The sequence below is a fragment of the Cyanistes caeruleus genome, chromosome 17 (genome assembly GCF_971803275.1).
Source record: "Cyanistes caeruleus chromosome 17, bCyaCae1.hap1.1, whole genome shotgun sequence".
Taxonomy (NCBI): Eukaryota; Metazoa; Chordata; class Aves; order Passeriformes; family Paridae; genus Cyanistes; species Cyanistes caeruleus.
In genome coordinates, this window is record NC_141717.1 from 16469283 (window position 1) to 16539421 (window position 70139).

The window sequence follows — 70139 nt, forward strand, 5'->3', positions numbered from 1 at the left end:
CCAGCCGGGCTGTCCCAGCAGAGCCAGGCTGTCCCAGCAGGGCTGTCCCAGCAGAGCCAGGCTGTCCCAGCAGAGCTGTCCCAGCAGAGCCAGGCTGTCCCAGCAGAGCTGTCCCAGCAGAGCCGGGCTGTCCCATCAGAGCTGTCCCAGCAGAGCCAGGCTGTCCCAGCAGAGCTGTCCCAGCAGAGCTGTCCCAGCAGAGCCGGGCTGTCCCAGCAGAGCTGTCCCAGCAGAGCCGGGCTGTCCCAGCAGAGCTGTCCCAGCAGAGCTGTCCCAGCAGAGCTGTCCCAGCAGAGCCAGGCTGTCCCAGCAGAGCTGTCCCAGCAGAGCCAGGCTGTCCCAGCAGAGCTGTCCCAGCAGAGCCAGGCTGTCCCAGCAGAGCTGTCCCAGCAGAGCCGGGCTGTCCCAGCAGAGCTGTCCCAGCAGAGCTGTCCCAGCAGAGCTGTCCCAGCAGGGCTGTCCCAGCAGAGCTGTCCCAGCGGCTGGACAGAGCCACGGGAGAAAGAGAAAAGTCTTCGGGGCAGGTGGAGGGGAGCAGGCCAGAACACGGGGCCAAGGAGCTGTGGCGCGGTGATTTTTGCAGGGGAAAAGGAGGAGGATTTGTATGTAGGGTACAGCTGACTCTGGCCCTGTTTCTGAGGCCCTGCGCCGTGAGCGTTGCCGCGAGTGGATGCGGCACGGCTGGAGCCTCTGGGCAGCAGAAGGGGCGGCGGGGGCTGGGGCGGCCGGGGCTGGGGCGGCCGGGGCTGGGGCAGCCGAGGGCTGGGGCGGCGGGGCTGGGGCGGCGGGGCTTGCCCGGCCCGGGCTGTCGGGGCGGCCGCCGCTGTCCGCGGTGCTGCCCGGCCCGGCCCGGCCCGGCCCGGCGCGCTCCCCGCGCTCTCGGCGGCGGGGCCGGGGGCGGGCCGGGCCCTCCCCACGCCGGGAACGCGCTCCCGCCTCCCACCCGGCACAAAGTTTCGCGGCAGGAACTCGGGCGGCAACAGTGCGGAGCCGGTGGCAGCGGAGCGCGGAGCCCGAGCGCCCCGGTGCCCGGCGGGGGCCGGCGGCGACCGTGCCATGCGGGGCCCCCCCCCACCGGCGGCGGCGGGGCGGGCGGGCAGCGGCGCCCCATGCGGCTGGGGCGGCCGGGCGGCGGCTGACACCATGTGCGCCCGGTGCCCGGGGCGAGGAGCGGGCAGCAGCCATGTCCCCCCCCGCCCAGCCGGGGGTGCCGGGCGGGCGCGGCTCTAAGGGGCCCCCGGCGCGGAAGCTCCTCTGCATGTGCAGCCTCTCCCTGTGCCTCACCTACCTGTGCTACAGCCTGATGGGGGGCACCGCTCCCGCCGCCCTGCGCTCCCCCGCCGCGCTGCCCGGCTCGGCGGCCCCCGGGGCCCCGCGTTCCCCCAGCGCCTTCCCCGCCACGGCGGCCCCGCGCTCCCCCGGCAGCCCCCCGGGCAGCCCCGGCGCCCCGGCCGCCTCAGCCGCCTCAGCCGCCTCAGCCGCCTCAGCCGCTCCGCCGCCGGCCTCCAACGGCAGCCGAGAAGGGGCGGCGGGCACCTGGCTGCGGACGCGGCTGGCCCCCGGGGAGGTGATCACGGCACAGAGCGGAGCCTTCGAGAGGGACCCGCAGGAGTCGAGCACCACGGACGAGGAGCTGAGCCGGGCCGGCAGCCCGGGCAGCCGCGGCGGCGGCAGCAGCACCACGCCGGACTACGGGGAGAAGCGGCTGCCGCAAGCCCTCATCATCGGCGTGAAGAAAGGGGGGACGCGGGCGCTGCTGGAGGCCATCCGGGCGCACCCCGACGTGCGGGCCGTGGGCACCGAGCCCCACTTCTTCGACAGGAACTACGAGAAGGGGCTGGAGTGGTACAGGTGAGGCGGGGGACTGCGGTCCGCGGCGGGGGCAGGGAGGAATGCGTGTCGGAGCGGGGCGGGGGAGGCTCCCGTGTGCTCCCGGGCATCCCCCGGTACGCCCGTGTGCTCCCGGGCATCCCCCGGGACCCCCGTGTGCTCCCGGGCATCCCCCGGGACCCCCGTGTGCTCCCGGGCATCCCCCGGTGGGGCCGGGGCGGGGGCTCCGGGACCCCCGGTGGGGCCGGGGCAGGCGGGGGAGGTCGCCGGGGACCGCGCCTGGCAGCGGGGCTGATTAAAAACGCGCTGTTCTGCTGGAAAAGCAGGAAATCTCTAATAACATCCCTCTTACTTGCTCAGTATGTGAGCAGACCGTAGCAGTTCAGCTGTACTTGGTGTAAAATACACCTAAATAGGTCGGTAATGAATAATTACTGAAATAAACAAGATCACAAGTTATTCCAGGTGCTGCTAGGGCTGAAGGGCTAAAGGATGCTGCCTTCATGCCAGTACATGCTTTGCTTCACAAATAAGGTTTACTCTTTATTCAACAAGTTCCGTATCAGGAAGTTTTTTTCCGTTGACAAGAGCTAATTCTGTTCATGAAAACGTCTTTAAATACTATTGTCTGACAGTATTTGTTTCTATTTTAAAGGAATTTTATGTTAAAAGTCTGGGTTATTAGAAAACGTTGGACTGCAGTAAGGACGTGTTAAATGTCTTAACATGTTTAGTAAATCAGTGAATTGTGATGGCTCAGTGTTTCCCTCTTCAAACATTTCTGAGCAGAATGCAGCACATCAGAGGAACTTAAAAATTCTTAGTAGCTCTGTAGGTCACTGTTCAAAGCAAACCATACTAGTTCTTCATAAATCGTGGTCTGTGGCAGAGCTGGTGAAGTTCTTGTTGTGGTTAGTATGGCAGCTGCCTAGTTGCCCTGAAAATGAAGCTAAGAATGAGAGGCAGCAGGCTAGTTACTGCATGGATTATCTGGTCACTCTTTATTAAAATAAAGTACATGGTCTGCATGTCAGGGGTATTTAAAGGTGAGAAACTCCAGGCAGTCTGCCGTGGGGATTGTGGAAGCAAAGTTTTCATAAGGCTTGGTGTAGCACGCACTTGGCTCTGGTGAAATGCTGTGGGATTTTCTGGAGGGATTTCAAGAAAGTGGACATCAGCACTGAGAAAGTGAGGTTGTCCCTGAGAGTGTTTTTGGTGTGCTGCTCTGATGGGGGTGGGGGGAAGAACTCAAGTAATGGCTGTGGTTATTGTGTTTAGAGATATAATTTCAGACACAGTATTTTATTGTACTGAATTTTCCTGGAGGAAAGGCTTACCTTGAAAAGTAAGTTTAGAAAACTGGCTAGTAGAGGCTAGAAAGTGGCATTTAAAAAAAGTTTGGTTTTATTCAAAACAGGCAGCAGAAGATCAAGCACTGAATATATTGAGCAGCTGGTTTTCACCTTTAAAGTTATGCTACTAGAAAAGGGCTAGTGAGTGGGTGTAGCTCCTCTCGTGGAGTAAGAGGTGCACACACAGGCTTTCATTTGCAGACTGCAGTTCGGTATTTTTTATCCCTGCAGCAGCTCTCTGGTGTGTGCAGCTCATTTCAAGCCCTGGAGCTCTGCTGCTGGGGTGGGAGAGGTGGGAGAGCAGGCTGGGGCACCCTGGGTGAGTGAGGGTCTGGGCAGAGCAGGCTGTGGGACGGCTGCTCTGGGAACAGGATAAAGAAATGGCTTTGGTGCTGTGTGCCATTGCAGCCCTGGCTGCCTGACCTGCACTTACCTTCACACCTGCCCAACCCAAACATGTGCTTCTCCTCCCCTCCTTCCAGGAGTGTTCAGCCTTGGAGGGGCACTGCTGCTGCTGCTCTGTGCCTCAGCAGCTGCCACAACTTCCCTGGTGCTGTACTGGTGCCAGGCTGTCGTCACGGTCTGGCTTTTAGTGCCATTCAAACACAAACCAAAAGCGCAATGGGGAAAGATCGCCGTCCATCCCAGCAGTTCTTTCTTCCTGACCTTCTCTGAGATTACCTGATTGAGTGCCCCAGGGAGGCTGACAGCTCATGGCTGTGTCCCAGGTAGAGTAATTGGAGATTTTTTTTCCCTATCCAGAGAATTGTCAATGTTTTTTTAGCAAAGAAGCAACTATTGAAGTTTTTACCAGCATTTCCTTATGGTGACTTCTGCATTACACAGTGAGCTTTTAACACGGTCAGGCTTTTTCTTACGTAGTGAAATAAGGGCATGGCAGACCTTCAGGGTTCCTTGCTTTGTTGTTCAGTCAGAAGATTATCTCCCAGCCTCGAGGAGATGGAGGAAAGGGAAATGCCTCCTCCACCTTGGTTTCTCCAGCTGTGAAATGGAGACAGCACCAGGGCATTGCTGTTTTTTGTGTGTACTCCACATTACCCGTGTCTTTGCTGCCTTGAGACTGAAAAGCCCTAAACACTCTGGGTGTCAGGTGCAGGATCTCTCTCAGTGGCTGGAGTTGCTGCAAACACTGGACCAGGGGACACCAGCTCTGTGCTGCTGGGCCAGGATGGCAGTTCCACACTGCCTGCTCTGGTTTTTCCTGGGAACCTGTAGGGAAAGCTGGAGGTTTGTTTGGTGTCTCTGATGCCTTTAGCTCATTTCATGTGGCAGTTGCAAACAGAGGTCTTCCCACATACAAATTGGTGCAAACTGGGCCAACATTGCTTTTGGTTAGTTTCTGTTACACTGCCAGAATTGTTTGTGTGGTTGGGGTTTTAGTTTATGATTCTGTCTGTCCTCATGCTGGGCTGTCTGAAGGACAAGTTCCATGGTACAGCTTTCCTTAAATGATATCAAATCTTCCTGTGCTGTTCCTTTGTTGTCTTTAACTTGCTCCTTCCTTCCCCAGGATATCTATGTTTCCTGCAGGAGCTGCTGCTGATTTTTAGCCAGTGTCCAAGTGTCCCCCTGCGCTCATGCCCAGCACAGAGTGATCTCTGCATGTCCCCTGCAGCCAGGCTGGACTGCAGGCATTTGCTCTCTCCAGTGTGATGCTCATGCCTCAGTGGGCATCTCCCATGCCATGAGCTCTGCCCTGAGCTACCCAGCACTTGGAAAAGCACCAAGAGCCTTTTTCAGAGCACAAAAAGGGTGGCAGGATGACAGAGAGGCCTCTGAGGCTGGGGAATGGAGATTACATCCACAAATGCTCATTACAAGCACAGGCTCAGCATTTGGGACACGCCTGAGTTCCCTGCCTGGGCGTGGATCAAGGGCACACAGTTGTGCAGGGATGTTGTGGATAATGGGAACTACAGACTGCCTGCATTGTCCAGCACCTGGGCAGGTTTGTCCCCTTGTGGTGCCAGAGGCCTTGGTTTGTTCTCAGAGAGGAGAGGACCCAGGGAGGTGGGCAGGGGTCTGCAGGGGAGCCCTGGAGTCGGTGTGGTCCCAGTGGCTTTGTGTGACTGGAGAAGGAGCGGGATCCTGTTTGGCACTGCCCTGCACCAGCGCTGTGGGTGGTGCACCGGGGCCACCTGTGCAGGTGCCGATACCTCGGGATGCTCAGATGCTGCTGGAAACTGGTCTGGGGATTTTGGAAGAGAAATGCTGCAGGTGGCTGTGTGAAGGGAGTGGAGCTCCGAGCCCCAGCATGGGGGGTTTTTAGTTGTGTCCTTCTGCTGGTACAAATGAGGAGCACAGGAGAACTCATCACTTGGGCACTCCTGAGGTTTTCTGAGCCGAGGGGAGCAGCCCAGTGCTCCCAGCTGCCTGCAGACTCAGCACAGTGAGGGGGTTCAGTTCTATCATGTTACACTTTCAAGGCTATCTTGACATCCTGCCTTTAGCAGAAAAACTGGGCTTCTGTAGCAGTATTTTGTAAACAAACTTGCAGTTTTAACACAAATATGATTTACATAACACAAAGAGAATACCTGATAGTGGTGAGTTGAAATTGAGTTTGAAGGTTCGCTGATTTGAAGAGTTAAATTCTGTGTGTACGTGCACATTGCTTTACTCCTTGCTTCCTCCTCAGTGGAACCCTCATGGAGAGGTTGCAGCAATATCTGTGATTAGATCACATTCCCCTCTCTGCCCTGGGCCTCCAGTGCTGAGCACTTGGACAGGGTGTAGCTGTGTGCGTGGAGTGGCCCCACTGCAGGAGCAGTCACCATGACAGGCAGTGGAATGGCTTGCATGTCTAATGCTATTTGCACCGCCTGTCTGGGTTTTTTGGAGTGTTCTCCCGAGCAGTCAGGCCTGTGTGTTATTTGGTGAGCTGCTGCCCTCGTATTAATGAATAATGCCATGACAGGGAGCTCTTCTCTTGGTAATAAACACGTGCTCGCGAGTCAGCGGTTCCGTGGAGCCGTGGCTGTGGCTCTGGAGCTGGTCCTCGCAGTCACATCCCTGTGCCACTGACTTGGTCTGTGTGGGGAGGTGGCTGTTGTGTGCTGTTATTTCTGCCATGGGGCCACCTCACCTTCTTGCCTGTGCTGACCTGGTGACTGGGGCAGTGGGGCCACCCCTGCGTGCCCAGGGATGATCCAACCTTGGAGCACCTGGCGTTTGCTGTCAGGAAGATGCTTTGGCTGCTGGCAGGAATTGTGTCCAGGGATGTGGAGGGGGACCTTTTTCAGCATCCCCTAACAGCTGTTGGGGAGCAATAGCCTGGGGCCATTTCAGCCTCATCCCACACAGTGTCACCTTGCTGTGGGCTGTACCTCGCTGTGAGCTGTAATTGTGTTGCTGGGTGATGCCTGTGCTGTTCTCATCGGCTCAGGGCATTCAGGAAATCAAACCCCTTCCATCAGGGCTGTGAGCCTGTGCTGACGGCGCTGTGGGAACACCTACAATGGGCGATGGATTGGGGTCTGCTGTTGCCCACAGGCACTGCTGCAGATCCTGGGAACTGCTGTGTTTCTCTGCAAAAAGCCTTCCCAGGGTATTGTACCCACTGCACTTCTGGTAACTTAGGGAAAGCGTATTGATTTTGTTTCTGGGCCCTGCTGTGAGTTGGCTTTTGCTGAAATGTAGTGACTCAGCTGCCTCTCTCCTCTGTGGATCCAGTGTATTGGACTTTGCTGACACCTGGGTCGGCTCTGGGCTGGGGACTGTGAGCAGGGGTCAGGTTTTGTGCTGGTTGGACCCAGTGGTTCACCCATCTGGGGACTGACGAGAGGCCATTCCAGCAGCAGGCGTGGATTTTCTTCTGCATCTGCAGCTACTGCAGTGAATCTGTTGTGTGCCAGAGCTGGGGGTCTGCTGCCTTGTGTGCTGGGCCAGGGGTACTGACCCTGCACCCTTACTGGGCAGTAGTTGTCTCCCTCCTTTCTGCTCGGTTTTAGCTCCAGGAATGGGATGAAGGAATGAATTGTGTCTATTTGCAGTGTTTTATCACCTGATGATGGTTATCCACATGCTGCTCAGTTGTAGCCATGGGAATGGCAGCTGCTCTCAGCACCTGCAGCCCCGATGTGCTGCTCTGGCTCTTCCTGCAAAGAGAGTGAGAGAAAAGCCAGGGCGGGCACTGGCAGGAGGGCTCCGGAGCACCTGCTCCCGCAGGGCTTGTCACTGCTTCTGCCTCCATGTGAAACGTATTTGCAGTGGAGTGAGGGCACAAAGCGCTGAGAGAAAGGTGGGAGCAAGACAGGGAGGCAGCAGGGTGCTCTCTGTGCCCCTTGGCAGCTGCCAGGCACCGGCTCCCCTCTGCCTTGGCCGGGAGGTGTCCGGCCCCATTCCCTCAGACGGGTGGAGTGACCAGGGTGACATCCCACCAGCATGGCCAGCTGGGGTTCTGCCCTGTTCCCACTCTGATCCTAGCGTGTGTGGGGAGCCTGTGAACAGAAGCAGCTCCCTTGGGAGGGCTGTGGGCACAGGGTTCTGCGCACCTGTCACACAGGTTGGGGACACCTCTTCCAATGACTGTTGGAACATGCCTTGGAGCATGTAGGGAACTCACACGTCACCCGCCCTGAAATCATCGAACTGTTGCACTGTAGCCTCAAGAACATCCTTTCTCTAGGATTTTGCTCAATAACCCACTTTGTAAACACTCTGGTGCTTTGCTACTAACGGTTTAAGAGTTATCTGTGATGTCAAAGTTTGTGAGCTTTGCTCCCTTTGTGAGTGCAGTACTACTGGTGCATGTAGAGTTACAGAAAACTCAGAAATAGGCCTGGGGAAACACAGCCCCTTGGAGAAGCAAAAGGGGAAGTGTTGGGTGGTCGTGTTCTCTGCTTTAAATGATGCACCTGACCCCTGCTTGCTCCCTGGCTCAGCAAGGCTCACACTGCTCTGCACCGAGCCCAGACTGGCAGAGAAGGAGCAACAGCTTCTCAAAGAAAGTTATGAGCAAAGTCTTTAGATTTTCAGAGTCAAAATTCCAACACAAATTTGTGACACCTTGTATAGACAAAGGTCAGAGTCTTATTCTTTTCATGGGTTTCTTTTACCTCTTCTTGTCATGGGGACTCCTTTTCTCTGAGTCATTATTTCATGCACTTCAGCAGAAATTTTATTGCTTTGGGGGCTGGGCTGGTTCATGTGGGACATTTTTCACTGCCAGAGTGTGATACACAGAGGTAATTTCTTTCAAATGATTTCTGCTTGAAGTGCTTTCAATGAATTGCAAAGGGTGTGAGGGTATGAGCATGAATGAATGGCTGAAACATTTGTATGGAGTCCAGGTGAGGAACCTGCATGATCAAACTTTCCAGAGCATCCAGTGCGGATATTGTAATTTCACTGTCGTGTGCATGTGAGCAGCAGTTCATTTTAGCCTTTTAATCCACTTTTAAATAAGTATTATTTAGGGGGGTGTGAGGTTTAAATTGGTTTCCCCTATATTTGAGAAAGTTTAAAGGAAACCCCAGAATTACAAGAGTCTGCTCAATCACAGTGAGAAATTCCTGTTTAGATCAAAAGTACCTGTCGAGGGCGTGGGGGGAGTGGCTGGGCAGGATTGGCCCTGACCCTGCCGAGAGCAGCTCCTCTCCCTGGCCATGGCCAAGCTGCTGCCCGGACACTGCTCCATGATGGCACACGGGAGCTGCTCCCTCCATTTGTTGTTTAGGTAGCTGCAGTTTCCAAGCTGAAGGAGAGTGTTGAAAGCTGACTGTAGAAGGCTGGGAAAAAGATTCATACTTATGAAAAGGAAGAGGAAAAAAGCCAAAAAACAGCCCTCAAAAAAACCCTCCAACCTTTTTTTTTTTCAGTCTCCCATTTCCCTCCCCAGTGTCAACACACCAATTTAGTAAATGTTGCAAGGCACAGTATTTCCCCCCTTGTCATATTATACATCCAGGCATCAAGGATGGATCATAAACTTGCTCTTTATGGCTTTAACATTTCAATTGCTAGTCACATTTTATGTAAATGAAGGTATTTACCTTGACAAGCTCTCCTGTGAAGTACAGTACTTCTTTACAGAATATATTTGGCAATATAAACAGGCCAAATGCTGGGGGTGGATGCAAAATTCACAATTGATTTTTACAGCTAAGTAGGATCCTCCCAAAATATACTGGAGTTGTCTGCTCCAATCTTGTCAGTGACTGGAGAAACTGAGGCAGGGGGTCCTGGGGGAAGAGGAAATAGCAAAGGGACATCAGTTCTAGCCACCGACCTACTAAACAGAACTAGCTTTGGATAAAAATAACTCCATCTGCCAGACTTTATTTTGTATTACAGAGATTGCTGTAACACATTTCAAGCCAAAATCTGATTTCCATTCTCTTCAGAGTCAGGCTGGGCTGGACTTGGCCCTCTCCTTTATTAGCAGTAATCACTTTGGGTCCGACCAGAGCAATGCTGTGATAGCCCAGATCTGCGGTTCTCCTTTGTTTTAGAGTGTATTTCCTTTCATCTTGCATTGAGATGGGTGCAGTGATATATTTAGTATTAGTGTTCATCCACATCTGCAAATAACTTTATTTCAGCCCAGCTCTGCCCTTTCTGTGTTTGCTCTTGGTGGACACTGATGTGATTAAGCGGAGCCGTGAGCACACTCGTGGGAAGCCAGCATCAGGGCTGGGTGTTAAACCCTGCCTGCTTTCCACAGCCGCAGCTCTGGGGAACACAAACCCCCTCAGCCTGTGTGGAGCCAGCATGGGGGGTGCACCAGCCCCAGGGACTTTGAGGCTCCTCCAGGTGCTTCTGTGCCCCAGGAAGCTCAGCTGCTGCTCACCCCTGAGCCCCAGACATGTGGGAAGGGGTCGCTTCCCAGCTCAGCCCTGGGTGGAAGGTGCTGTGTCACCTGTGCAGGTGACAAACTGTCAGTTACTCAGCTCTGGTGCTGCCTGTTCAACAGCAAAGCGACTGTTTTCCATCCAGAGTGCTGACTCGAGAAATGCTGGTGGCAGACCATGGATCCTAAAGTCATTGCTGCTGGAGGTCTTTAACTGGCTGTTGGTTCATCCCTCCTTGTCTGTTCCTTGGGGAGCACCAGCATCGATCCCACAGTGCCACTGCCCTGCCCTGTCAGCATTCACAGTTTTCAAGCTCATTTTAGGACTCTTTATTTGTACCCTTCTAATTCCTGAATTACCAGTCACCACCTCTGCTTTGTGCTCTGTGGCACTGGGACCTGCAGAGCCAGAGCCAGAAGGTGCACTGGGGGACATCAGGAAAGGGCTCTGGGTACCCTGGGAAAGGGCTCTGCCTCCTTTACATGAGCTGCTCACCTTGCACAGACAGGCAAATCCAACTAGAGGGGCTCTGGAGCACCGGGCCATGTGGTGAGGGTGGTGATTTTGCAGCATGAGGGAGGATGGGGCCACAGCTGGTGCTGGTGCTGGTGCTGAGCTGTGCCACAGAAAGGAAGATGTAACATCTGCCAGGGTCTGGCTGCAAAGGGATGGCACACAGCAGTGTTCCTGCTCTGGGTCTTTGTTAATGGCTCCCCCAGAGAAATGGGTGTCTGGCCAAATGAGCACAATCCAGGGCAGCCAGGCACCCGCTGCAGCCGCGGTGCTAAACCTGTGCATGACCCCTGGAGCTGGGGCTGGCACAGCGTGGCACAGACCCCAGGGCTGCACAGACCCCAGGGCTGGGACAGACCCCAGGGCTGCACAGACCCCAGGGCTGGCACAGTGTGGCACAGACCCCAGGGCTGGCACAGCGTGGCACAGACCCCAGGGCTGCACAGACCCCAGGGCTGGGACAGACCCCAGGGCTGCACAGACCCCAGGGCTGGCACAGTGTGGCACAGACCCCAGGGCTGGCACAGCGTGGCACAGACCCCAGGGCTGGCACAGTGTGGCACAGACCCCAGGGCTGGCACAGCGTGGCACAGACCCCAGGGCTGGCACAGACCCCAGGGCTGCACAGACCCCAGGGCTGGGACAGACCCCAGGGCTAGGACAGACCCCAGGGCTGGGACAGCATGGCACAGACCCCAGGGCTGCACAGACCCCAGGGCTGCACAGCCCTTGAGATGGGGCAGCTGCTGTTTGGGCTGCTCATCCTGCACTGCCAGTGTGGGGAAGAAGCTCCAGCAGCTCTGTTGCTGGTTCTGTTGCACGTGCTGGGATCTGGAATGATAACGGCTCCTTGCTCAGCTCAAAATCATCTAGAACCCCTCTAAAAATTGAAACAGTGTGGAAAAATGCCTGAGGCAACAACTTCATTGGTAAACTAAAGCATCTTGCTGAGAATTTCATAGACCCAGCAAATCATAATGCAATTTCCTATGCAAAAAGGGTTTATCTCTATCTAAATATTATTCCGCACCGTTACTCATTGCAGGGAAGTTATTGCTCTCCTAGGTTAACTGATTGAACTTTGGAAATAGAGCTGCAAGCTTATTGTACAGACGGGAGCTTGACTTTTATTGCGCCTAAATTGTAGTGATACTATTAGATGTGAGTAAAATATACACTCTATTAGAAAATATTAAAGTTTGGTACCACTTTAAAATTAAAAAAGATTAAAAGAAGCATTTCTGCAGTCTAGTCCACCATGAAGTTTGAGTCTATTTGGTATGTGAAACGTGTGACACAAATAGCCTAACAATTAATCACAAAGGAAGAGCTGGGATGGATTTATGGCTTAAACTACCCCGGATTTCACAAGGCTGGTGTGGCAGCAAGGGAAATGTGTTATTAGATCATTACAGGCTTTTCTGCTAGAGCCACTGCTGCTAAAGTTACAGCAAGGTGTTTTATTATTCCTGTGTTCCCACATAATGCTCTGAAGCACTCTCATCCTGGGATATGGCCGTCTCAGTGGGAGGCGATCCATGTCTCTGCTGCCGATGGCTTCCTTTGGAAAACCTTATCAGGAACTCCTCAGCCATTTTTTTGCATTAGGCAGTGGTGAAGAAGTGCTTTCCCATGGGCAGGCTGTGGAAGGAGCCTGTTTATTAGTGTGTAAGTTCAGAGCTGCTGGCTGTCAGCAGGTGATGGCTGCAGGAGCAGGGCTCTGGCCCCATGGCACCGTGATGGATCTGTCTCCTGCTGCCCAGTTCAGGTGCCTCCCCGGGCTGCTCTGGCATGGCACTGCCCAGTGTGGCTCCCCCCATGACCCCTATTAACTTTTTCTGATGCTTGGAGTGTGTTGCAGGCAGAGGTGAGCCTGGAGCTCTTTGCTGTGCCCAGAGGGTAAGGATTTGGGATGCTGGTGTTGGGAGGAAGGGAGGGCTCTGCAGAGAGGTGGATTTCACCTGTGCCTCTGTCTTCAGTGAGCCTGTGGAGAGCTGAGCCCCCAGTTACCCTAAGGCTGGGGAGACACCCTCATCCTGCAGCACTGCTGCTGTTGCTGAGGAGGGTCTGAGCTGCAGCCCTTCCCCTCCCACACATGGCTGGCAGTGTCCAGGAGGGACCCAGGCACTGTGTGCCCCCCAGCACACCCAGCAGCTGTGCTGTGCCTTGGGCTCTCTCTTGGGCTGGGGGAAATAGATTGAGGTAGGACTGGTGTTTTGGGTGCCTTTGAGGTGCAGATTCAGGGCTTGTGGTGCCAGATGAGCATTGTATCCCTTGGAGTATAAACTGCATTTCTAATCCAGCTTTCTCACCCTGCACTTCATATGAGAGTCATCTTGTACTGGTGCCTCTGTGCTGGAGCCTACAGTGCAGGTTACATATCTCCTTCTTCATTAATGGGATTTATATCCTTGGTGCTCCTTGCTGGATGACTTAGTATTGAAATGTAGAACATGAGTGCTGCCTTAATTAAAATGTAACCCCCGTATTAATATATATGTTGCCACTGAAAATTGAATCAGTGAAAACTGAGCTGAAAAGCTTGTGGCAGGTGTAGCCAGCACGTGAAAGGGGAGGTGATTTGGGGTGAAGAGCCCCAGCTTGGCAGCCCGGTACCAGTACCATGCTCAGCCTGTGGCAGGGTCAGAGCTGTCCTGCTGGCCCCCACAGCAGGCAGGCAGCTGGGGCCACCACAGCTGTCCCAAGGCTGTGTGCTGTTGGCTGCCCTGCGCTCAGCGCTGCTGGGAACCTGTGCCAGCCCTGCTGCTCACTCCCAGGATGTTCTCTTTTACCAGGGAGGTGCAAAGCAGCTTAATGAACCAGAGAATTAGTTCCGTAATATTACTTAAAAAAAATCTTGTAAATGCAAACATTCCAAGCCTGTCTCCGAGCTGTGCAAGCATTGCCATTGGCAGTATGATCAGTTATGAAGATATTTTGCATTCAAGGATTTGCGGTTTCTAGGTCCATGAATATTCAGGCTCCAGCTCACCCTTTTTGTCTGTGCTCCACACCTATCCTTTCCATTCCTTTGCTTCTTTTTTTTTTTTTTTTTCCAGTGGATTCAATTAGTTCTATTTGCTGCTTTAGCAATAAAACAATTCCCTCTGTGGCATTAAAATGAGTTTCTTTCATTATTTCATTTGGCTTCTTGTTATACGTGGAAGGAAGGTAGGGAGCTGTGCTCTGTGCCCCAGCTCGCAGGGGCTGCCAAACCCTGGAGGACATGAGATGTACTTGGGGCAGCATTAGGAATTAATGAAGGGCATTGCTGGTGCAGAGCTGCAGGAGCTGCACTGACAGAGCCACATTCAGAGCCACCAGAAAATCCGACCGGACCCAGAGACTTTCGGTAGGACTTTGGCACCTGAGTCACCGCAGCCTTCAGTGTGCTGTGCTCCTGACCATTCCCGAGCTTTGGGCCAGTTCTCACATGGCCTTTGCGTTACCTGTTGGCAGAGAAATGCAGGGACAGAGCCCCTGTTTGGCTCAGATGAGGCACAAGTCGATCTGAGCTGAAACATTAATTAAATTAGCGGATCAGTTTGTGGAAGCAGCGTGGCTGGTGTGTGGCAGCAGGGGCTGAAGCTGGTCAAGGGTCTTTGTCCCATTTCCTCCCTAAGCAGAGTCAAGTGCAGTGTGAGGAAAGCACAGAGGCACCGTGAGAGCCAGAAAGCAGTGATGGTGTGGGCAGTGTGTACAAAGAATTACACACAGTGCCAGAACACTCTCGTCTGGCCACTCCTGGAGTGCCCTTTCAGGGGGCTGCAGTGGCATTGGGAGCGTGTAGTGTGGACACAGCCATAAATCACTCGTTTCGCACTGTGCTAAACACAAATCCTATTAGTGCGCTGAGGAGCATCTAAGTAGAGGAAAGAAAAAGCAAGATAGAAAGAGGAAACGAGATTTAAATCTAATTGCTTTTTTGCCTGTGTTTCACCACAGTTTGGGCTGGGACGTGATGAAACACGGCAGAGAAGAGCTGACACAGGTGGGAGTGGGAGCCAGTGGTGTTCCTGCTCTGCTGTCCTGGACAGCTAATGCAGCTATTGAAGGTCGATGAGAGGAGATGTGGCTTTGTGTATTCAAATTTTTTTTTTAAAATTACTTTTCTTCCTCTTTCTGTGACTGGGGAAGGTTAAAGCAGTTGTGCTGATACCAGTTGCTTTTTCATTCTGAAGTAAAATCTAGAATCAGATGAGAATTTCCAGGCTGGCAGAGGGGTGCAGACCCCAGGGTCTGGCAAGCACCCAAATTTTGGAAAAAGAGGTTTGTGCCTTTCCTCCCCCCCCAGAAAGGCCCACGCCCCTCTGCAGCAGAACAGGGGTGGCCACTGGTGTTGGCTGCCTCCAGATGGAACTGCAGATTCAGGCAGGATGGGTTAGTGACGGCAGGTTTCAGAGGGACGAAGTAAAGGAGCTGAACAAGGAAAGGTGTCTCTTAGGGATGGAAAACCATTTTAAAAGGAAGCGAAATTAGAGCATGCAGTAGGGTATGTAGGACTGCAAAGTTCTGTAATTAATCACACTGTTGGAACTTGGAAAGGAAATAAATATGATAAAAGGATTTGTCCGAATAGATTACAGGCAAATTAGAGAAAAAAAAAAAAAGAAAAAAGGCGGGGTCATGATGGCCTTGGAAATTGTGCTCTTCAGAAATCTTCAATCATCCTCACAATCAATTCTGCGTTTCTTTAATAGCACTGTCTTGGATTAACCGCTGCGTGCATCCAGACATTAAACGAAGTATCGAGCATTTGTCTCTCAACAATACACTTGGAAATTGTTTATTTCCCTACTTTTGATGTATTTCAGTCTGTAACCCCAGCTGAAGTCCAGCCTGCCTGAGGTGCCCAGCTCTTGGTCCTGCTGGCTCCCACCCCGAGCATCTGCAGCACGGGAGGGTTTTCTCATAAACCACTTGTTTGTTTGTGCAGACGATTACACCGGCTTTGCTATACAACAGTGTGTTTCTCTGCAGCAAACAATCTGCTTTATGGGTTTTCCTAGGAAAATATCAGCTCGCTATGCTCACTAATATGATTCAATTGTGTTGTGTTATCTGACCTTTAAGGAACTTGCAATCTATAATGACATGGTTCTACAGCAGAGCCACGAGTAAAAGCCCAGGCTCCTGGGGAATTCCGGCTGCAAATAAGTGAAGCTGGCTACAGGAGCAGTAACAAGGTACTTTAACCCCTTGGCTGCTGGCCTGCGGGGCTGGGTGCTGTGGGGATGTGTCTGTGGGCAGCTCCATCCCATCCAGGAGCACCCAGAGCCTCCCCAGGGAGCACGGTGGGCAGCAGGGGACGGGGAGGGGACCTGCTGGTGGCCAGCAGAGCCGCTGGTGCTGGCTGTGCCGAGCAGGCCAGAGAGGAGCCGTGCCCGGTTCCCGTCAGCGGCGCTGGGCAGCGCAGGCTTTGCCCGGTGCCACGGACAGGCTGTCACTGCCTGCCACCCCTCCCGTCTGTCCACTTGGCTCCGGGCACCCTGCCACTTGTGGAGGCACCAGCGAGCTCCAATACAGATGGGGGACCCCACCTGTGTCCCCTTGCCCTCCTGGTGGCATCACCGCCAGTGCTGGCTCTGGGACTGTCCTGACCAGGCACAGCATGGCCTCTGTCCCCCCCATGTCCTGACCAGGCACAGCATGGCCTCTCTCCCCCCCAGTCCCTTCTGCTCTGCCAAGGTCCCAGGGGGACACAGCACAGCAGCACTCTGACCTCCTGGCACAGTGGAAGCTTGGGAAGCAAACTGTTATGTACCAACATCATCCCTTTGCTCTGGCTGGTGTTTTCCCACTGGGAATTTACCCGCAAGGTGCTTAGGGGAGGTCTGTAGGTCTCAGTCTGAACCAAGGCTGGAGTGACCCCTGGCTCATGGATCAAAGAGCCTGGTTTTCTCAGGAAGGGACATGCCACCCACCAGCTCATGCTGCTGGTCCCTCCCTGCATCTCTCCCAGCATGGCCGGGAGGACCTCGGGCTGGAGCAGGACATGGTGCTATTGAGGAGGCCTTGGGAAGCCTCGGGGTGTCCACTCTGTTCTGTTGGACTTATTTTCAGGCCACTAATCACAGTCTGATCCCTCTGACTGCTTCTGTCTGACCTCCTCCACAGCTGGGATGCTTCACCTAAGAGGCATTTCAGGGATTTTATTCAGCTGAGTGAAAGATGGGGGATAGTCAGGAATCTGTCAGACCCAGGAAACTGGCAAGAGATAGGGAAGTTGAACAGAGAAACAGACACTCCAGAGATTCACAGAATGATTTGGGTTGGAAAGAACATTGAAGATCATCCGGTTCCAACCCTCCTTCCACCCAGGTGCAGGGTGGTGTGGCTGGAGCGCTTGCTGGCAAAGGCTGAGACTGAAAAATTTTGAAGGGTTGGTTTATCAGAAGCTAAAGACAGCCTGTGCCAAGTTCTAGGTGCTGGGTTTTAAGAAGTTTCCTCAGTCTGCTGCACCAGCTTTTGGCAGAAATCTTTGTGAAACTACTTTTCCACTGAGGAACAGGAGATCAGAGAACTGTTCCCTTTAACACTTGAGTGTGCATGAACTTGCAGGGATATTGTTTGAAGCTCTGCTACCCTTGTTAAAGGTCACTTTTTGATCCCATCAAATACCCTCTTTACCTGGAGATAAGATTTAAAAATGGAAGACGAAAGAGAAAGAGCTTAAGGAAGAAGGAGAAGAGGGAAGCTGGCTGAGCAGCCTGCGCCCGCTGGCAGCAGGGGGGAGATTAAAGCAGGAGAAGGGCTCTGCAGGGTGGGGATGGAGTAGAAACAGAGGGGCTGGGGCATCCCCAGGGCTGTTGGGCAGCCCCTCGGTGCATCTGTGCCAGGAGAACTGCCCACCCTGTGCTGCTGGTGCTCCCGTGCCCTGCCAGAGCCTGCTGCTGCCATCTCCACAGTGCAGAGAAGGGAAACCACGCTGGGCCAAGGTCGTGGCTGAGGTCAATAAATTATACATGACAATTAATCTTAGAAACCTGTGATTCGGGGGAGAAAGACGAGGACACTGCGGATCCTGAGCTGGGCTGGCAGGCGGATGCCTTGGCTCCACGTCAGCCCGGGGAAGGCAGTGAAAAACAAGTCTGTGCTGGGATGCTGTGAGTCGGTGTGAGTCACTCAGCACGGCTGGCACGCTCCTGGTGCCCCTCCTGGTGCCCCTCCTGGCCGTGCTGGCTGTCACTGCCCGGCTCGGGGGCCCCTTCCCTCTCCCCTGTGCAGGTGTCTGGGCTGTGGTCCCGGGGTGCTCAGCTCCTCTTCTGTCACCAGGCCGTGAGCCCTCCGTGCTGGGGGCTCAGCAATTGTTTGCCTGTTACAATCAATTCTCATTTGAGATGTTTTAAAATGTATAACTGTCTCCTTGAGACTACAGCATTCAGCAGGTGGTAACACTCAAAGCTTTTTTTTTAAATCTGTAGTAAGGATTTACAAAGGAAACCTTGACTTTTAGATTGATTTTTAAATAAGCATATATTTAGCTGTTAGTGCTTGAAGTACATATTGGATTATATTCTTCTGCAAACAGAATATTCTAATTGATCTTGCTAATAAATAATGAAAGCCAGCCCTGCTACATATAATTCAAGGTTACACTGCATTTTGTATCAGCAGCACTGGGGAGTTTTTTAATGCTTAAAAGATTATTTCTTTTGAATAAGGAAAAAAAAGGGGTGAGACTAAATGCTGAGCTTTTCTCTAGAATTTCCTTTTGTTGTTTTCTAAACTGTGGTTAACAAGTGTCACTATTTGAGACCCTCCTATACATATAAGGCTAAACCTAAAAGCCTCTCTCTCCCCAGTGAGTGCCTCTCAGGATGTGCAGCCCTGGCTGCCTGCAGCTGGCCCTGTGGCTGGCTGGGGTGGGGCCAGACCCCCTTCCCACGCTGTACTGGGGGTACAAGTGACAATGGCAAGTTCACAGGAACCCCTGGGAGGAGTGCACAGCTGCCACTGGGACCTGAGATCAGCTGGAGGATCGATGTCCATGTTCAGCCTGGCATTGATCAGTGCTGTGATGGGTCACTTGGCTGGGCAAGAGCAGTTTCCAGGAGCCTGTGGGACAGAACGAGTCCAGGCCCTGTGCACCCTGGGGACACAGAGCTGCCTCTGGGGCTGGGCTGTGAGCTGGGCATAGCCAGGGCTCCTGGCAAGGGTGCAGAGCAGCTCTGTCAGCCAGGGCCCACTGCAGACGTGCTCTGGCCCAGCACGAGCCAGGGACAGAAGGGCTGCCTGCAGCTGGGGCACTGGGGGTGCAGGTTATTGTGGTTTGCAGATGTGGTGCAGGTTCTCGGAGTGCAGAGCAGACATTAATCACACAGTGACATTGCAATTACCATAGTGGACAGGCATTTATTTGGCATTTAACTTGTAATTCGGGGAGATAACTATTTCTTCTCTGTTCACAGAAGTTGCAAGTTGCAGCTGGCCAGCTTTGACCTGGTGAGTTTGTGCAGCTCAGCTGCATTGGCTTTGCCACGGGGCACAGAGCTCTTGTGTGCGGTGGAGGTGACACTTGCTGTTGCAGGGACATTCACAGCAGCTGTCCCCACTCCATACCACAGCCTCTGCCTCTGGGGTGGCAGCAGTGACTGGAGCAGTGGAGAGGGCAGGGCAGCTAGCCCAGGGTGATGCCATCCCACGGGGACCATGGGTCAGGGACACAGGACAGTATTGCTCCCTAACTCCTCCAGTATTTCTCCAGTCTTAAATGTCCTCAGCCTGAGGACCAGGACAGAGGCCAGCCAAGCACACAGTGAGGGCTGGCAAAGGATAAAGCTGTATGGCTTTGCATCCCACTGGCTGCTGGAGGGAGAGCGGACAGCAAGATCTCCAGGCCTAGGGCAGTGGCCCAGTTGGCCAGTGGATCAGGGCTGAGTAGATGCAAAAGGCTCCATTCTGTTCCACTCCTGTGAGACCAGAAAAGCTCCTCATTCCTGAGCAAAACCCCTCGTACCTCGTGCTGGGAACCTGCCATTCCATTCCCTGTTTGGGATAGGGCAGGGGTCCATGGTGGCCCATGTGTCTGCTGACCCTCTTGCTGCCTCCCTGCTCCTGCTGCAAGAAGCCATTTGTTTGTGGTGTCAAGAGTGGTGCAGGAGGATGAGCCAGCGCAGTTCTCCCAGGCAAGAGGAGACATTCCTGTCATCCTTTCCCCATAGGCAGCTGGCAATCACTCTCCCACCAGCTGGAGTGACAACATGATTGGCCAGGAAAAGCAGCACAATATTAAAGAGCTGCTGACACCTCATGGGAAATTCACTTTAAAATATTTTATTTAGGTGTGTGTCTGTGGATTTTTCTGTTTTTCCTTCCCTTGCTTCACATCCCAGGGAGCACTCTCTGGGGTGCAGGCACTGTACTGAATGGGGAGAGGACAGGGACACAGAGCCACACAGAACCAAGCCCATGGAGTGTCTGGGAGCTGCATGCCATGTCCCATGCCTCCAGGGCTGCCTCGTGCCCAGCACTCCAGGTGTGAGAGCAGATTGAAGTGGGCCACACAGGGCAGGTGTGTTAGTGGAAACAGAGAAATGGAGGGTCATGGGATGAGGACAGATGGACTCTTCTGGCTCTGGCCAGGATGAAAGGCTTCTGCTGGTGGCTGTTTATTAGCAAAACTAGTCATGGTTTTGGCTTTTGTCTGTTCTAGGAAGTCGTGTTAAATACGGGTGTGAGTGCACAGGGGGATGGGATGGTTAATTAGAGTGGAGTCCTGGGAGTGGGATCTCCTGGGCTGTAATCACACCCTGGGGAGGGAGCCAGTCCTGTAGGGCCCCCCCTGCACACTGCCAGGCTGTGGGACCTGCAGCTATGGGCTTGCCTCTCCACAGATCTAATTGTGCCTGTCCCACAGGCTTGTTGTGTGAGTTAATTAATGCTCTTAAAGCCACTCAGCATCTTTGGAGAAGTGCAAAGGTATTGTAGCTGCTGTTAGGATATACTAGGCAATGCAATTAGTTTAATTTCAGAGAGTTATCAGCTAGCAGCCATTTCCACAGCCTGTGCTGTCCCTGTTTGCCCACTGCCACAGACAGGTTCACAGAGAGCCAGCTCGTGCTGTCTGCCAGGGAGGAGACAGCAGCACTCTTTGTCTACTCTTCCTGAGCACCTCTTCCCCCCTGCCCCATCCCTGCTTCTTGAATCATCCCAGTTGTCACTCTTTGTCCTATTAATGGCCTGATGTCATTGTGACCTGTGGCTCTGGTCACAGCAGCCACCAGTGCTGTCATGAACAGATGAAGAATAAAAGTCATCCCATTTACCCTCAGCTGTTTACCTTGCGCTGAGCTCTGGTGATGTCAGTCCCTCTCCCCCAGCTACGAAGGTTTCTGATGAAACCCCCTCACTGCAACCCAAACACTGAGAGCCCAGAGGAAGGATGTGAATCCAAACTAGCCTTTATTCTGGTGACAGTCTCCTTTTTTCATGCTGCTTCTGGCCAGCAGATGTGTGGGACAAGCTCTCTCAGGCTGGGTCCAAGCTCTTTTAGTGTTGGAATGTTCCTGTGTCCCAGAGACTCGGGAAAAGTGGAGCATTAAATCCGTCTGTCACGGGAGGAGAGCAGGCTGAGCACGGCTGGGGAACGCGCGGCTCGGCCCAGCCGTGCGTGTCTGCAGGATGAGATGGGACAGAGGGTGTCAAAGCAGCGGTATTTATATCTATCTATATGTATGTACATGTTTCTCTGTGTGTCTGTATACATTTATTGGGTTAAGAACTTGAGGACCATCTGTTCCAGCTTTTGGGGGAAGCTAAAGCCATTTCTGGCATATGCTGAGGCTGTAGGTGATTAATCACCGAGGGCGCAGTGGTTTGCTGCCACAGAGCCTGGCTCCCATGATCTGAAGCCAGGGTGCCCTTGGGCCTCATGACCCTCCCTGGCCATGGCCAGTAAGGGCTGTGGTGGGTGGCAGTGTCCCCTCCATGTGTTTTGTAACAGAGCCACACAGTTCCCAGCCCTTGGGGAGGGGAGAGCTGCAGCCTCTGGGGTTCAGCCTGAAGCAGTTAGACTGGTCATCACTTCTTTCCAGGCTGCCTTAGGGAGAATATCTGGCATCAACTTTTGTGCCCCATCTCTGCACAAACCATTCTTTGTCACCAGCTCTTTTTTCTTCCTGAGACATGAAAACCAAGACCTGTTGGCTTTCTCTTTGCCTTTGCAGCAGATGAAGATGTCAGGAGCCTGAGTGGCTGTTGAAGAGATCTGCCATTACCTTTTGCCTTCTCCAATTTTTGAAATCATTTCATAGGAATCCAATTTTCTCTTTCATATTCACTTCTGCAAACAGATTTGAAAAATTCTTTGTTAGTCAGAATCATCTCTGAAATGTACTGCTGTATTTCTTTTTGCTATTCTAATTAGCCTTTTAACTCAGCACTGCTTGTATTTATAGCTGGCTAATCCTCCCTTTCCAGGCCCCATCCTCCTCCATAGCGGAACATTTCCACTGTTTAGAAGCCATTTTCTGTTTCCTGTTTTCTGTTTCCCAGTTCCTTTGCTGTCGCTGTTTCAATGCTCCAGCTCTTGACTGAGCTCCCTGATCAGACGCAGGGTCCCCTTTGCTGCAGCACCTTTCCTGGAGCGAGATTCAGCTCCAGGCTGGCACAAGCCTTTGAGCAGCTGCCTTGATTCTCTCCTTCAAGATTATTTCAAGACCATCTATTTTAGCTCCTCAGCTCCCATCCGCTCCTGCAAAATGGGCAGCCCAGGGTGGGCAGGGATGTGGAAACGATTGCCTTGCCCATGGCAGTGTGGGCAAAGAGACTCCGGCACGGTTTTGGTGGCCACGGTCGTGTCCTGCCGTTCTTTGCAGTGCACAAGCGTGACCCCCATGTTCTGACCTCCCTGGGTTCCTCCACTCAGACCAGTTCCTGCATCTGTGCAAACGAGGCCGATTTTTGTCCTCATCCATCATCCTAATTAATCACCATAGTGTAGAATACATTTTTACTTTTTGATGCTTTTATGTACTTAGGAGCCAGGAGGAATCATTTTGCTGCAGTGTTTTAGTAAAGCCCTTCAGCTTAGCATTGGGAAGCATCACAGTTTGCCCAGGGTGGGCAGGGGGGGATGTAAATACGGATTTATCCCCCAAAGCCAGGGGGAGAGCACCCCCTAAGCACCCATTTTGCTGTGCGCCTCTAACCCTTGACTTAGGAGCAATTCCCTTGCTAATGCTTTAGCTCCACATTTATGAAGCTTAAGATAACTCAGAGCTCTTCTGGAGCAATGCCAAATGCTGGCATAAAATATCAAAATGTCTTGTATGGCGCAGAGCTTTATCTGTGGGCTGGAGCTGTGGGGCTTTCCCTTTATGTGGCCCTCCTGCCAGAGCTCCTCAGAGTGGGCTTTCAAAGAGCAGATATGCAGGAGATCTGCTGGCTTAGGACAATTCCTAAATGCAGATAAGGCTTACAGCCTCACACCAGGTAGGAAGATTCCAGCATCAGTTAAATGGGCTTGCTTGTGCAAATCTCTGGCTGTGGCAGGGAGAGATGGGGAGCACTGACAGATGGTCTGGCACAGGCAGCACAGGGAGCTGCTAAGGCACCCTGGTAAAAGATATCCTTGTGGCCTCGTGGCAGAGCCTGGGACCACCTGGGGGTCCCAACTCCCCATCCCTCTCTGGCTGGTCCCACCATCGTGGCCACTGTTTTCACACTCCCTCAGCATGTCATCTTCCCCGGGGTGGTCTCAAGCTGTCTCTGTGAACAGCAGCCACAGAAGTGTAAATCATGCAGGCTGAGGAGGATCCTTTGCTGAGAGAGCAGCCCCTGGCACGGGGAGCAGGGCCAGGGCCAGCCCCTGGTGTGATGGGGGGATTGGGGTGTGTGGGCTTTGCTGAATCCAAAGTCCACCCACAGCATTGTCCATCACACTTTGAGAGAAGGTGCTCCCTCTCCACATTGTAGAGCTGGAGCCCCAGGCCCATTCCAACGTGGCAGCTCCTGTGGGGAGGGAGGAGAAGGTCAGAGAAGAGGAGGGTGTTGGAATAAGCAGCAGCACTGAGGGCAGGGACTCAGATGAGAAGTAAGGGGAATCGGTACTTTCTTCCTAATACCACATTTTTAAATGTGCAGTCTGTTACTCCTAAATTATTTGCTCCACATAAAATATTAGCTCTTGTCAAGATATATCTTTTCTGTGCATAAACTGCATAGTTTGATGCCTTGGGTTTTTTTTATTCAGTCTTTCTGCTCCTGAAAATTCATCTACATTTTATCATTTGCTCAATTTTCACGTTTGTTTGGCATTTCTGAGATAGTTATGGCATCAATCCTCTGCTTCAGGAATCTCAAAGCCCTGGTGGGGAAGAGGGGCTTGGAGTGCTCCCATTCACAGATCTACACCTGGCATCAGGATCCACATAGCAGGGTTTGGTACTGCTGGATGGATGGATGATGGATGGATGGATGGATGGATGGATGGATGGATGGATGATGGATGGATGATGGATGATGGATGATGGATGGATGAGGGATGGATGGATGGATGATGGATGGATGATGGATGATGGATGGATGGATGATGGATGGATGGATGGATGGATGGATGGATGGATGGATGGATGGATGATGGATGGATGATGGATGATGGATGGATGGATGATGGATGATGGATGGATGGATGATGGATGGATGGATGGATGGATGGATGGATGGATGGATGATGGATGATGGATGGATGGATGATGGATGATGGATGGATGGATGATAGAGGATGGATGGATGATGGATGGATGGATGGATGGATGGATGGATGATGGATGGATGGATGGATGGATGGATGGATGGATGATGGAGGATGGATGGAGGATGGATGGATGGATGGATGGATGGATGGATGGATGGATGGATGGATGGATGATGGATGATGGATGGATGATGGATGGATGGATGGATGGATGGATGGATGGATGGATGGATGATGGAGGATGGATGGATGATGGATGGATGATGGATGATGGGTGGGGCAGGGAGAGCAGATGTGGGTGGGTGACAGCTTCCCAGGGAGCCGGGGATTTGTTCTGTGAGTGGTGTTGAGAGGCTCAAACATGGAGTGTGGCCAGAGGCACAGAGCCCTGCTCACTGCAGCTCACTGGGCACCAGGGCACAGTCCTCAGCAGCCTTGGGCTGAGGACAAAGCATCATTTTCAGGTTGAAAAATTGTTTTATTGAGTGTAGCACTGGATCACAGCATAGGAAGAATATTAAAAGAGGTAAACCAAAAAATCCCCCTGGGAGCATATTTGGCCACCAGGGTTGGACATGGCTGCCTGAATGTCTCAGCTGTCACAAGCATCTTCAATTCCAGCTTCTCAGTGTGGATGTGATGCCCCAGTCTCCTTCATCCAGCCTCCATCAGACCTGGAATCTCAGTGACCTTTGGGATATCACAAGGAGCTGGAAGGGATGGCTCAGGCTGCTCCTGACCCTTCCCCAGCCTCCCCAGATTTGCCTCTCAATCCTTCCCCCAAGCTGGCATTCCCTCAGCTGGTGTTCCAGTCTCACAGCCTCCTCAAGACCTTGCAGTAAAACTTCACACGTCATTTATCACGAGATGTATTAATGGTACAAACAATCTCTTAGCTTCCTTTTATCTCAGCAGGCCTGCCATGTGCTTTGCCCATGACTATTAGCAGCACAGATGACAGTTTAGGCAGTGAATGGATGTTTTCTAGTTTATTTTCCTTACCCCACTGTATTAGTGGGGGTTCTACCACCAGCCTAACGTGAGAGTAGAAGAGACAGTTTATAGCATGCAGGGGGTTAAAGTCCTGTGTGTCATTATGCACAGACCAAGATTTCTGTCTCCCAGTCCAGTTGGTGCTTCTTAAGTGTCATAAATCTGTCTTCCTGCCGCTGGAGCCAGCAAGAAATCACATCCCACTGTGTCAGTCTCCAGTTGGTCTCTTGTTCTGATTTAAGCAAAACCATGCAACTGGTGTTACTGTATGGGAATGCAAACGTTAACGCCTCATCTGTGATGCTGCTGGTGGTTCTGCAATCATTAATCTAATGAAACTGGTAATAACTCTTGGGGATGTGGTTCTGGGTGAAACCTCAACTCAACTAGAGACATGCTGTGCAGCCTGTCCATTCAGGCAGTGATTTGTCATCTGCAGGATGGAGGCACCTGGAATGAGATGACTCCTGGAAAAACTCGATGCTGCTTCTTGGTGGGGAGCAGACTGGAAAAGGTTTCTTGATGGAGCTGTGCATGCAGCATTGCACCAGCAGCCCCAGGGCAGGGATGGGCAGTTCTCTTAGCGAGAGAACCTACAAAGCCTGAAGTGCCCTTGTCAAACTTGACTGGGCACCTTGGAGCCAGGTGTGTCAGCACCTTTCCTGCAGTGTGAGATGTTCCTCCAGGTGGTTTCACTGTCAGAGGCCAAGGGAAAATGCTCATTCTCATTCTCACTCTCGGTGGGGAGCTGAGAAAGAGCAGCCAGCAGAGTGGCAGGAGGTTTCTGCTGCCAGGAAAGGGGCTTGCAGGAATTTGCCCCCTTTCCAAGTGAGCCTTGGAAAGGTTTACTCCTGTCTGGGGGTGATGCACCCTGGTGTCCCTGGCTGCACCTTCCCACTGCTCGGCCAGGCGTGTTCCCCACACCAGGGGTATCTGAGTGCAGTGGGGGCCAGCAAGGGCCCGAGCTGCTGATGCAGAACCCCAGGGACACAGAGCCACAGCCGTGCTCTGTTAAACAACACACCATTTTGTTGTCTTTATGGCTGGAGGCTTTCATGAGAACATGCAGTTTTTGTCTGCACTCCAGCAAGAGGAAGAAGGATACTTATAATGTGGTGCTGGAGAAATTGGCTGAGAATCAGAGCTCTGTGCCAGCCCCCTTTGCTCTCCCAGAATCTGCAGCAGAGATGCCTGGGAGTGTTTCTTAACCGTTCTTTTTGCCACAAAAAAAAAAAAAAAGGAAAAAAAAAAAGCTGCTAAGTCAAAACCTAAACAGTTTGCAAACTAAAGTTGATTTTGATGAACCTTCAGATTTTCAAGTGTTTGGGGGAGAAGTTCCATTGTTGACAGAACACCTTCTCTTATCTGTGCTGGTGAACAGGCTGGAAAATGAGTCAGAATGTGAAGGCCTAGCATGTAAAAAACCCTAAAACTATTAGGGCTGAATTCTGGGAAGGCTACATTTCCAAAGATGCCAAATAATTTACTGAGAGATCATAAGATGTTGGTCTTTCATCCACATAGGAAGAGCATTTTATATTTTAAAATCTCTTCAGGGGAAGAGAACCATTCCTGGCTTCTCTGTAATCAGGGGTTCCTTCCAGACAGGCCCCAAGAGGTGTTCACGTGAGCCAGGCAGGCTCTGAGAAGGGACCAGGAGCTGATTTGAGGCTGGCAGCCCTTGGTGCCCAGAGGTCCCACTCCCCAGCACACCCTGGCCATGAGCCTTGCCCAGGGACACCTTCCCAGGCAGCCACTGTGGATGTGGAGAGACTCTTAATGTGCAGAGATCCCTCGCTCTGTGCTTGCCCTGTCCTCGCTGGCACGGGGTGAGGGATGCTGCCAGCTCTGGGAGCTCCCCAGGAGATCTGTTTTAGCTGCTGTCTCCTCAGAGGCCTCCCAGGATGATGCTGGTTATCCCGCTGGTTTTATGCACTTCCGAGGGGGCAGAGGGAGGAAAGTTTATGGCTGCATTTATGAGGAGCTTGAGATTATCTGCATACGCTAGAAAAATCACAGAGGCTATATAAAAAAGGGAAAGTGCCATCCCTCTGCAAGCAGAGTGAATTGGTATTAGCCTGCAGTCAAAGAGGATCTTAAATTATTGTTGTCTTTTTGTATTGCTGTACAGTAGTTTAAAGATAAAAGCCATCTGGGAAGAGTTGAGATAAGTTGTGGGGGGAGCCAGCTGAGCTCAGAGCTCAGACACTGACTGCAGCGTGCTGGAATGAGCCCCCTCCCTGCGAGGCTTTGTGCTTCACTTCCCTGGGCCCAGGACCATAAAGCTGGAGCAGCCAGGGGGGCAGGGTGAATCCTACCTGGGTGCTTCAGCCTCTTCCCCACAGCTGCCTCTGCAGATCCTGCAGGCTGCACCTGCCTGTTGCAGACACCTGCTCATGAAACAGCTCTGGCTATAAATTCACTTGCTGTCCTTGGTGTGTATTCTCACTGCTCTTTTCCCCAAAACAGAAGCTGCAAGCCCTGAGCTGGCTTGTCCCCATGTCCCTGTTGCCTGTGACACTTTCTCCATCATTGGCACAGATATTTGTTCCTTCTCTCTCAGTGCTGAGGCATGTGGCTGGGCATGTGGTGAGTCTCTCTGGCTGTCCTCAGCCACTGGGGACACAGCTTAGGTCTCACCCAAGAGAGGAAGGGGGCTGCAGGGGCCCACCCCAGCTGACTGGGGGGATGTGGGTGAGGCCTTTGCCTGGCCCAGTGCTGACTGCAGTAAGGCTGACAGAGGCCCTCAAATCAGCTGGCCCTTGCCTGCGTTGGTAATTTAAACATGGGTTTATTAGAAATAATTAATTTAGCCTGCAGCAGAATGACGCAGGGAGAGCAGCAGGAGCTGGCACGTGGAGGGAAGGGGAGATGGTGGCACCTGTGCTGAGGGGCCAGGAGTACCAGTCTCATTGGAGCCCTGCTCTCCTCTCACCTGCTGCTGTCACCCATGGCTCAGTCCCACAGGATGGTCTGGGAGCATTGCATACACGTGGCATTTTGGGCCTTTCCTGGGAGAAGGAGGTTTCTGGCAGCTTTACCCCTCGCAGGGAACACGTTGGGCCCCACGAATGCCGGAGCGGTTCCGCACAGCCGGGGGTGACGGCAGCCTGCAGAGAGCGGCAGGCAGGGACAGGACACTGCTGAAGTCGCCCTGCTGGGGCTGTTGTGAAGGCAGCAGTGGAACACCCAGGGCTCCTCTGCCAGGGGCAGAGCCTGGGTGACAGCAGTGCTGGCTGCTGAGCCCCTCGCAGCTGGGGCAGTGGGGGCACGGGGAGCACAGATGGGGCTGAGCGCTCAGTTGTGCTGGCAGCCCCGAGCACTCTGCTTTCCAGAGCTGTCCAGGAGGGACACCCGCCAGGAGCAGCCCAAGCAAGGTGCTGGGGTGATGGTGGGCACAGTGGGCACGCTGTGTGCTGCCTGTGGGGCTGAGGGCTGGTAATCAGCCCTCCTGGCAAGCATTGAGGCATTGCTGTAATCTAGTCTGCACGAGATAAAAGCTCAACGAGCTTTGTGGAGTCAGACAAGGATAAGCACTGACAAAGTCTGGAATGTTTCTTCAAATGATAATGGCTCTCCTTAATAAAATGCCAAACACAACAGTGGGCAGGGCTGAAAGCAGTGGCAGCAGAGGCTTCATGGCCATCCTGAGCACGGCCACCCCAGCCTGGGAGCCAGCCACAGGCTGGCTGATGGCAGGGGCTTGTAGCTGGCCATAACATTGATCTGGCAGCCTGGAGGCTTGCCCAGCTCCACCTCAGCCAGCAGCACACAGTGCCTCCAACACTTCACCAGAGCCCACTCCTACCTTCCAGTAGCTGGGAGCAGCAGCCCACTCCACGGGCAGTGCCAGGACTGACCCTGCTGCTGCCATGAAATGGACAGTGCTGGGAGGGACTTCTGACCTGTGCCAGCCTTGCTGGGACTGAGCCACTGCCTGGGCACCAGCGGGGCTGGACTCAGCTCAAATCCAACAGGACAGACACAGAGCAAGGCAGTCTGAGAAACTATTGCTGATTCCCCAGCGGCCTCAAAATCTGTCTTTGTGTGGTGCTGCTTTTTGAATTGCTACATTCACACAGCAGCTTGAGGGGAGTGATAAGGCTCATGAATATGAAATTTTTCTCAGATGAGGGAAGGGGGTTTGCTGGGACCTGGGGTGCTTTCCTGAAGTGCTTCTATCCTGCCTTTCTTTGACTACCATGTGCTCCAAGAAGTGATGTCTGAAGCAGCCCCTGGTGCTCACACCCACCCTATCTCCTGGAGCCAGCACAGCACTGGACCAGGGGCCCAGGGAAGGGCATGTGGGAGCTCTGTGAGGATAACAAGACATTACCTGTGCCTGTGTACAGACACCCGGTCTTCCAGCAGCCACTGTGGGACTGGGATGCAGCCCAGAAACAGGCTCATTCAGTGCAGCACACGCTGTCCCCACCGGCAGCACAGCCCAGCATTGTGCTGTTTGCCCAGTGCAAATGGTTTTCCAGTTTCTTGGCTTTGAGCACTCCTCTCTCTGCTAATCTGCCTGCCAGTTCCAAGCTAAACTTCCCCTTGCTCCTTGCAGCAATCTGCATGCAGCCAGAGCCCACGGCTCAGAACGGACATGCCAGAGCCCTGGTGCTCCTGGGGCTCCGTGTGCCCCCAGCCACAGCCCGTGGCAGCATAACTTGGTGTGTCCTGGGAGCCCCCACCAGTGCTGGCCTGGTTTAGTTCTGCCCAGGTCCTCTGATGGCCTCAGGGCTCAGTGTCAAGAGCCCCCAGTGCCATGGGGCTCAGCGCCCCAGTCCCTGGAGCCCTTTAGTGCCACGGTGCCCGCCAGTCCCGAGCTGTGGGGACAGCCACCAGCGTTGGGCCCCGGCTCAGCAGGGGTGCTTGTTGCACTGGTGCTGTCCCCAGCCGCTGCTCCAGCCTGCTCTGCACACCTTCACTGCTTATTGATCGCTCTAAAAATCTTTAAAGATTGACTTCTGGGAACAAATATGACATCTTTATGGAGAGCCAGAACAAGCTGCTTTAGCATTCGAGTGGCTGCTTTGCTGCACGGAGACATCTGTTTGCACCAGGACGCGCAGAGCAAATGATCTGTCAGCGTTCAGGGGCGCGTCCTGTGAGCAGCTGCTCCCCTTGATGGCAGGTACAGGTAACCTTGCCATCCGTGCAGCTGCACAAGCTGCACTCCTCACACTTGTTACTACACCGAGTTCCTGGCATGTGCTGTGAAACCAGCCAGTGTTTTCACACTGTGTTCAACCTCCAGTGTAAAGCCAGGTAGGGCATGGCCTTCCAGAAGCTTGGAGGGAGCAGCTGGCAGCAGCTGAATACATCCCAGTCCTTTGGATTAATTTCTTTTCCACAGCTAGAGAGAGCTTTTCTTGTGGCCATGATGGCAGAGCACACCTGGGAGCAGGGGACACTGGCTCCCCAGGGGTACAGGCACCATGGTGCGGGACAGCAGAGTCTCCACGGTTATTCTGCTGCAAGAGGATAAGCTGCTGCAAAGAAATAACTCTCCTGGAGCAAATCCCAGCCTGTGGCAGGGCAGCAGACTGTGTGAATGAAGGCACCTTTACCCAGGGCAGTGAATCATCATTAGAAATCATTCAATGATTTATGTCAGGAAGAGCAAGTCACATATTGGGTCATCCTTCTCATCTCACTAGCCAGCATTTGTGCATTCCCTCTGGGATATTTGCCAGGGATCTCTGATCCATCTCATGCCATGGGATTTTCCTCCTTTCCCTAGGATGGCAATTCCCTGATTAACATGGTTTTCTTCCAGAAAACTTTCTCCAGTATTCAATCTGTGTTTTCCTTATGTTAATTTCTTGCCTTTACAGCACCTGATTAATAACTCTGCTTATGCCACTAGAATATTTGCAGGCCGTTGCCACTGATGCAGGGACACAATAGAAGAGACATGTCTGTAGATCTAATTGCTTAATGAAGGGATGAAGAACATTCTCTGTTCCCCTAGGTTCTGTATGACCAGCAAATGTTTCTGTGGTCTGACTGTGTCACAGTTGATTATCCCCTGGGCTGGCTTTGGCTTTCTGGTCACTCTGGTGTCTCCTTCTGCAGGCTCCTTGTCCCAGGGAATGCTGCTTCCACAATGCAATCCAAAAACAGGACAGGGTTTCTGTATGGTTCTTTACCAACTTGCAAATTACAGTAACAACACCCAGGGAAGATGCCCAGTGAGTGCCTGGGGATCCGGGTTCCGTGGCCCCACTGTCCAGATGTGCGTGCATTTGGCACTCCTCACCTGTCATGGATCCATCAGTTCTCTCTCTGTTTCCCCAGCTCTGGCTGTTGTTTTTGCTCCCTGGCACGTGGCAGTTCCTCCTCTACAGACACGTAATGCTGCACATCCCCAAGCAGGAGCTGAAATGTGCAGTTTTCCTGTGGTACTGCTGAAACCAAATGCCCTGTGCAGCCCAGAGTGCCAGCTGGGCAGTGCTGGCTCCTGAGCCTGGAGGTCAGTGTGGCTCCCTGCTGCTGCCCAGGCATCTCCTCCATGGAGCAGCTTGCAGGAGCTCAGTTCCCCTCCTTGGCTGAGACTTCGGCAGCCTCAAAGTAAAAAGAATCTCCAAAAGGTCTTCTGACCTCCTGCAAGGTTCCCCAGCCTTATTGAGTGGAGGGAAAGGATACATTAATGTTTAGCTTCATTTCTGTTTATCAAAGAGAAAAAAGCTTTTGTCAAGCATCAAAGCATGGGGATTCAGGACACAAAGCAACTGCTTTGCTGTGGGCTCCTGAGGAACCTGAGGAAGAAAAACACTTGTTCAAAATTCCCCACTAAACTGGTGAATCTGAAAACCCTAGTTTGTTAAAAGAAGAGGATCAAGAAATTCCCTGTCTGCTGTAAGCATCTCTGGAGCCTGGAGCTCCATCCAGGTCTGAAGTCCTGGGCAACAAGGATGCTGGCACTGCACCCTGTGGGGATTTGGGACTCCAGGCTGGGCTGAGGCTGGAGCTGGAGCCAGAGCCAGCTGTGCACAGAGCCCTCAGACAGACCAGAAAACCCCAAACAGGCTGAAGCAGCTGCAAGGGAAATGTAAAATAAACATGTGGCCTGAAGTCCAGATGCAGTTTATTTTAAAACCTAATAACTCCAGATAATTGATAGTGGAGTGCAGTATTTTCCATGCGTTGGATTACGAGCGTCTGTCGCTCACCAGAAGCTGTAACCTTGAGCTATGAGACATTATTGGCAGTATTTAACACAAATCTGTTTTCCATCATTGTCAAATCCCACTTCAATATGCACCACAGGAAGAAAGCCGAATTCTAAATTGATTTCTTTAACGGGAAGTGTTCTTCAGGAGATACCAACCTGTGTGGAGATGCATTAATAGGATTACAATGGAACCTTTTTATTTTGCTTTATTTTTAATGGAGATTTCCTATCCTGACACACCTGCGAGATGCTGCTTGGCCATGGACATGACGAGTCAAAGGCAAGGCAAGGCAGCGTACCATGAGGAGGATGTCTGTCTCTGGAGATGCAGCTCCTGAACCTGGGACTGCTACGTGTGGCTCTGCCAAGCCGTGGCTGCAGGGAGCAGCCTGGAAACAGCAGCATTCACCAAAAGCTACAGGAGAGCTCACCAGGTACAGCTGACTGGGATAAGGGGCTGCATCCTGCTGGCATCTGACAGCTCCCAGGACATCCCTCCTTCTCCTGACCCAGCAGCCTTTGGGAGGGCCTGGAGAAGCATCTGGAGAGAAGCAGGACAAAAGGGAGCCCAGAGTCAGTGTGGAGCTGGATGTGGAAGCCAGGGGCTCGGCACAGGCTGTGCTCAGCCTGTCCCAGTGCAGGCGCAGTGCCCGGGCTGCCGGTGGCCAGGGCAGTGGAACCGGCAGCACTGGCCACCATCCTCACAGGCACCGGCTGATCAGTCTGGGGATTGCTGGTGCCAAGCAGCAGGAGGAAGGTTTGCCTTCTCCAGGAGAGTGGGAGTTGTGTAAGTGACAAGGTAATTACCTTACTTCAGCATAAGCTGATTGGCAGCGAGCTAATTGACTAGTAAGAGCCCCATGAACTGCTCTCACTTCCTTCTGCTGACTTTGCTTGAGCTGAGGCTTGTCTGGGAGTCCCAAGCCTGGGCAGTTGAAAGCTCGCAGCTCTTCAGGGCTCTGTTCAGTGGGATGAGGAGCTCCCCTGCCCCTGCAGGGCTGCTGCTCGTGCCACAGCCCTTGAGCAGCAGGTTCACCTGGTGGCTGCTGATTCAGACATAGCTGGGCGTGTAGCAGTGTCACATTTAAATGTCTGTGTCAGAGTTGTGGGCTACTGCAAGGTTGTTTTCAAGTCTGACTGGCAAAGCTGAACCTTTCCTTGTGATATGCTGAGGATTTATGTCTGTAAATATTGAGGGGATGTGTAGGAGGTGTGACGAGTGCCGGCCATGCAGGGCAGAAGGTTTGCTCCTCGCAGCTTCCCTGCAGGGCTGGGTGCTGCTGCCCGGCTGAGGGTCTCAGTGAGCAGCAGGCTCTGTGCACCCGGGGGCTGGCATGCAGGGGCTGCACTGAAGGATGCTGTTCAGGCAGGGAAGAGCCACCAACCATTTGACAAACAAGGCTTTATAGATTTACAGGAGCACATTACATGTTTCCAAAGGCAGTATGGTATGTTCTGGAGCTAATTTGAAGGACGGTTTTGGATTCAGAGACAATGCCGCTCTGGCATACCCTGACAGTAAGTGATGCTGTTGCCGTGACAACTCACCAAATCTTCTCTTCCACTCTCAAAACCCACCTGGGTCTCCAGCTGCCCTGGGAGTGCACAGGGCTAGTGCTGCACATCCTCTCTCTGGGCAGCTGCCTTTGGCTTTGGACAGCAAGACTCGTCCCGCTGGTGCCGTGGCTCCAGCCCGTCAGGCACTTGCGCTGCTTTGCTGCAGCTGCCCCACTTCTCCTCTGCTGCCTGTGCAGCACTGGGCCCTTGGTAGGTATAAACAAGCTGCCACTGTGATGGATAAGAAAATCACAGCGTCAGTTAGAGTGGATTATAGCTTTTTTCTCCCCTGACAGGAAGGAGATGTCTCTCCATACAAGCCTGAGGTTGCTCAGGGCAGCTGCCACCTTCATCCGTCACTGCTGCTCCCCAAGCACTCCTCAGCCAGAGATGCATTTGGTCGGAAATGCATTCACGTGGGCTGAGGCTTTTGAGGTGATCAGTGCTGAAGGAGACCGTGCTGCCCAGAGCTCTGTCCCGGGCAGGAAGGTTGTTCTGCTGCCTCCAAAGAAGCATGGCACATCCCTTCAAGCTGCAAAAGGCACGACAAATATGGAGAGTCTGGAAAAGCCCCAGGTGACAGTGGAAAAGTGACCTGGCCCTGGCCAGCGCGTGTGCCCAGACCGGCTGCAGCCCTGTCCCTGCTCTGGAGCCCGTGCAGCTGGGATGCAGTGTGGGCACCTGCCCATGGACAGCAGTGATAGATTCAGGCTGAGCATCACCAGCTGGAGCCAGAGGAGCTGGGTGTGCCTTAAAGCGAGGTGTTTGTGACCGGTCAGATAACACAGAAACGTCTAATGGGATTATTTGTGATTGGAGAGTGTCGGGTGTGCTTCGGCTTTGTCCTGTGCTCAGCACAGCCTTGAAAGGCAGAGCTGCCAAGTGTCCTGTGTGACAGAGCCCCTCAAGGGCCAGGGGGTCACACAGGAGCAGCAGCTGAGACTAGGCTGGGTTGTTGTTCCTGGCAATGTGAAGAGGTTTCCCCAGGAGGTTGGTGCCCTCCCGGCAGAAGCTGTGCAGGGACAGCAGCACACAGCCGTGCCACAGACATCCCACAGGGTGGGAGCTCTCCGGAGGGCACAGGTCCTGCAGCATTCGCTGCGAGTGCATGGGAGTGCATCCATCGCCTGTCAGGCAGCATTGATCCTGCTCTGGCGTACCTGAGCCAGCCGCGGCCCCGAGCAGGTGCCAGGGAGACATTCCGGTTAACAGGTGCAATTAGGGCTGTGACACAGTGGCAGGAAAGGAGCTCGGCAGCGGTGATCAATGTCCTCACACCTCTGTGTGCCGCAGCTGGGCTGCACGGATGTCTCTGCTGCATGATGGGCTAGCCCCAGCCCTGCTTACCTCCAACACCTGTTTGCTGGAAACTTTCAGGAAATTTTCAAGTGCAGAGGAGAAACATCTCCTCAAGGAAGGTCTGTGGAGATGCAGCGCTTGCTGTTGGAACCAGACCTGTCGATGTTTTCCCTGGCAGCCAGGAGGCAGGGCAGGCAGGACCTGGTGTGCCACAGCGGCTGCCTGGGGCAGGACAGGGCACAGCCTGGTGGCACAGGGCACCACTGTCAGCTGGAACCGAGCCACTCGTGTTACAGAACTGTTTTCTGCTGAGGCTGTGCCCATTTTCCTTCCATGTAACCTGGGGCTTCTTCAGCTCCTTCCCAGCCGTGCTCTCGCAGTGCCGCTGGCCCAGTGTCTCTGCAGGTCGTGCTCGTGGTCCCAGTGCCAGGACCCTGCTACTGGTGAGTGCCAGAGATTTCATTGTCTGTTTGCTAATGGAGATGGGCATTAACATGATTATTTTGCATAGTGATTGATGACATGTGTAGCGAGATCACCATGTGAGGAATCAGAAGTGAAAAGGTTTAGGGAAGTGGGATACTTGGGGGTTGAGACAGGGTGTTTGTCAGTGCTTTGTGGCCAGGAACCCACCCAGTGTGGGGAACTTGCTTCCAGTGCTGCCCTGGATGGGGGTTGTGACTGCCCTGAGCAGCCAGTGCAGTTTGGGGGTGCCAGCCTGCTGATGGCAGGTGCCCAGCGTGCCGGCTGGCATCCGCCACAGGCAGTGGCAGGCGGAAGCTTTCCCTCCCACGATACCATACGGGAAGGCTTCTGTCACCGTGCCACTGCAGAGAGAGGAATTTAAAAGTGTGACAAGGCAGGTTCCTCTGAACTGCCTCCAAATACCCGCCTAAGAATAGCATCTCCCTCCAGAAGGGTGGCTGGCTCCAGGCTCTCGTCTCCCCGCGCTCCCAGCACTCCATCCCTCCTCCTGTCAATGTGCAGGCTGTGACCAGCTGCCAGGATCGATGTGTGAGGGGCAGGGTGGGATTTAGGAGTCACACAGACAGCACGGATCTTCTGCAACGTAAATCTGCACTCTACCTGCACAAAAGCAGAAGTCCTGGATTTTTTCCCCAGCTCTTTCCCCTGTTAATAGCAGGCCCTCTGCTCTGCCTGTGATGTCTAAGCACAGCAGCTTTACCAGGTGATAAACCTGGCTCAGTGAAGGCAGACTTTGTGTCAAACACAGTAACATTCCCCAAGCACAGCCCCAGCAGCGTGCAGCCCAATGCCAGCTCAAGGGGTTAGGCAGCAGAGCCCCCGTGTCCTGCCAGGTGAGATACAGAAAATGTGGTGTATGTGGCATGGGAGAAGGGAAGCTGGCAGTGGCTTCCTCCCTGCTTGCCTTCCACTGAAGACATTTACCTTTGAAGCAACATGCTGGAAGGTTTACTTGCTGATTAAAGCCCGGGATTAATATGCAGATGAAAACATGAATCGGCCTAGATGAGGCTTCCTGGGCAGTAGTGGAAGTCAAGGACTTAATCTAGCCTGATCTTGGACATGGTTTAAATTTCTCAAAACAAGAGCACATAACCTGCTGCAAAGGTTTCATTTCAATAAACCTTCCTGTCAGCAAGCTCCAGCAGCCTCTGTTTGCCTTCACAGCGATGCTCAGCAGAGGTGAAGTACCTGGTGTTGGTCCCTGCACCCCGTGCTGCTCCAGCAGCCCCCAGCTGCTGCTAGGACAGATCCTGGCATCCCTCCATGCCCCTGGGCTGTGCTGCCTCACTCCAGCACCTGGCCGAGCCTGTTCCTCTGAAATGCAGTGCTCTGAGCCTTCAGCCAGCTCCAGCCGAGCCACTGGTGGTGGCTGGACCCTCTCCCAGGTGATGAGCAAATGAGCTTACTGCTGCTGTTCAGAGATCTTGAGACCTCTCTTCTGTCCACCTTCTATTGCTTGTGGGAAAGACCCATTTCATCCTCTGCCTGCACCTTTGCAGGGCCCCCATAGTTGTCCATGGGACAAGGGCAGTTCCAGCTGTTCTGGAGTTCCAAACCTCACCCCTTCAAGTTGCAGTATTTATTCATAAGAAACTATGAATAAATAGATGTCATCTCTGTGACAGGTTCGGGAATTTCTTCTGCCAAATCCTGCACGCATCCCTTTGATACAGAGGCCAAAGCTCTGGAAGTGCTAGCTAAGCCCCAAGTTTTGATCAGATTTGCAGAAGCTCAGATTGCCTTGTGAGTCTCCAAATCCAAAGAGAATTCACGGGCTGCAAAGCCGATGAAGTGCCCAGCCTGAGGGTACTTGGGGCAGAGCAGAGGTGATAATGTGTTTGGTGGCCACAGTTCACAGGAGCGGCTCATGGCCATGGTGGGGCAGAGAGCGGGGCCGCTCCTCTCCACCCCTGGCTCAGAAGGTTCCTTGGGCTGGCTTCAGTGGGGCATGGTCCTGCAGGATGAGGGCAGGCAGAGAGGGAATGTCTCTGGACAGAAGAGCAGCTGACTTGATTAGTGAGCACTTAATTAGTCTCTGTGTTAAAGCCTCCATCCGCAGCAGCTGTACAAGGAGCTGTGAGGACAGGAAACATTCTTCAGCAAGAACAAGCAGCGAGACTCCGGGTTCCCAGACTTTCTCTCCAGAGCTGGAAAGCCTTCACACCAGGAGCACCAGCCAAGAACTGCTGGCAATGCCAGGCAGCCAAGCACAGCCCTTGCTGCTCCATCCTTGTGCATAAATTACCTCCGGGCTCTGAGCTAAACAAAGGGCCCTGAAATAATTTTGCATTTTAATAAAGTCAGCATTCGTGCCACTGTTGTCCTTACAGAAAGAGAATTTGCATTTCCTTCTGCCAGCTCGCCCCACACAGCCCGCTGGCACTGAGGCCTGTGCTCCCACCAAGGACAACGTTAGATATTGTTTCTTAATCACTGTGACACTAGAAAAAGGGTAGAGCTGCCCAAAGCCCCAGACTAAAGAGCACATCAATATCTGCAGAGCCCTCCAGTGTGCAAGGGTGCTTTTCAGCAGCGCCCTCCAAAACTCTTGTGCCGGTGGCTGTGCATCTCCTTGTGTCCCCGTGGATTCCTCTGGCAGCAGCCTGTGGGCAGGTTCATACCCCGTGGGTCTGAGAGCTGGGGAGGAAGAGCTGCTGCTTGCACTGCTGGTCTGTATTCTTGTCAAATCTGGAGAGAAACAAACTGCAGTTTCTCCCTCCCAAGGGGAAGGGATCCCCTGGGCTTAGAGTCTTCCACCAGCTGTGCCTCCAGCAGGCAGCACACAGTGAGCAGATGAGCAGCATCAGAATTCTGTGCAGGTGCTGATGGGTGCTGGACAGGTGCTTCCCCAGGCAGGCAGAGCAGAACCATGTCTTCTTTCTCTTTGATGGGCCTGTCACCCCTCTGATTTCTCTTCTCACCCCCCTGTGCTGGACACACAGGCGAGGGGAGCTCGTCTGGCCTGGAGCACACTGCCAAAGCATCAGCGTGTGTCCTGCTGCAGGGACAGAGGCACCTGCCTGCCCCAGGGTTTATTCCTCGTTCTGTGAGGGTCCCGGGCCCACAGGGCTCTGTCCCGCTTGGTTGCTATGGGCTGGGCAAACCTCTGGCTGCAGCTGTCCCTGTGCATCCCTGCAGGGCCCTCTGTGGGTCTCTGTCCCACCTCTTACCTCCATCCCACTCCCCTCTGCTGGCAGCCGCACCAAACCCTGCTGAGGGGGATAGCTGCAATCACAGTTTTCAGCATGTTCAATTACTGCCAGTTAATGATGATTAATTTACAATTAAGGGCCTCTAAAGGGTAGTGTGTCTGTTAAATAAATATTGATCTTTCATTTGTGGCCACAGATATATTGCCCCAGTTATGGGAAGCACTGCAGCAGCAGAGCCGGGCTCTCCCAGAGAGGCGCTCCCCGCAGAACCCGAGCTCACAGGATTGTTGGGACACTGGGGACTGCCCAGTGCAGGGGACTGGGCTTTGCCTCATCCCAGGAGCCTGGGCTTTCAGGGCTGGACAAGGATCATGATATCTGGGGAGTTTCAGTGCTGGCTGGAAGTGCTCAGTCGTGTTGGTCCTGTTCCCGTTTGCAGAAGGGGTGTGGGAATGGGGATGCTGGAGCTGGTGCTTCCCTTTTGGGTGAGCCTTGATTTGCCTTGTAAAGTAAAAAGATTGTCCAAAGGCTCCACCAGTGGCCTGACAACAAACTCCTTACTGAATATATGTGTTTTCCAGCCCCATTTCAGCCATGCTCTGGAATCTATCTCTGGCCAGCGTGGTTGTGCCGCTGCCCACACATGCACCCACACTCTGGGCTACCTGGCTTCTATCTGTCTAAGCCCACTCTCCAAGTGGTATTTTTCTAAAAATCTCTTACCAATTACTTGTTAGCCATACAGCTCTCAGCTTTTTCCAAGGCATTGACCCCAAGTAAACAAAGGCCATTTCAACCAATTGTCAGATCCATCCAGTCCTCAATGCTGGATTGCATGCTGACTGCTGGAGCTCAGCAGGGATTTCTGCAGGAGTGTAGCACTCTTCTTTCTCACCTCTGATTCTTTTCCACGTGCAGATGAGGTGGAAACGCCTTCCCACCCTGCCTCCAGACATATCCCAGGCAGTCCCTGTGTGTGCCCTGCTCCTTTTTCCTAGCACATTTCCAGTCATTGTCCCCTGTCTCCCTTCCCCTCTGCATTCCTTGGAAGCAGCTCACCAGGGGAACACTCTCTGGCTTTCTCTTTTATTTGAGGCATGTATTTGGAACAGTGCTTTTGTTCCAAATGAACACGTTGATTCATTCAGAAGTGCAGTTTCTGTTTTTGAATCAGCAGAGCTGTTTATGCTCATAGTGTCCATAAAACTGTTATTTTAGTTCTGACACTGATGCTTATGAATAAAATTTAGATCTCATTCAGAAGAACATTAGCTGTAGCTGTTTGGCTTCTTGTTAAAGCATTAATTTTTATTGAGACCACATTGCCAAGCAGCTCCTTCTGCATCTTGCAGCAACCAAGTACCTCGAAGTGGAGAGTTGGGTAGGACCAGATTGCAGCATGTGTCCCCCAGACCCTCACCTCCAGCTGCAGTGATGATGATGATGGTGGTGGGAGCCTCCCAGTTCCCCCAGGTGAGCAGGGGCACCACACTGAGGGGAGATGCTGGGGTCTGCCAGAGGTGTCAGGAGCTGACCCAGCAGTGCTTGCTCGTGCTGGGTGGATGTTTGGTTTCTGGTGCCAATTAGCTCTCCTGTGTATTTATTGCACCTTTTTGCTCAGAGCAAGCTGTTAAATGTCAGAAACACTTTAGCATTTTAGCAGAAAGATAATTTTTAATAGATTCCACCTACAAAAAGGAGCTGACTGGCAGAATATTAAACTCAGGGAGATTTATTTTTACTCCGTGCCTCCAAACAGCTTGAGATAACCATTTTTGCATGGCTCCTTGCTGATTAATGCTGCTGTCTCTTGCCTGTCCTCCTCACTTGATGCTGTGGCAGCTGTGGTCTCTCACATCCCATTAACCTTGTCTGCAGAAGGGATACCTGGCCAAAGCAAGAATTAGCCCTTGTAATTAGGAATGTAAACATCTCACTGCCTGCTAACATCCACACATCCTTCCCTGCCTGCTCCTGGTGCTTGTTAGGGCAGGATACCCCCAGACAGGCTATTCCTATCATCAGCTTCCCACATACCAGCTTTCAATAATTTCTAGTTGAAGAGGTATATAAAGCCCAAATCAAACCCAAAGTAGCTTTGGTTCTTCAGGGACTAAGGTGGGTGTTCTGTCAGTGCTGGTTTTGCTCTTGAAAAATGCACTGGCAAGGTTTGCTGGGACTGTGGTGAGTCTTTCCTCTTCCTTAGCAGAGCTGATGGATGCCTGGGATTTGTGGCTGGCACTGGCCAAGCCATCGTGTTTTTAGTGATGGTGATGTTTGTACCTGGGCACTGCAGCTGGTGGCACAGCCCCAGGCCAGCCCCAAGTGCTTCCACAGCAGCACTGCCTGAGGTGTTGCAGGGATGTCACCTGTCACCTCTGCCTGTGGCCCAGGTTTGATTTTTGGGTGAAGCTGTGTCAGTCTGTTCTCAGTATGAGCAGTGACTCCCTAGTGCTGGATGGAGCAATTGAGTCATTGCTCATAATACAGCAGCTTCTGAAAATTCAGGTGACTTTATTTGTTTCTCGGTGATATAACGAGCTGTTTTGAGTGATGTTAGATTTAATGGCTAAATCGATGTGTGTATTTAGTGTTAGCCTTTATTTTAGCACTAAGTGACATGAGATAAGCAGACTTAGTGTTAATTGGTTTGTGTTTAGCATTTACACTAATCAGACTGTGCAGTGCTGCCCAGAGCTCTTCAACACTAGTAATTCTGTTTATCCAAACCAGGAATTGTTTACTCTATTGACTAAAGTGGCATCGGGCTGTTTTTTCAGTCTCTTGGATGTTACACTACATGTGTGAATTAACAGAGATCCCTGGCTAACACTGAGCAGTGCCACACACAGTGTGTGGGGAAAGGTGGCTGAGCAAACCTGCTGAGACAGAACACAGCAGGGCCCCTGTTCAGGCAGCAGGGCCAGCAGCAGCAGCAGGGCCAGCAGCAGGGCCAGCAGCAGCAGCAGCAGCAGGACCAGCAGCAGCAGCAGCAGCAGGGCCAGCAGCAGCAGCAGCAGCAGGGCCAGCAGCAGCAGGGCCAGCAGCAGCAGGGCCAGCAGCAGCAGCAGCAGCAGCAGGGCCAGCAGCAGCAGGGCCAGCAGCAGCAGGGCCAGCAGCAGCAGGGCCAGCAGCAGCAGCAGCAGCAGGACCAGCAGCAGCAGCAGCAGGACCAGCAGCAGCAGCAGCAGGACCAGCAGCAGCAGCAGCAGGGCCAGCAGCAGCAGCAGCAGGGCCAGCAGCAGCAGCAGCAGGGCCAGCAGCAGCAGCAGCAGGGCCAGCAGCAGCAGCAGCAGGGCCAGCAGCAGCAGGGCCAGCAGCAGCAGCAGCAGGGCCAGCAGCAGCAGCAGGGCCCTCTGTGGCTGCCGTGCTCCTGCCCTCATTGCAAGCAGTGCAGGAGGCAAGAAGAGCCTGTGCTCCCTGTCCCAGGCCTCTGTCAGATGGAGCTGCCATCGCCCCATTCCTGCATGGAGCCACTGCTGAGCTCTTGGCAGCAGGAGCACAACACTCTTCCCCTGAGGCACACACTGAAGGGGTGTGATATGGGGCTGAGGTGCTGGGGCTGTGCTGCCCAGAGGGGAACTCGCAGGTCTGCGGGGCAGTGTGGATGTGCCAGGACCCTCCTCCATGGTTGTGGCAGGGCTGCCTGGCCTGGGCTCACATCCATCTTGTACTGATGGGAGCAGGTGCCTGGGCAAGAGCCCACCAGAGCATCCCAGGTGCCAACAACAGCACACTCTGGCCAGCCAGCAACAGGCAGCATTGCTGCCTTCAAAATGGCTTGAAAATTGCCTCACCATTGCTCTGTTCCCATCACCTGGCTGGTTCTATTAGAGTTGGTTTTGGATCATTTAATTTTGATCCAAACATTCACTTCCCAGCTGAGCTCTTGGAGAGCTCTGGCTCCCTGGGCTGCTGCTGAGCCCCTGGAAGTGGAACTGCCTGTAGGATGTGCTGATGGGCCCTGCTGCTGCTGGGAGCTGCCTCCTGAGCCATCCCTGGTCCTTCCCTGTGCAGTCCCGGTGCTCCCTTTGCTCCTGGGCCCCTGACTCTTGCAGGGGTAGGTACAATTCACCTGTGAGAACCCGTGGGGTGCTTCCCCAACAGGGGTGATCTGGGTGAGAGAGCTCAGACATGCCACAGGCTGCTCTCTGCTGTGCTGGGAGGCACAGCAAGATGAATTCCCTTTAATTTTGCAAAGTGCCATTTTACCGGTTTCTGCCAACCAACCCCAAACTGGGCTGCAGTGCCTCTCCAGTGCCAACCCTGGGGATAGTGGAGAGAACCTGCAGTCATTATCTGGAGCTGCAGCAGCATCCTGACAGTCCCTGGGATGGATGTTAAATCACAGTGTGAGGGCAAGCAGAGGGGTATCACTGGGGCTCAGGGAGGAAGCTCTGCAGTACCGTTTGCACTGACTGTGTGATCCGAGTCAGAATGAGAATCATAAATCTTGATTATTCTCTGTCTCAGCTGATTTGAACCAAATGCCTTGGACAGGGATGTAGTTCACATCTCGCTGAAAACTGCAAAAAAACTGATTAAATGTACAAACTGATATCAATAGCACTCTATCTCTGTTAATGCCCGAACTGTCAGAGTTTGGGGAGAGGATTCTGTGTGGGCAGGCTCTGTCCCAGCCCAGAGAAGCTTCCTGAGGTGTTTCAGGGTGGCTTTCTCCCCACTGTTATTTATTTTGGTGCTTCGTTCCCGCAATTCTGGGTGTTATTATGATGCCGTCAATTACAGATGGCATCTCTGATTCTGATTGCACTTTGCTTACAATTAAGCATCCTATAGAAAAATGGAAATGCTGGGTCATTAACATAGTGTAATAATAAGGTAAACCATTCAATTATGGAGGAAAAACCACTTTGAATAATAAGGATATTGTATGCCTAAAAGACTTTCAGATGCCGATGTATTACCATTCTTGCATACATAATAAATGAACTTAAACCCCAAAATAATCAACAGAAACAAATAATAAATAGCTGTGCCCTCAGCAGCAGCCTGACTGGCATCACTCCCTCCAGGGGCAGAGGAGCAGCTATGGGGTGGGAATGGGTGAATCTTGGATCTGTGTAGTCCTTGGCAGTTGTTTTGGGAGATGCCTTGGCCGCTGCAGGACTTGTCTGATGCGGGGAACGATGTGGTTCCCACCTGGATGGGGAGGAGGCAGAGAAGGGGCTGGGACACTGCTGTGCCCTGCTGCTGCAATAGCAAGGGGAGCACTGGGATTCTGCCCAGGGCATCTGCTGGGCTCCAGAGGCTGGATGCAAGCACTGGTCCACTGTAGATTAATCCAGTGGGATATTGTGCTTTGGACAGTCGAGAGGCTGATGCAGTTGGGGAGATCTCACCACTCAGTGTCTCTGTGGGGAATTTTGAGCTGGCTTTGCTACTTCCAGCAACTGCTGAGAGCCAATCACCTCCCCACTTGCCTCTTCAGCTGCTCTGCCTGCAGCACTGATGGTCTGCATGGATCCATCTCACTGACAACTAGAAAAGGAACAGGTACCTGCAGGTGTGAAGGTCACCTGAGGAGGGTCACGCTCCTGGCCACCACCTCTGACCAGCCTGGGGCTCCTCTGGCAGCCCTGAAGGTGGTTTTGGGTCCAGCCTTTCTGTGCTGGTCCCTCTGGCAGGAGGGCAGGAGTCCCTCTCCCATCCCAGGCTGCCGGTGGTGCTGGAGCTCAGCACAGGATGTGAGGAATTACTGCTCTTCTCAGCCTATTTGGCAGTATCGCTGCTCCATAACAATTCCCAGCCTTTTAGCTGTTGATGGCTTACCTATTACTCTGGCATTGTGTTAGGATAACATCCAGATACATCTGAAGAATGGAATTTATTTACTCTTTTCCCTGAAAAGCTTTTAGCATGATACAGCCCTGGTGCTTTCACTTAGGCAGCCATTATTGCCAGGGTGTTTTTCCTGATAGAATTAAATTTTCCAGAGGATGAAAAAGGACTCCTCAGGATATGCAGCTCCAAACCACTATATTTTAATATTTTATTTCCCTGGCTTTCTTTGGGAAGGGCCCATCCCATCTTTGGGAAACTGGCATGGTTTGAACCACCCGATTGAGTCTGATCAGTGTTAGGTGTCAGCTGCACACTGCACACAGAGCTTTCCACATCCTACTGGCTGTTCCAGGAGCAGCAGCCTGCGATACCAACAGCATCTATTATTGACAGTCTTGAAACTTCCACAGGCATCACTTAGCAACCATCAAGGCTGAGCTGGGTGGGAGCACTCCTGGGTGGGAGCACTCCTGGGTGGTGTGTGTGCTCTGCTGGGGCAGGAGGAGCACAGCTGCGTGTTGGTATTGAACTCCCAGATTGGGAATCCCGAGGTGTGCGATGGCTGCTGCCAGCAAGGTGCACTGGACTGCAGTGCTCTCTTCAGAGAGGTTTCTGTCCTGCAGAGATTGCATGTGCATTGGCATTTCATGTAGCTCTGCCCCACAGCTGAGCACTGGCATGGGGCAGGCAAAAAACAGCGGGAAGAGTGAACTGGCACCGAGGGGGCTTGAACTCCTGTGCTGAAGGGAAATCTGGACTGGGAGCAGACTGCCTTGACTTGAACATCCTCAGCAGGAGGAGGCAGGACTCACCCCTGCCTGCCTTGCCTGTGAGTCCTCATTCCAGTGCTGTGTGAGAAGCTCAGGCTAGGGCTGCTTTGCTGTAACTGTGACTAATACAGTAATTAAATCTGGTAGACGACACTAAGAGATTCCCAGTGAATGGGATCATGGCTCTTCTGTAAAGAATGCTAGTGAGACTTTGTCAAAATAATTTTGACAGCAGAGGGGATAGAAATACACATTTCCAGCCTTTTTCACAACTGGTTCCATGACTGACTGCTGACCAACAATAAATTTTGCACTGAAATTGGAGAGATTGGGCCAAGTTTATCCCTGGTCAGTGTCACACTGAATACACATCTCCATCCACAGAGCTGAGGTACCTTCACACAGCCAAAGCCAAGCGGTGCTAAGGACTGTTTGTGACACCCGAGGAGGTGTGTGCTGACACAGATGTGCCAGGAGCTCCCCAGGTGAAGGAGCCAGCATGGTGAGGAGGGTGGTGGGGAAGGGCAGTCCCCATCAGGAAGCACATCAAGCACTTCCTCATCAGAAACCCCTCAGCACTAACCTGAGCCTACTCAGTTTATGTGAGAGCCGTGCACTGACAGGCAAGGGATTTTGGCACAAGGCAGCAGCCATGTCCCAGAGGAGATCCACTTGAGGAAAGAACAGAAGAAAGCAAGATTTAGCATTAGGATCATAATTTCAGATTACATTGTGCGAGTATCAACAGTCTATACTAAAGAGAGCCTTGGGGAACACAATGCTGCAGCAGCTCTCCCAGCTAGCCTGATCAGCGAGGGTTGGTTTTAATTGCAGCTGAATGGATCTAACCTTGTGATGTCTGTTCACAAAGCATTGCCAGATTAATATAGGTTCCATAGTTGCTTCTGCTAAAAGACTTTAATGGATCAGCTTAGTACTCTGCTCCATGATTATAGCAGTCCTACCCACCTATCATGCCTGAGCCAGATGGTCCCAGTGAAATCAGAGCATATTTATATTTTTGTCTGCTACTCAGCCACCTGCCCACTGATTTTGTTGCATAGTGGTAGGAGGAGAGGAAACTTCCTGGATGCAATTTGCCCCCCACCCCTTTCCCTAGCCCTGGTATTTGCCCCATCTCCTGGAAGATCCCGCAGGAGCCACAGGAAGGCTGTCTCCTCAGGGTGCCAAGGAGGCTTGCCCGGCCGTCTGGAGGCTCCTGGACAGCAGCGTGGCTCTGACTCCTGGCACAGAGACAGCTGCTTCCCAGGCTGCTGGGGGATGTTTCCAGTTCTATCGGTGATGAGAGTCATTAAGAAGGTACAAGTACTAAAGAGATCTTGAGCGATGCCTATAAAACCTTTGAATCCTTGACAGAATCAATAGCAGGTTCTCAGGAGTAACTTCTTATCCAGGCCAACTTAAGCACATGCCAATGAGCCGTTAAAGATTTTGCATTTTGTGGAGACACAGAAGCCCTTTCATTGTGGCTGCTGGACTCTAGACTAAGCGATATTGTGAAAAATCATATTGGAAACAGACTGTGCTCCAAAGGCATTTTCCTCAGTGTCTGGAGGTGTGGCTGGATCTCTGCTCCCGAGCCGCATCTCCCGCCCGGGCGGGGAGCCCGCTGCTCTGCGGATCGCTGCCAGGAGCCGAGCCCCGCGCTCGGCTGCCGGGACAGAGCTGGGAGGGAGCAGGGGAGCTGTGCCCCAGAGATGGGGGGCTCAGCCGGACAGAGCTGGGAGGGAGCAGGGGAGCTGTGCCCCAGAGATGGGGGGCTCAGCCGGACAGAGATGGGAGGGAGCAGGGGAGCTGTGCCCCAGAGATGGGGGGCTCAGCCGGACAGAGCTGGGAGGGAGCAGGGGAGCTGTGCCCCAGAGATGGGGGGCTCAGCCGGACAGAGATGGGAGGGAGCAGGGGACCTGTGCCCCAGAGATGGGGGGCTCAGCCGGACAGAGATGGGGAGCACAGGGAGGGAGCAGGGGAGCTGTGCCCCAGAGATGGGGGGCTGAGCCGGACAGAGATGGGAGGGAGCAGGGGAGCTGTGCCCCAGAGATGGGGGGCTCAGCCGGACACTGCCCCTGCCTCCTCTCGGGTACCTGTGCCATTGACACGGTTCCCAATTCGGCATCTCGGTTGCCGTGGCAACTCCGGGCTGCCATTCTGTGATGGGATCAGCTCTCGGTTAGTCACCAGGCGGTACACCTGCGTTGCTATGGCAACGGGCGCCGCGCTCATCCGGCCGATGTTGCGGTGCTGCGGACAGACGGAGGGACGGCTCCAAGCAGCGCTGGGAGGAGGGCTGGCCCTGCTGAGGGGCACTGAGGCACTCCCAAGCCCCAGCTGCCTCCTGTTCCCTGGCTGTGTTGGGATCCGGGGCTGCCCCCACTCCAGCTGCAGCGTCCTGGGCTCCCGCATCCTGCACGGCCTGGGGGATGCTGGCAAGAAACTCAGCAGGGATGTGTCCTTGCAATCCCAAACTGCCCCTCAAGTGTGTTCTGCGTGGACAGTGAATGGCTTTGGAAACTCTGGGAAGAGGCAAAGCTCCTTGTCTTGGAGAGGGAAACCAATGGTACAGGCAGCCATTAATTTGGGCTTATAAGCCCTGCAAAAAGCAGAACACAAGTCACACGCAGAGGGGGGTGCTTCACCCTCATCTCCTAGCCATCATTCCAGATTCCTAATCATTAAACTCTTCCAGTGAGTTTCCTGGGGATGGTTTGTTTTCCTTTGGCCCCCAGTCTGAACTGGCACCCGCTTTTTTGAAAGAGCTTTATAATTTGCTTTTAGTGTTTTTTAACAGACATATGTGAGCTGTTTGAATTAGAGCAATGTGAATCTATTAGGCAGCGACAGATGCAAGTTTTGTGTCTCTTATTAGAAGGGATTGGCTTCTGAGGTTTAGTGATGTGCAAAGGATTGGACTTTGGAGAGATTAAAATTATTTTCAGCGTTAAGCACAATATTTCTGAGCTAATGCACTCACTCTTGAATATAGATTCACAGACCAAAAAGATTATAAAACATTAAACCTATGTAAATTCAGCTGTAAATTTATGTTTGAACAAATTCAACAAGAGATTTGACTCAGGGGCTTATAGCAAATGGGTTCTGCTTTTAATGCGTACTGTGGGCTCAGTTGCAATGCCGCTCTCCCCTTGAAAGTCCCACGCCTGCTGAATTACTGGCAGGTCACAGCTGACAGCTCAAGCAATTATACTGGAATGTGTTAATAATAAAAAGGAAAAGGATTCATGTTTGTCTTTGCAGAAGACAAAAGCAGCTGTTTGCTCCACCCCAAGGAGCAGTAGAGAGGAGCTCTGTGGGCAGGTGACACTTGCAGCACCTGGCCATTTCCTCTTTCCATGGCAGCCGTGCCAATCCTTGTCCTCCTCTGTGATTCCCCAAACCCTAGGAGTTGCTATGAACTTTTTTCTGTTGTTGAGAACATGAAAATACAGTTAACAAAGACGCCTTTTGAGTGGGATTGCAGGAAACCTGCAACATCGTGAACAAGCTGCCTACACAGAGATAAATGACAGCTGTGACTGAAGGAATAAACAAGATAATCTGGATTTAAATAAACCACAAGGGGATTTTGGCAACATGCAAATTCACAAATTTATAAAATGTATCCTTTGAAAATAAAGAGCTTGTTTGAAGCCAGCAGTTAAGAACAATTACTCCAGCACATTTTCCCAATGACAGCTTAGAGCTGGCCTCTGCTCCTAGCCAGGGCAGGCGGGAGCCAGCTGTCCTGTCCACACACAGTGGCTGGGGCCTGCCATGCACAGAGCAGAAACCTGAAGGAGTGACAGCAGCCAGCCCCTGTGCAGCTCAGGGGTGCTGGGGGTGCACAGAGCAATCTCTGTGCCTCTGGGCACAGCACTGGGGAATGAACAGGAAAGAAGAGAAACATCAAAAGCCCCAGCAAGTACTCAATAATATATATTGTGTCATCTGCTTGGAGGACGAGGTAATTCCTGTGTCCAAGGCCAGCAATGACAGTTCAGTTTTCACATTGTACTGTGTAGTGATGCTGCACCAACAAGCACAAGGGGATGATGCCCCTCCCGTCAGGGAGCAGGGGGTTTGTTCATGCCTGTGTCAGCGGAGCTCCTGCCACGGGATTGTTGTCATTGCTCCCCTTTTTCAGGTGAGCAGTGACGGAGAGGGAAAAGGTGCAGGTGGGGATTCAGCGGTGGCAGAGCCAGGAGTAGACGTGTCCCATTGCAACCCTTCTCCCCCTGCAGTGCCCTGTGGAGGCTCGAGAGGTGCGGTCACCACGCAGCCGTGCATCTTCAGCAACCAGACTGGCCTCAAAGGGACACAAACACTGCAGGGAAGGCCAAGGTGTGCTCAGAGGGAGCAAAGCCTTAGCCCCACGCTGCAAACAGCTCTGCATCTGCCACTGCAGGAGAGCGGAGCGGAGCGTTGCTCTGCCTGCACACACAGAGCTGGTTAGAATTCCGTCGGCACACACGCAATTAGGGCACAGCACATGGCAGCAGCTCTGTGAAGGTTAACTGCTCTGAGGAGCATTCCTGCCGTGCCAGAGGCTCGGTTGCTCCAGCTTTAACACCCTTGTTATTCCCAGCAGCAGGAGCCGGCTGTGCTGTGTGCCACGCAGTTTGGCAGCAGTTATCACACGCCACCGGCCGCACGCAGGGCACCTGACCCTCGGGCTGCAGGCTCAAGCTTTCTTCACCTGAGCAGTGTAGCTCAGTGCCTGCCCCAGCAGGGCAGCACGTGGGGAGGGACTCAAACACAGGAGAGTTTGGGGTAAAGCCTTTCTGTATGTTTGTCCCAGAGCCACAGTCGTTCCAGGCTCTGCAGGGCCAAGGTGTCTTGAGGACACACTATCGCTTCCAGCTTTTCCTAAATGCCAAACTATCACACTGCTTAAACCTGTACAGCAAAATCTGAGTCTGCTTCTCCTCCTCTATTCCTTGATCAGGGCTTCCCCATTTTCTCTCCTCAGGGCCAGCCCATCCATCCATTTGTCTTTATTGTGCATGGAGTTGAACACAGTCCTTAAATGTGGCAACATTTCCAGATTATTAGCTCTGCAATTTCTTGGCTCCTGTTTATTGTGGTAACATCATCTGAAGGGGAAGTTGTAATTAACATGTTTGTTCACGCTTCTTTTATAAATCCCCAGTGTGTTTGTTCTATACAAACCAAACCAAATGGGGATGCCCCCTGGGGCATGGGGAACAGACACCATGGTGGCTCTTGCTGCAGGTGGGTCGATCCCATCCTCCCCTAGCAGCTGATAGCATGGGCTGTGAGAGTGGGCATGGAGCAGCACTGCTGCTGGCAGCCCCTCCCAATCCTCCACCACTGCAGTACAGCAGTGGGCACCCAAGGGCTCACCTCTGATCATACTGTGGGTCTTGCTGTGATGTGCATAGCCAGAAAATCTGCTTCCTTCCCACAGGGCTGTTAAATTCAGGTACTGGATTCCCCAGGGAAGCTGGTCTGTAATTCTGCAGCATCTGCAGTCCCCAAGTGCTCCTATCCCTCTTAATTTGTTCAGGGTTTTCTTAAAGGAATAAATACCTCAGGATGCATCGTTCTGACTAATCCTTGCTCCCTTTGTGTCGCTGCTGCTCAAGCGGCTGATGCAAGGCAAGCGTGAAGCACCGGAGTGCTCTGGGAAGAAGACAGGCTTGCAGGCACCTTGCCTTTGGGAAGGCAGCTCCAGCAGGACCTGATGCCAGAGGGATGGCCTTCCCTATAGAGCATGCTGGCCCTGAGACAGGGAGTCCTGCAGCCCTGCAGGCCGCATTGCTGCTACTTAGACAGACACTCTTCAACAGGAAAGGTTCTGCAACAGGACTGGGACAGCCACAGGAATGCCAGCCTCTTCACCCAAAATGCTGAGGACACTGGCAGCCCTGTGGCAGCACCAAATCCACCCTCACTCTGGCCTTGGCAGGAGACCCCTCATCACCCCCAGAAGCACCTCAGCAGAACAAGCCTGGTGGGCTGTGTGGCACCAGCAGTGAATACACAAATTACAGGGGTGTTAAAGCCAGTTGATGCCTTTAGCAGTCAAATCCGAGGTGACACTGACAGGCACATCCAGCGGGCTGTGCCTGTCATCTGCTTCTGCTCCAGGCTTCAGCTACGTTATTCCTGCAGTGGGTCTTCCTGGGGCCCAGCAGTTTGACGTCAGCATTACTGTGCCTGTCGCTGCCCAAGGTGCTCTCACAGAGCCATTTCAAGCCTATTCACGTTATTTCCTCGCCATATGTTTGCACTAAAAATAGTTGCAATACAAAGGGATAATCCTGCAAGGCCATGGGCATTGCCACCCTCCTGTCTGACAGAGGAGATCTCTGCAGTGCTGTGAGCGCTTCCCCAGGACAGCGACCCTGTTCCTCATCCTTGGCACTGTGGCTGTGTGTGGGCAGCAGGCAGGTGTGGCACAGCCTCCAGCCCCAGCACAACACGTGTGACGAGGCTGTGACGCTCTTGCAGGGGACATCTCCTGGGTCCCTTCTTATTCAGCTTATGCTGTGATTTTGTGATCACTTAAAACCCTCTGGCTGGCTGTGATAATCTTTAACTGGTGGCACTGGGACAAGAATTTACCTCTTCATTTTCTTAGACATAACTGCTATCTCACTGCAGTTTCATTTTACAGTATGGTAATACGCTATCCAGGAAAATCTTGCTACATCCTAATTTATCCAGTAGGCAAATTCCTTTTGGCTAATAAAAGTGCTTGCACAGGAAGCTCAAAACCCAGCAGCAATTAATTATTGACAGAGCATGTGAATTAGAGATAAAAGAAAAGTCATTCTTTCTCACACACAAGATAGTAAATAAATTTAATTATTGTACTAGAAGCAAGGGATCTTATTCTGTATTAAGTTTTATTAGCTGAGACATTTAAAAGCATGTCATCATAACAAAAAGGTCCTGTGTAATCCGAGCTGTGCCGCTCCGCACACGGCTCTGGAGTGAAAAGGCTTAATTGAGCAAATGGGAGCAGATGGCTTCTGAACAGGCAGGTATTGTGCAGGTTTAGTGTCAATTAGCTTTGGGCTACATCCGCCTATGGCAAATTGTCTGCATAATGTGTCACCAAGGCTGACTTTACATTTTGGGTGCCCTCCATGGCCAGGGGCTGAGAAGAAACAAAGCCAGAAAGACTTGTCTGAGGGTCACACAGGAGTGACAGCATCCCTCCTCCTGCATGTCCCACCGACACAAGGTGCCCACCCCTGCCTGGCCCTCGCTAACCCCCTGCTCTGCTTCTGCACAGGAACGTGATGCCCAAGACGCTGGATGGGCAGATCACCATGGAGAAGACCCCCAGCTACTTTGTGACCAATGAGGCCCCCAGGCGCATTCACTCCATGGCCAAGGACACGAAGCTGATCGTGGTGGTGCGGAACCCGGTCACCCGGGCTATCTCTGACTACACACAGACTCTCTCCAAAAAGCCAGAGATCCCCACCTTTGAGGTGCTGGCCTTCAAGAACAGGACTCTGGGGCTGATTGATGCCTCCTGGAGTGCTATCCGCATTGGGATTTATGCCCTGCACTTGGAAAACTGGCTTCAGTACTTCCCCCTCTCCCAGATCCTGTTTGTCAGTGGTGAGAGGCTCATCACTGACCCAGCTGGGGAAATGGCCAAGGTCCAGGACTTCTTAGGCCTCAAGAGGATTGTGACAGAGAAGCATTTTTATTTTAATAAAACGAAGGGGTTTCCCTGTCTAAAGAAGCCAGAGGACAGCAGTGCTCCCCGGTGTTTGGGCAAGTCCAAGGGTCGAACTCACCCCAAAATAGACCCAGACGTCATCCACAGACTGCGGAAGTTTTACAAACCCTTCAATGTCATGTTTTACCAAATGACAGGCCAAGATTTCCAGTGGGAGCAGGAAGAAAGTGATAAGTAGAACCACAAAATCAGGAAAAATTTTTTTTTGTTTTTGGGATGTGAATCATCATTTCAGACCCAAAACTCTCTTGGGGCTAGAGGCTCAGCCCTGAGTGTAGCAGGCTCTTGTGTTGTCAGGGCTGCAGCAGAAGTCACCCCACATGTCCAGTTCAGGAACTCTAGTGGCCTGTCACCTTGGGCTGCTCTCCCCACGGTGCCACTGGGGGTCAGGGGCAGGTGGGAGGAGGAGGAGGAGGGGAAGCAGGGATCCTCAGGGTGATGGGGCACTTTGTGTCACCATTTCGCTGCTGGTGTCCCCCTTGCAGCCAGGCAGGCAGGACCAGACCTCGTGCCATGGCAAGCTGGGCAAGAGGGTGGCTCCCAAAACCCAGCACTGGGACAAGCCCATAGATTTGATTTCTCCCGCCCTGCACTTTAGTTTTGCCCAAACAGCAGCATCTGATCTGGTAAATTCAGGCCTTGTGTACTCATATGCACACTGGTCTTTGTGTGTGGAAGGAATAAAGCCAGTTATGCTGCAAAGGAACTATGTACAGGAACTTCATTTGCACCAAACGTTTCAATTACTTCTTGCACTAAAACTAGAATTTACCAAGTGCCACAGACACCTGGCCTCAATTCTCCTCTGGCTGACGGGTGCCCCTCCACTGTCGGAAGAGAGTAGTTCCTTCTTTGCTGAGAAGCTCAGTGAGATTGGCACTGGGGTCCCTCCAGGCCTCCACCCTCCTGGAAGCTGAAAGAACATTCCCAGGCTCCCCAGGAGTGAGCCAGGCTCCCACTGCCCAGCCAGGATGCCAAGGCACGGTGTGGTGCCACATGTGTCCACACAGCACCTCCTGGCCAGGCTGTGCCATGCCCTGCTCCATGGTTTGGAGCCAGGTGTGGCCAGGGACTGATGGGGTGGCTGCAGGGGGGACACCTGGGGACAGTCAGGACCCCTGGCACTGCCATTCATTTGCATCTTGAAAACGCAATCCCTGCTGCTTGCTGTGGACAGCTGGGGTCGCAGAACAGGGAAGCAGCCTTCATCTTACTTCAGAATTAAAAAAAAAGCAATTAATTCCCAGGGCAAGTGCTGCTCAGCGCACAAAACCTGTGCATTTCTAGTGGAAATGACCAAGTCACCCAAATCTGCAAATCCTGGCAGAAACTATAGAATAAACTTACACCCCTACTCAATCCCCCAGTGTCATGAGAGCTGTTTCCTGGGCCCAGCAGACAACAAGAGCAGCTCTTGCACACAACTGCACAGTTCCACCTCCACTGCTGCAGGAAACTAGGCAGAGGGGAAGCAAAGGTGAAATGCAGAGCTGCTGAAACAATCCCTCGCATGGTGATTTCTGAGGGCACTTGAATACTGCTGGCAGCTCTCTTTGCTCTGATGAGGGCTGAGACTACCTCCAACTTGGGGTGTAGCCACATGAGAGCCCCCTCCCATTGGGCAGGTCCCCAGCAGAGGTGCAGGATGGGGTTGCTGTGGGAGGACCAGGACTCGGTTCTGATTAAGGTGAAAGAACTCCCTACACCTGCACCAAGCAGATGAAATCACTGTTGCATTCCAAGGGTGACAAGCTGACCCTGCTCAGGGTTCCAGGGCCTGTCGTGTGGCTCATGATGCCATGAAATGGTGCCGGTGCCTTGGACTGGATGAGAAGAGCTGAAGCCATTTGGACCATTTACTACGTGGCCCATGCTGGAGGGGCACTGCGAAGACCCTGCTGGCATCACGTCAGTTCCCATCAGCCTGGTCAGATTTAAAAACAGCTCCTGATATAGCACAGTTTTCACAAACCCACAAACTTCCAAATTACTACAGGAAAATTGGAAGTATATAACAAGAATAATCTTACGGTGTTTCACACGTTATTAAAATATCAGAGCAGGTCCTACATGAAACCTGTTGTTGCATAATTTGGTGCAAATTGCTCAATGGAGGACAAGGGGCTCACGGCCCAGCTCCCCCTCAGCAGAGGGATGTCTGGGGATGTCAGCCTGTCTGCAGAGTGCTGCACCCCAGCATGGTGTGGGGCTGAGCACTGGGGCTGCCTGATGGAGGGGCTCAGCTCCGGGGACGGGGGCTCCTGCGTGGGCTGGGGACGCGCTGCACCCCCCACATTCACTCCCCTTATTTCTGCCATATACTCAGAGGTTTATTTTTTATACCAGACGCCATCTGCAGCTCTGCAGGAGCTGATGGGTGCCCACAGAGAGAGGGGACCCTGCTCCCCTGCCCTGAGTGCCTGCTCCATGGACACCAACCATTCAGCATGGTGCAACAGGACCCTCCAGCCCCCCAGCCCTCTCTCCAGGTACAACCGTGGTGCTACCAGCACTGCTGGGAGGGAGCAGGGACGTGCCAGTCACCCTGCCGTGGGCTGGGGGCATGGGGACTGGGGTGGGGGTGCTGTTATTTTGTTTCGTTCTTTGGAAATGCACCCCATGTATGCCCCACTGCAGCTGGGGATGGATGGGGGGATTGTTTTCTATCTGGCCAGAGAAAGGCCTGCCAAATGAGAGTCAGGTTAATAACACTTTTTTTAAAAAAACTATTCAAATGTCAGCATTAGAATACACAGGAAATTGAATTTTGTATTTGGTTTCAATTAGCAAAGCATAAATTATATTTAATTTTATACACAGACTGAGTGATTCATTGTTCTGGAAAAGCTGGTACTTTCTGGTTCAGAGACTGGAAATGGAGAGTGGGTCTGTTCTGAACCTTACTTGCTGTGCTGTCACTGCCTCCCCAGCGCGTCTCTGTCTGTCAGTGTCTCTGTACCTGAACGATGTGACTGTCCTGAACTGAACCCTGGAACCCCCAGCACTAAACAATAAATCATTGTAGCAGCTGCATTTCTCGGCTCCGTTTCTCTTGGCCCCCCAGCAGCACCAAGACCCCACGAGCGGGAGCCACGAGAGGACAATGCTGGCCGTGACCTGCCAGCCCAGCTGGCTGCTGTGACCTGTCCCACAGCCCAAGGGGCTGCAGAAGGCACTCGCTGCAGCCAGGAGCAGGAGCAGGAGCACCTGGGCCAGCCTGCAGGTCCTGCTGTAGGGGAGAGCTTTCCTCACTGACCTCTCAGTTTGGGGTGCACCTCACAAGGTCACAAAGAACAAATCCCTGAGTAATGCCTCAGAGATTTCACTTGCTGCTGACTAAGGATAAGTCAATGGCTAATAAAAAGAGAGGGCTGAGAGAGGGCTGGCTGCCAGGCAAAGAAATTAGGAGGAAAATTTTTTTATCTTATTTTGTGTGCACAATTTCCTGCTTGTTTGAAAAGAGGTTATTTCACAGCACGGTCCTATTGTGTCATCTGATAAAAACCACGGAAAAACTTTTATCGACAAAATTAGGAAGTAGTGAACTATAAAATTGCTAATTATTTTCTAGTAAATTTACTTTTAAATAACTTTAGACACCAATTACAGGCACCATTAAGCACCATTAACACTGGGTGTATTTACCAAACAAGGATGGAATACTTATTCAAATCAAGATCATTTTGGTGTAGATTCTGCTGTTTGGAAAGCAGCCCCTTCTCACCAGATATTTAAAAAGCCATCAGAAGATCAATTAGGAACCTCAGGTTTGTAATATGTGATTTGTGGTGTGATGTAATTCAGCCCTTGAAGAAAACACCTGTGAACAGGAGCAGCCCCGGGGCCGGCGCCCACCCTCCTCCCGCAAACACCAGGACTCCACTCGCTGCTGTGCGGACCCAGCAGCCTCTTGCAGCCCCTCCATCCCTGCCCCGAGCGGGGCTGAGCCCCACGGCCGTGCCCGGGGAGCCGGGGCTGCCCGTGCCCCATCAGCCGGGATGAGTCCGGCGCACGCCTCGTCATTGCAGGTTGCCAAGCGGCTGTCAGGGAGCTGCTGCAAAGCTGCTGCCTGCTCCCACTTTCCTGCTGTCATCTTTGACATCCTCATTATTTATTAACTGCCCGGTACCCAACAGGCTGCCACTGGTGCAGAGATGCTCGGATTATGCAGGTTCGATATGCTGCCTGCCTCCAAGGTCACGTCCTCCAGGATGTCTTGCAAACCAGATTGAAGAGGTACCAGCAAAGATGCAACATGTTCTGTATTGCTGATGCCAGATTTCAAACAGAGCCTTTGAATAAGGATGACTTACTACACAGCATCATAGAATAATGAAATTGTTTAGGTTGGAAAAGGTCTCCAGGACCATTAAGTCCCACCATTCCCCAGCACTGCCGAGGCCACCACTAAGGAATGTCCCCGAGTGCCACATCTACATGGCTTTTAAATGCCTCCAGGGAGAGTGATTTTACCACTGTGCTGGGCAACCTTTCCATGTAGAAATTTTTGCCCTATTATCCAATCTAAACTGGGCCTGATCCCGAGTTGGTTGGTTGTCTTGTATGTGCTGTGTGATGGTACTCACAATGATCTGGTCCTTCAGCGTCCTCAACACCAGGGTCAGACTGACAGGCCTGTAGTTCCCTGGAGGAATTCCGTGCCCTTCAGGACTCCCAAGGAAATCTTCAGGACTCCCAAGGAAATCTGTCAGCCAGGCTCCTCAACAGCTCAGCCCGCTCTCCAGCTATCCAAGGAGGCAGTTCTGTGACCCCCTCCTTACTCCCAAATGCTACCATTTTGGGTTCTCTGTGCCCGAGATGGGCTCTGACAGATGGTGATATCAGGCCCTGCTGCTCGCTGCTCTTCTCATTCCTGCTTGCAGCTCAGAGCAGTCTCTGCACCAGTGCCAGCGAACACAGGGCCCAGAATGTCAGGAGAGAGATCCAGCAGCAGCTTTCCTGTGGGACATGGGGTTTGTCTTTACACCTGAGCCCAGGGGGATGGCAGGGTGGGGGTTATTTAGCTGCCACCCTGCAGTGACCTGTTACAGCTTGGCCAGCAGGAATCCCCCTGACCTGGGGCACTGCCTCTGAGGCACAGCACTGTGGCATTGGAACCCTGTGCCAACAGCCTGTGACATCCTAGGCAGAAACAGCTAAACAATCTTTCACATCCCAGATTTCCTGGGGCCCTGTGCTTGGAGTGTTTTTGTTTTGCTGACCTCAGAAACTCTCCCTCTATGAGTCACTTGCTGGGAAAAAGATATGATTAGAAAATTTTTGGTGCCCTTTAAGAAGCTCTTCTAACTTCCAGTACAGGAAGAAATATTTGAGGGTCATATCACAATTACTTTATACCACCAATAGAGATACTTTGAAGGTTTTAGCTACAATATAAGAACTAACACCAGATACCAGCACTTGCCCATATGTACCCTGTCCAAGGACAGAGGCTGGCAGATGTATCTACAGATTAACAGATTCCTGCTTTCACCTCTGCTGTCCCACTGCCCAGAAGGAGCAGGGTCCAGAGGGAGGGTCCCTGTGTGCACAGACTTCAAGGAAATGGGAATGGAGGGAACTGGATTTGTTGCAGCACCTCATTTGTGACTGAAGTCATTATGTGCAGAGAGACGTACGGGTAGCTGAAAGACAGAATTAATATAGTAAGTAATCCTCTCCTTTTAGCATATCTTTCTGCATGAAATAATGGTTTAATGTCTAACTTTTCTAGGCACATGCTTTTCCTCATAACAAACACTTATATGAGATGCAGCTATTTATGTTTCAAGGCAAAAAGTGTGGAGTGTAATGGACTCTACTCTGACTATCCGCCCATGAAGAAATTTCACTGTATCGTGGGAAATGAGGAAAAACATTTTATTTGGAGTCAATTTCTTTCTTTTTAAGCCATTCTTATCTTTCTGCCTTGTTCTCTGTTGGAAAGGATATTTGCTAGCTCTGAGCAGCCTCTCCTGTTTGCAGGGCATCCCCAGCAGGGCACCCCTCACAGGAGGTAAACATGCCTCCAAAGCAGGGTGGGTGGCACGTGGTGAGTCCAGCTGCAGGAGTCCAGCTGCAGGAGTCCAGCTGCAGGAGTCCAGCTGCAGGATCTGCAGGACCTGCTGGCCCCGGGGCAGGGCACTGCTCTCCCCGACTGCAGTGCCTGACCACGGCAGCCCTGGCTGCTCGGACCTCAGCGAGGAGCTCCCGGCTCCTGCGCTCCTTTTCCTCCCAGGCTAAGTCCAGAGCAGTGTGGGACAGAGATGTGTCTCATATGGACACCTGCCTCCAGGGTGTTGCTCTCTGTGGTCACCAAGGCAGATCCCACAAACACCCAGCCCACGAAGGAGCAATGAGGTTTTCCCTGGCACTCATCCAGATGATGCAGGACATGGCTGTGTAAGGAAGGCAAACGGTACATCTGGCAATTTTCCACCCAACTGACAGAGATAAACAGGTATAAATATACCTCATTAATAGTGTAAGCATCCTTCAAAGCTTTTGTGGAGAGGCTGTGGGGCCAGCATGTGGCAGGGGCTGGTGCTGCTACTGAGGGACCTGAGCACCAGGTACTGCAGAGCCACCAGGCCCAAAGCCCCTCAGTAGCAGAGACAAAACAAAGGTTGGCAGTGGCAAAGGCAGAGACACTTCCCGGGAACAGGAGAACCTGGGAAGCCATAAGTGCACCTGGGAGCACAGCTGAGCCATGCTCTCCCAACCTCTGTGGTCACTGCCAGCTCAGCTCTGGCAGGTCAGCAGGTGCTCAAGTGTCCTACCCCAGGCACTGACATCCATCCCTCTCCCAGGGAACCCTCTGCAGCGCCCAGCAGTGATGAGCAGGTAGACCTGGCTGGGTTTCAGCCCTAGTACAACAAGGGAAAGCTAATGGCAGGGTTTTGCCTTGATCTAAGCAAGTTACTGCAGGATAAATTGCAGTTAATGAAAAGAGTGAGGAATAGGCAGGTCATGGGGGTGACCTCACACACCTCTTTGAAGGATTTTTTTCTCAGAGAATAAGCAGCTGAGAGCAAGTTCTTTGTCAAATTCAGCTTTTTCCAGTTAATCTTTACATTCACACGTCATGTGAAGCTGGAGGGCTGGATGCTGTGCCTGCATCAGAAACCTCTCCCTGCCTGGGGCTGTGGTAGAGGATGGAGAAGTTTTTAATTTCCTCAGTGTCCCAAATTTACATGTGAAGAAATGTCTCATTACAGTTAATTCATGCTAATTTCATCTAATTTTTCAACACTGGCTGTCTGTTCCCCCTGTCCCATGTTTCAGAGGCACGGTGGATGCTGCTGGACTAACAAGACTGCAGACCTGGCCAATGACATGAGCTGCTCACAGCAGATGATCTCCATGGAGCAGGGCAAGTGATTTACAGTGCTTTGCCCAAGTGCTGATGGTTTTGACTGCCCTGTGGACTGACCTGTTTGTCCCAAGATTTTTACTGCCTAGCAAAGGTTTACTGCTCAGAAGTTTGTTTTGTCTTAAAAGACCACAGCATCCCCTGACACAATTGTGCTAGTCCTAAGCTCTGGTACCAGCACAGCCCTGCCTGACACGAACCAGGCTTCCCAGACACTCCATTAGTGACTGTGCAAAGAGGCTGCAATTGGACCATTTTCCAGTTCACACAATCTGCCAGAGTTCACAGCAGAGGAAAGTCCTGCTGAGAGGGGCTTCACAGCTCCTGCAGAACTGCAGCTCCCAAGCAGGAGAGCAGGCACGGCAGCAAGCACTGGGCTCATCCATTTGGTCCAGGGCCATTGCTGCATCTCTGTAATACAGAAAACCAGTTTAACTAATATTTTTCTAGCAATATTTAATAATAAAATCCTAAGTCTGGTGTTTTTCTTCCAGATACAACAACTTATGTGGAAAAGTTGATTTGTAAGATTAATGGTATAAGAATTACTCTCAGAAAGGAAAAAACCCAAACAAACCCAAGGCAGTACTCCCAGAACATATGCTAGAAATCTTCTAATGCCCTGAGAACTGTGAGTTTTAACCCCATTCTAATACAGAAAATGTCTTTCCATGTAACTCAGAGGGAATGGCATGTGCCACTGGCTTGTCCATCTGTTTTGCTCTCTTCTCAGCAGCAGAACTCTCAGACCAGCCAACCGGCTCTTGGTTCTGTCAAAACCACAGCATCCAGTTATTATTTTAAACACAGAAAAGAAGAGCTCACAGCAATGTGAGCTGCAGCCCAGGCCGTGCACAGTTAGGCATTCCTGAGGGGGCTGCACACACACAGGTGACCATGGTGCCCCAAACCCTGAGGCAGAGCAGACTCTTCCTCCTGCAGCAGGGGGTGAACAGGCTGAGCTGCCCCTTCTCGTGGGAGGTTAGCTGTGGAGACAGAAGCTGTGGCACCTCTGGCCCAGTGCAGGGCAGCCTGATTGCAGACGATGCTCATGGCCTGGCAGCCTGCTCAGGCCAGGCTGGGGACTATTCACATCGTGGGCTACAAATGAAATGCTGTTGCCACATTTCACCATCACCAGGCACACACCGGCTGCTGCAGCCTTCCCCATGCCACCAAGGAATCTGGCTCTCTCTGTGGGCACAGCTGCTGGGACTCAGTCCACACAGCACCTACAGTTTCTCTGCTATTCACCGTCTTGTTTTATGTTTAATGAGTTCATGTAACTTTTTGTTAAGCAGCAAGGAAATGTTTTCCAGGGAAGCCACTTCCAGCACATCCTCTGTGTGTAGGTTGGATGTTATGGAACAGTGGCTCTGTTGAATGCATTAGCATACAGCACTTCACTTACTCACCTAATCTACATATTTTTCTGAGGGTGAGGAAAACCTCCAGGTGCTGGTAAGAAGCTCAGGTGCCTGGGGCTCCGGCCCCAAGGCAGGTGGACATGGGCAGGTGTGGGGCAGAGTGCTGCACTGCCCCATGCCGTGGGTCTGACGGTGGCCGAGGGAGGCTTGACTGACTGTGTTCTTCAGCCAAAGCACAATAAACGGGACCTGTGTGAGGCAGTGCCACCTCCTGCCAAAACTCTCACCCTCACCTCCTGTCCTCTGCCCAGGGCACGTGCTGCCCCAGCGAGGGGACCGTGCCAGCCCCTGTCCCACCGCCCTGGTCCCCGAGAGGAGGACGAGCAGAGCTCCCTCCTGGGCTGTGCTCACAGAAACACACACATGCTACCGGGACCCAGGCATTTTTTCATCTTGGCACAGAATTCTTCCAGAGATGATTATTTGAAAGATGAGTCACCAAATACAATAGCAAAGACACATCCTTGACTTACTGGCAGAGAAGGGATGTGACCAGCATTAAGTCTCCATGCAATGTCTCCATCACACAGTGTCTGGCGTTTATTCTAAACAGCTCTCAGTCTTGAGCAGAATTGTTTTTTCACATCAGAAATCCAGCTACGTTTTTGTAAGAAATGTTCCTTAATGAAAGGAAAACCAGACAGTGTTCACGGATGTAAAAATCATTATAGCACAGCTATGTGCTCTCTGCAGCTGCTGCCTGTTACAGGCTGTTTGTAGAACACAGGCATACATGGAGATGCACATCAGCATCCCTGTGCTGGGGGTAGCAAGGCTGTGCCCCTCAAATGGGACATAACCCAAAAGACACCTTTGTAGAGGGAGTCACATGAAAAAGCCAAGGGGAAATAGGTACCAGCTCCTCCCAGGGTGAGTCTGTCTGGACACGAGAGGAAGATTTTTCACAATGAGGACACAGATTGAGAATCATCTCCCCAGGGAAGCAGCCCCTGCTCCCGTGCGGGGCCGGCGGGCAGGGCCTGCAGCAGAAGCCCCTTCCCTTGGGGCTGAGCAGGGGCTGAGCAGGGGCTGAGCAGGGGCTGAGCAGGGGCTGAGGAGGGGCTGAGCAGGGGCTGAGGAGGGGCTGAGGACGGGCTGAGCAGGGGCTGAGGAGGGGCTGAGCAGGGGCTGAGGAGGGGCTGAGCAGGGGCTGAGCAGGGGCTGAGGAGGGGCTGAGCAGGGGCTGAGCAGGGGCTGAGCAGGGGCTGAGGAGGGGCTGAGCAGGGGCTGAGCAGGGGCTGAGGAGGGGCTGAGCAGGGGCTGAGGAGGGGCTGAGGAGGGGCTGAGCAGGGGCTGAGCAGGGGCTGAGGAGGGGCTGAGCAGGGGCTGAGCAGGGGCTGAGGAGGGGCTGAGGAGGGGCTGAGCAGGGGCTGAGCAGGGGCTGAGCAGGGGCTGAGCAGGGGCTGAGGAGGGGCTGAGGACGGGCTGAGCAGGGGCTGAGGAGGGGCTGAGCAGGGGCTGAGCAGGGGCTGAGGAGGGGCTGAGCAGGGGCTGAGCAGGGGCTGAGGAGGGGCTGAGCAGGGGCTGAGCAGGGGCTGAGGAGGGGCTGAGCAGGGGCTGAGCAGGGGCTGCTGTCTCGTAGCCTACTCCAGCTCAGCAGTGTCCTGACCTTGATGATGTTGGTTTAACTAGGATATGAAATGCAAATATAGCCTAAGCTCGGTAATTCTTGCACCCAGCAGAGAGCCTGAAGGGTGGAACGCTTCCCAGAAGGGTCAGGAAGAGCAGAAAAAATTATATAGAGCAAATAAACAGAATAAAAGGCTTCTCACTTATCCTGGTGCAGAGGGCTGCAGCTCCAGGGGACTGCAGGAGATTGTGCTGCTCTGAGGCTTATCCTCAGGGACAAGCTGGTGATCGGGAGACAGAGGAAAGCCGAAGGGCAAGGAGTCAATTTGTTTGAAATAACTGCAAGCCAGGAGGAAGTCACCCCCGTTCTGCTTCTCGGCTGATCCTCTGTCACCCATCAGCTCCCCCACAGCCAAGGCAGTCCCCCCAGGGATTTCCCAGGATGTGGGGCCAGACCTTCGGAGAGGGGATAATGTGTGATCCGCCTGGGGAAGGGAGACACCCTGGGCAGGGCAGCCCCCACCGAACCGAACCGACCTCCTCCTGCTCAGAGGAGCTGCTACCGCCCGCCTTGTGGGACCCGAATATACCCCAAGCTACTGCTATACCAGACCGAAAAACCTGAATTGAACAGGTTGAAATACCTGTTTTCAAATCAAGGTGGGGCTTGCACGTTGTCAGTAATCTTCACCAAAAGCATCCAGAGTGCTGATCCGGGCTCTGCGGGTCCCCAGGGGTCCCAGCCCGCTCTGGACCAGCCCCGACACGGAGCGGGGGCACTGCAGACCCCCAGCCCCTCCAGCTGTGTTCTCCTGGAGCTCACCTGGAGCGAGAGGCACTGCAGACCCCCCAGCCCCTCCAGCTGTGTTCTCCTGGAGCTCACCTGGAGCGAGAGAGGCACTGCAGACCCCCAGCCCCTCCAGCTGTGTTCTCCTGGAGCTCACCTGGAGCTCACCTGGAGCGAGAGAGGCACCCCCAGACCCCCAGCCCCTCCAGCTGTGTTCTCCTGGAGCTCACCTAGAGCTCACCTGGAGCGAGAGAGGCACCCCCAGACCCCCAGCCCCTCCAGCTGCCCCCTGGAGCTCACCTGGAGCTCACCTGGAGCGAGAGGCACTGCAGACCCCCCAGCCCCTCCAGCTGTGTTCCCCTGGAGCTCACCTGGAGCGAGAGAGGCACCCCCAGACCCCCAGCCCCTCCAGCTGTGTTCTCCTGGAGCTCACCTGGAGCGAGAGAGGCACTGCAGACCCCCAGCCCCTCCAGCTGTGTTCCCCTGGAGCTCACCTGGAGCGAGAGAGGCACCCCCAGACCCCCAGCCCCTCCAGCTGTGTTCCCCTGGAGCTCACCTGGAGCGAGAGAGGCACCCCCAGACCCCCAGCCCCTCCAGCTGCCCCCTGGAGCTCACCTGGAGCGAGAGAGGCACCCCCAGACCCCCAGCCCCTCCAGCTGTGTTCTCCTGGAGCTCACCTGGAGCGAGAGAGGCACCCCCAGACCCCCCCGCTCCCGGGACGAGCACCCTCCTTTGGGCATCGCGACTTGAATAAACATTTAAAACACAAAGTACAGCATTTATTGGGAAGAATCGCTTTCCTACCAATTACAGTTAATAGGGTGAAATTAATGTACCAATTAATATGGCTGCTTCTAAACTTGGTCTAATATGTTAAATACTGTTCCTATCTCTGTAAATGCAGCGAAATAAAGTGATGATCAGGATAGGAGCTAATAAAGTTTTGCTTCTCTGTACTTAAACTATTTGGCATCACTGAGTTAAGGCACAGGAAAAAGGAGATTATTTAACATTTTAAGGTTTGTAAGACCCATAAATCATTTCATACATGCCATATTTGTTGAAAAGGATAGAATACATTCAATTTTACAGTATATTAAACTTCATCTAATTTGAACGTAAGAACAGACCAGCAAAATAAATGACCAATTTCTGAAGCAGAAATTACCATTTGGCTGCTGCCATTATGAAGCTGCTGGTATTTTATCATGTTCTTAACATAATATTGCTTGTCTATTGATGCATAGTTATAGTGCTAGTCCAAATTGGAAGGCGGTGAAAGAGGACAGTGCAGAGGGTTTTTTTAATAGGCGTCATTTGTCAGATGTTATTTCAGAGGTCTTTGCACTGATGATAATATGCAGATTAAACCAGAAGTAAATAGAAAAAAAAAAAAAAAAAAAAAGAAAAGAAAAGAAAAAAGAGAGATAGTGAAAAAGGAAGGCAGAAAAGGAATGAGAATTTCAGCCCATTTTGGCTGCAGCAGGTGGACCAGCCTCAGTGGGACCAGATAGCAGTAATTAATCTGGGGTTTAGGATTTCTTCTGAAACCTCACAGTACTTGACAAAAGGCAATCTCCTTCCTTGCATCCCAGTGCTGCAGGGGCCACGGGGAGTGTGGGAGCAGGGCAGGGCCCCAGACGGTTCCTCCTCCCCACTCTCCCTGCGCCATCCAGAAACATGAGCACAAATAAAAATTATGTTTAGTTTGCAAAACAGGAGGAAGGTACCTCCATCCTCTAGAGTTCATTGTTCTGCTACACTTGGTATTATAGTGGCAATATATTACAGAGAAGAAAAATCAGCTGGCTGCTGCCTCCAGAATGACAATGGAAAGCACAAACACGCTGGAGCTGCGGCTGCCCAGGGGGATCTGCCAGGGCTCTGCGGGCACTGGGGCACCAGGAAGGGTGCTGATGGGGAAGAGGACCCACCCAGTCGATGGGCACAGCATCCCATGGGACAGACAGACACCTCCTGTACAGCAGGGATGGCCACGCTCCGGGACAAGGCAGGAGGGACCCAGCACCCCTGGGCACTCCTGCTGCTTCTCAGCCATCTCAGGCTCTTCAGGCAGCAGCTCCTCTGCCAGGGCAGGGCACCATCCCAGGGCAGGGCACCATCCCAGGGCAGGGCACCATCCCAGGGCAGGGCATGACCCCAGGACAGGGCACTCAGCTGCACCAGGATCAGCCGTGCCCGCACGCAGAGGCGATCCCTGACCACAGTGCCTGCCCCAGTGCTGCCCGTGGACACAGCCACAGAAAACAGCTTCCTACCAATCCACAAGGTGGTTCATTTGTGCTGAGAACAATCATCCTGACCCCTAATCCTCCTGTTCCCTCAGTGAAGGGCCTCTGCTGCCTGCAGGCTGCCAGGAGAGGGGCAGAGCAGGGGGAGCAGGGATGCTGTGGGCAGACCCTGCAGAGGGGTCTGCAGCCCTGCTCAGCACTGGCAGCTATTGGGAACTCCCCGAGCCTGGGTCTGCTTAAACCAAATGAATTGTCAGATATTAGAACTGGAACTGGGTTCTGTGCCTGCAAATCTGCACAGGAATATATTGTGCTTTAACGTAGATTTCAATTACTTCCCAACCTTCAGTGTGATGATGCGACATTATGCTCTACTGCCAGGGTTTGCCAGCATGCTCCTACTTTTATTTCTCCTGTTAAATATGGTCTTTGTTGCGCTTCATTGATCTCTGAGCATATTCTGCTGTTTACAACTTTGATAATCTTTGTGTAATCTTCAGGGGTAATTGAATTCTGACAAACATAGCTGAATTTTAAACACCACACAGATTTCAGTACGTTGAAGAGCCATGATATGAAAGTCAAAACTGGAAATGGGGAGCAGCATTTGTTTTCAGTGCCCATCCTGAACAACAGGAGATGAGCCAGGCTCAGAGCCCAGGGACATCAAGAGCAAGTTAGGAGACATGACTGGGCGTGGGACAGACCCAGCCCAGAGCTTAATCCCAAGTAGACAATATAATGTCATTTAATGATTTTTTAATATACACCCCCAAGACACTTCTGCACTTGCACAAAGTCCCAGAAATCCCACTGGGTCTACTCTGCTAGCATAAGATACAGTCAGCAGCTACCAATCTTCACTAAATACCTCGGGAATTGCCCGTGTACAAGTAAATTATTGTTTTTATGGGCATATATTGCGAATTAGACAAGGGGGAAAACGTTGCAGTTGGATTTTGATGCAGAAGGTTTTTTTGCAGAGCCCATGGGGCACATGCATAGCGCTTCCATAATCATTATTGTTATTTATCATTTGCCAGCACCAGGAACGTGCCCAGCCCAGCCCAGGCCAGATGGAGCACAGCTGCTGGGCAGCACTGTGCCCCCAGTGCCCCCAGACACCGGGCACCCACCCAGCCCCCTGTTCCTCGCCAGGACACCAGCACCATGTCCCTTGCCCCAGCCTGTCATCCTCTGCCCCCCACTGGCCCCCAGCTGCTGCAGTAAGGCACAGTCTCCCTTTTGGTGGCTGGAAAAACAGCTGTCTTGCTTGAGGACATCAGATTTTTGATGCATTTTCTACAAACTTTAATTTCCCAAACCCTCCTTGCTCAGGATGCAGGGAGACTGCTCAAGCACGCTATAAATTAGTATGCCAGCAGAGCTGCTCCTGGAAGGAGGATAAGCTCAGCCAGACAAGAAGGAGCCTCCAGAAATCTCAGTGCTGGAAGGGAAAACTTGCTGCTCTCTTGCTGTTTGTGCTGGAGCTCTGTGTCTCCAGTTTATTGCAATAGCACACGACAGCCTCAGTGCAGCAAAGATTTTCTGCTGAAGGGTCTGAGCTGCACGGAGGGTCCCCACGCAATCGAAAGAAAAGGAATTAAGGGGTTGTCTGATCTGAGAAAAGGGATATTGAATCTAATCTGAGACGGTGTAATTTGGAAATCCAATTGCAGTTGTCCATCAGCAAAGGCAGCCACTGGTGAGGGGAGGCAGGAGGCTGTGGAGGACCAGAGCCCCCAGAGCAGGGAGGGCTTAACTCCACAGGAACCCCAGGAGCCCCTGGGGAGCCCCAGGTCAGTGCAAAACCTCCGTCACCTACCACAGCCCACAGCCCTTGCCAGGGCCTGTCCAGAGCCTGGCACGGCCACGGAGCCACGGGCAGGACACGCTGCTGCCAGCTGGGAAGGAGAAGCAGGAGGGATGTTCCGAGCTCTCCCCACCTTCACCCTCTGCCCCAGAAGATGGAGCTGCCCCACAGCCAGCCTGGCTTATCCTGTACTGACATCTCACCCCCAGGGCATAGCACAGCTTCCCTTGCACCTCCCTCCCTTGGAGGTGTTTCAGGAGAGACCAGACACCGATTACAATTGATTTAACATTTTTTGCTGGAGTTTAACTTGGGCTCAGAATCCTCCTCATAGTTCACTTGCCCAGGGTCATTACACTGGTATTTTACCAGAAGCCAGAAGTTCTTAAAGCTCCTGGATGGACCCAGTGACCCAAATGAGGCCAGAGTCCTTTGCCATGTGGCCCTTGCCTGCAAACCACCTGCAGCTCCCAGCTTCCTATCCTGCCTCTCCCTCAGACAGGAGGCTCAAGAGAGCTTGTCAGTGTTTCAGATGCCAACTGTCCCTGACTCTGTGCACAGGGCTTGGCAGGAAGGACACGGGCCAAGCCTGGATGCAAAGGCCAGCAGGCAGCTGCTCCTGCTGTGCTGGGGTGCTGCTGTAGTGGGGAGCTCCTCACCAAGGGCTGCTGGCTCTGCAGCCCCAGCCTGCCGGGAATGGCAAGGGGAGCGAGTGGAAAGGAGACACACGAAGATGCACCTGCCCCTGCCCACCAGCTAGAACTGGAACTTCCAGGGGTGAGGAAAGGAGGGCAGAGAAACAGACTGAGTCTCAGTTGTACCTCCTGCGGGATTTGGGGACCCTGATGGGACCTCAGGACTGGCTCTGCCCTGATGGAGAGGTGGGGAGCAGAAGAAACCTCCCTGCAGCACAGCACTGAGCATCCCCCCTGCAGGAGAGCTGGAGCAGAGCTGCTCTCAGCTATTAGCTCCCCACATGTGCTTTATTTCCTGAATTAAAGAGCAGAATTATAATGAGACTTGACGTTAAATTCCATAAAAAGTCAAGCTAATCAGTGACCAAACCTGTAATTGATTCTTTGCTAGTTCAATACTTAATGCTACATGTTAAGCAATAGGATTTTACAATTTGCTAGCACTTCACTTACAGAGAATTAAGCAATAAAAATCTATTCAGAGTACAAGCACTAGGAAGGGAGCCACAGCTGCTAATACATGAACAAGCCAATAAAGTGGCTGAACCCTTGCATCAGTATTTTATTTTTCAGAGTATCTACACCTGTTTGATAGTGAAACCTCTTTAACACGTGCAAGGGAGGTGTGAAAGCCCTAGGGAGAAGATGCCGGGCAGGGACTGCCATGGATGAGGTGCAGGAGGCAGCAGCTCACTGCCAGGCCAGGGGCTGGAGAGCTGGGGGAGCCCCCACTGCCCAGCCCAGGCACTCAGGGGTCAGCCCAGAAGAGAAGCCACCCCAGTGAGACACAGCTGTGTCACCCACAGTGCCACCCCAGGGACAGGAGTGTTGGACACAGAGACTGGGACCTGAAGCCAGCCACCCGCTGCCTGCGCAGGAGCAGAGCTGCTGCCACTCGTGGTGGCCACCCTGCACAGGAGGCAGCACTGGAGGGGACAGCATGCTTGACAAATGCTGCTTTTTAGAAAATGTTTTCTTCAAACTTCTTGCATTATTTGTTTGATATTATTCAAGGCAAAATTCAGTCTAAGGAAACAG

The 70139-nt window shown here is 52.7% G+C and overlaps 1 protein-coding gene and 1 long non-coding RNA gene across 3 annotated transcripts; one reads left to right on the forward strand and one right to left on the reverse strand.

The window, feature by feature from the left end:
* Positions 1-1130: 1130 nt before the first annotated feature.
* HS3ST4 (heparan sulfate-glucosamine 3-sulfotransferase 4) lies at positions 1131-56219 on the forward strand. Its single transcript, XM_086854097.1, has 2 exons — positions 1131-1851; positions 52728-56219. The coding sequence occupies exons 1-2, from the start codon at positions 1184-1186 to the stop codon at positions 53362-53364; spliced, it is 1305 nt and encodes a 434-aa protein (XP_086710223.1). The 5' UTR covers positions 1131-1183; the 3' UTR covers positions 53365-56219.
* On the reverse strand, positions 40590-49164 carry LOC147650097 (uncharacterized). 2 transcript variants are annotated; one of them, XR_015277293.1, is made up of 4 exons: positions 47551-49164; positions 46032-46119; positions 43280-43399; positions 40590-40760 (listed from the first exon to the last, which is right to left on the reverse strand). It is a non-coding gene; the product is annotated as an uncharacterized LOC147650097 (long non-coding RNA). The 2 variants fall into 2 exon arrangements; XR_015277294.1 differs by lacking the exon at positions 47551-49164 and adding an exon at positions 46991-47541.
* Positions 56220-70139: the final 13920 nt, after the last annotated feature.

What these genes read in the sequence shown, in the direction of transcription:
- HS3ST4 (XM_086854097.1), top strand. Translation starts at nt 1,184, where the DNA reads ATGTCCCCCCCCGCCCAGCCGGGGGTGCCGGGCGGGCGCGGCTCTAAG. An exon ending in AAGGGGCTGGAGTGGTACAG is followed by an intron (nt 1,852 to 52,727) that starts GTGAGGCGGGGG and finishes GCTTCTGCACAG; the next exon opens with GAACGTGATGCCCAAGACGC.